This window comes from Oncorhynchus clarkii, chromosome 31 (genome assembly GCF_045791955.1).
Source record: "Oncorhynchus clarkii lewisi isolate Uvic-CL-2024 chromosome 31, UVic_Ocla_1.0, whole genome shotgun sequence".
Lineage (NCBI taxonomy): Eukaryota > Metazoa > Chordata > Actinopteri > Salmoniformes > Salmonidae > Oncorhynchus > Oncorhynchus clarkii.
In genome coordinates, this window is record NC_092177.1 from 17,396,185 (window position 1) to 17,447,402 (window position 51,218).

Consider the following 51,218-nt stretch of genomic DNA (forward strand, 5'->3'; position numbering starts at 1 on the left):
TTCTCTGGGTTGGATATGTAAAGCAAGACATCAGCATAAAGCGAAATCGTGTGATGCAGGCCACCTGCAGAAACACCCTTAATACTTGGATTGCTCATTATCAACTCTGCCAGCGGCTCCGCCCCCAACAAGTAGAGCAGGGGGGACAGCGAGGACCCTTGTCTTGTGCCCCGTTCCAGAGGGAATCTGTCAGAGTTCAGTCCGTTAGTAGTCACCATGGCATTTGGATGAGAGTATAGTGATTTGATCCATTTAATAAAATTTGGGCCCATATTGAACTTTAATTCTGAAAACAGAAAGCCTTCTACAGTAAAGCCAGCAGGACAGGGGTGTGGAACACCTTCTCAGCATCCAGTGAAGCCAGCAGGACAGGGGTCTTCTGTGCGTTTACTTGATCTATAATATCAAAAAGACGGTGAATGTTATCAGAAGAGTATCTGTCACTAACAAATCCAGTTTGGTCCCCTTGTATTATTTTGGGAAGAAGAGTGTTTAGTCTTTTGGCGAGCAATTTGGTAATTATTTTATATTCGAAATCCAACAAGCTTATGGGCCGGAAGGACGAGCAGGATAGAGGGTCCTTGTCTTTTTTGAGCAACACTAATGCGAGCTGTGTGCATTCAGTCTGGGAGAACGCCGTTTTGCAAAAATCCTCCAGCATTGGCATAAAGATAGGGCTGAGCTGGGGCCAAAAAGCTTTGTAGAACTCTCTGGGGAATCCATCTGGGCCTGGGGACTTATTAGGTGGCATGGAGGTAATTGCCTCCAGGATATCCTCAGAAGTGAATGGGGAGTTGAGATCTTCTTGGTCGGTCTCTGATAGTTTAGGTAGCGAGATTCCCTCTAGGAAAGAGTGGAGTTCTGCCTCCATGTGTTCTCTCAGAGGTATATAGTTTGCAGTAAAAATCATGAAAAGTTAAATTGATATTTTTGGGGTCATATGTGACCTTGTCCTCTGCTGTTCGGATAGCCATGATTGTACGCTCTCTGACTGCTCTTTTTTTAATTGGTAAGCCAGCAATCTACTAGGCCTATTGCTATACTCATGGTATTTCTGTTTAGTAAAGAAAATTTAAAAAATTCTCCCGAGTGTAGTCCAAATTTAGTTTGGCTTTGGCTGCTTTAAGTTGACTCCAGGAGGTGCTGTCTGGGGATTGTTTATGTATTCTTTCACAGCATTCCAGCTCCCTCTCAAGATTTAGCCTGTGTGCTTCCATTGCTTTTTTCTTAAAGGAAGCATATGTAATTAGATGACCTCTTAGTGTGGCTTTAGCAGCGTCCCACATTGTGGCCGGAGAAACAGGAGAATCTTTATTGTCTTGTGTGTAGTTGTCTATCCATGTAGTTACCAATGTATGGAACGCTTCGTTTGATAGCATGGAGGTGTTGAATTTCCAGCTCTTTGACCTCTGGATGTTTTTGCAGAGGTCAAAGCGGAGGTGGACAAAGGCGTGATCTGAAAGTGCTATGGGTCCGATTGTAAACGTGGATGAATTTATTCAACTCTTTGGGATAAAAATGTAATCTATACGGGAGTAGGTGTTATGGACATTAGAGTAGTATGTATAGTCCATAGATGAGCTATTAGTCTCTCTCCAGATATCTATCAATCCCATCTCTTTAGTAAGAGAGTTCAACATCTTTGCAGATCTAGGATTTGTGGTGGGGACTTGAGATGATTTGTCTAGGGTTGGGTTAAGGGTACAATTAAAATCTCCGTCCACCACGCCAAAGGAGACACAATGCTCATTGAACAGGGTTATCATTTTTGACATGAAAGCAGGAGTATCTGTGTTAGGGGCATATATATCTAAGATAGTAATTGGTTGCCCATACAGTGACCCAGTTATCAAAATAAATCTCCCCTCCGGATCAGATATGTTTTTGTCAATTACGAATGGAACATTCTTATGGATAAGTATGGCTGTGCCTCTACTGTTTGATTTGAAAGATGAGAAATACACCTGTCCCACCCAAGCTCTGCGGAGTTTGGCATGTTCAGCATCACAGAGGTGTTTTTTTAGAGCACATAGTATCTTTTTCCGTTTTATTGCATGACCTAGACCATGGCAGTTCCATGTCAATAAATTTAAGGTACTAGTCGTCGTCATCAAACTTTAGTGAAAGTGGATAATAGTTACAACTGCATTCACATAAAAGGAAAATAAATGGTGTACATAAAATAACGATCTCTGAACACCCCAGCCGCGTTCCCAAACAACTCAACACATCCCCGTTGGATCTATTACCCCCCTGGCTCAGTCTCAATTCTGTGTTCCGAAAAAAACGGGAACAGTTAGTAACGCACAGCGTCTCCCTCTCCCCACCAAAGAAATGCTTCACCCTCTCCTCTCCGCATTGAGTAAATGACAACGTAGCCCCCGTCCAGACCACATTAAAAGAGGGAGAAAATAAAATCAATAGCCCAGCCTACATATACCTCCCCAAGGGACATAATAATTACGACAAAAGGGGGAAATAAAAGTAGGCTGAAACATTAGTAGGCCTAGGTTAGGCTATAGAGCATATCCCTCTCAGCTAAAGGAAAATAAATATAGATTGGACGGCTATAATGACATTTAGCGGGGCGGGTGGGTCTTTGGATATCGGCTATATGTTGTCTTACCTCCTTTAGTAATAGCATTAATCACAGTTAGTCATTGGTCCGTTTCTCATTGACCAGGATTGTCTTTCAAAAAACGTTTTGCCTCTTCAGGAGTTTTGAAGTGTCGCAGGGCTCCTTGGTGAAGAATCCTGAGCTCGTTTGGGTATCTGAATCCCCTGAAGATGCCTCGGTCAATGGAGTATTTCTTCACCTCGTCAAACTCACGGCGCTTTCAGCGTATTCCAGCTGACAGGTCCTGGTGTAAAGTGCGTTTGGCGTTTCCCACTGTGATGGTGTTGAATTTCGCCGCCTGTAGGACTCGTTCCTTGTCAGTGAATCTCAGGAAACTTATGGTGATTGGGCGCGGTGGTTGTCTGGCTGCTGGTGGGGGCCTCAGTGCTCGGTGAGCTCTCAAGTTCTATGGGCCTGTTGGTGGACAGATGGAGTCACTCGGGAAGTTTGTCTTGCAGGTAGCGGATCAGTGGCATGTTTCCCTTATTCCTTCGCCCCCTGTTTTCCAGGTCCTCTGTTTTCTCTTCCAGATGCTCTATTTTCTTTTTAGCACATGCTATTGTTTCCATGGCATCTGTCAATAAGTTTTCCATGGATAGGATTCGCCCCTCTGCCTCCTCCAAGCGCACCGCGTTTATGGTTATCTTGTTGTTGATGTCAGGCAAAGCGTTTTCCAGGATTGTCACCTTGCCCCCTATCGCACTGAGCGGAGAGTTAATGGCATCTAATTTAATGTTGAGTTCTGTATGTTGGGATCTCAACTCAGAAAGGATGTCTTCGACAGAGTGCGAGGTTGGCAATCGTTGGGCCTCGGGGGGGGGAACGGGTCCTCTTGCTCCTGGCTAATGGCGCTAGCTTTTTCTGAAGCTAGCTTCTTCTTCTTGGAGGCTTTTTCTGTCGCTAATGCTCGAGTCCGGGTAAAAATGTCACCTGTAGTGTCGCCTTTTGTAGCCACCATTACTTTTTTTACTAAAGCTAAAGGAGTTTAAACTTGAAGTGGAGGTAAGATTAGGAATTGGAAACTACTTGTGCGAAGCTCTTAGTTCACGCGGCCATCTCGTTCAAGGGTCATGTGATTCCCCCCCAAAGAAGGATTTTTAGACAATTAAGACATGGATTGTGTATGTGTGCCATTCAGACGGTGAATGGGCAAGACAAAATATTTAAGTGCCTTTGAACGGGGTATGGTAGTAGGTGCCAGGTGCACTGGTTTGTGTCAAGAACAAACACTGCTGGGTTTTTCTACGCTCAACAGTTTCCTGTGTGTATCAAGAATGGTCCACCACCCAAAGGACATCCAGCCAACTTGACAACTGCATTGAAGTCAACATGGTCCAGCATCCCTTTGGAACAGTTTCAACACCTTGTAGAGTCCATGCCCTGACAAATTGAGGCTGTTCTGAGGGCAAATGTGGGGTGCAACTCAAGGAAGGTGTTGTTAATGTTTTGTACACTCCGTATATGCTAATTGGTTCATCTCTTAACAAAATACAATACTACAACCATATTAAGTTATAATTAAGTATTTAAAGGCATGAATATTTATGCATCCTCTATAAAGACAGAATTGTAGATTAGGGGATGTAAATGTTAATAACATGTATTTTAGATTAAGTAACCCAAAACGGTGGAAAATAGGACAGACCGAGAATGAGGCCAGAATCTGCACCCTCAGCCTGCACCCTCCAAGAACACAACATGTCTACACACCTTGAAGACATGGAAGGCCTCAAACTGGATGTTGCGGCTGTTGTCTCTCAGCATGTTCATCATCAGCTTCAAGTTCTCAGCCCGGCTGATGTACTTGGTCATCACAGTGAAGTTGTGTCTGTCCAGAAGAAGCTCTCCCAGGAGCTGCAAAACACTTTGTTTAGTAATAGAAAAAGGGTCATAATTGTTTTTAGGATAAGTTAGGAAGATACAGTGCATTCTAAAAGTATTCAGACCTTCATTTTTTCCACTTTGTTACAACCTTGTTCGAAAATTGATTCAAATAATTTTTTTCCATCAATCTACACACAATACCACATAACAAAGGTGAACAGGTTTTTAGAATTCTTGCAAATTTATTTAAAAAATAAATAAAACAGAAACACCGTATTTATTATTCAAACCCTTTGCTATGAGACTTGAAATGTATCTCCGGTGCATCCTGTTTCCATTGATCATCCTTGAGATGTTTCTAAACCTGATTGGACAGGACTTGGAAAGGCACACACCGGTCTATATAAAAGTCCCACAGTTGACAGTGCATGTCAGAGCAAAAACCCAAGCCATGAGGTTGAAGGAATTGTCCATAGAGCTGAGATACAGGATTGTGTCGAGGCACAGATATGGGGAAGGGTACCAAAACATTTCTGCAGCATTCAAGATCACCAAGAACATAGCGGCCTCCATCATTCTTAAATGGAAGAAGTTCGCAACCACCAAGACTCTTCCTAAAGCTGGCCGCACGGCAAACTGAGCAATCGGAGGAGAAGATATTGGTCAGGGAGGTGACCAAGAACCAATGGTCACTCTGACAGAGCTCCAGAGTTCCTCTGTGGAGATGGGAGAACCTTCCAGAAGGACAACCATCTCTGCAGCACTCATCCAATCATGCCTTTATGGTAGAGGGGGGCAGATGGAAGCCACTCCTCAGTAAAATGCACATGACAGCCTGCTTGGAGTTTGCCAAAAGGCATCTAAAGGACTAAAGGACTCTCAGATCTTGAAAAAACAAATTCTCTGGTCTGATTAAACCAAGATTGAACCCTTTGGCCTAAATGCCAAGTGTCAGGTCTGGAGGAAACCAGGCACCATCGCTACAGTGAAGCATGGTGGTGGCAGCATCATGCTGTGGAGATGTTTGTCAGCAGCAGAGACTGGGAGACTAATCAAGATCGAGGGAAAGATGAACGGAGCAATGTACAGGGAGATCCTTGATGAAAACTTGCTCCAGAGTGCTCAGGACCTCAGACTGGGGCGAAGGTTCACCTTCCAACAGGACAACGACCCTAAGCACACAGCCAACACAACGCAGGAGTGGCTTCTGGAAAAGTCTCAATGTCCTTGAGTGGCCCTGCCAAAGCCCGGACTTAAACCTGATCGAACATCTCTGGAGACCTGAAAATAGCTGTGCAGCGACACTCACCATCCAATCTAACAGAGCGTGAGAGGATCTGCATAGAATGGGAGACTCTCAAAATACAGGTGTGCCAAGCTTGTAGCGTCATACGTAAGGAGAATCGACTATGTAATCGCTGCCAATGGTGCTTCAACAAAGTACTGAGTAAAGGTCTGAATACTTACGTAAATGAAATATTGCCATTTTTATTTATTTTTTCATTTGTAAACATAACTTTTTTTTGTCTTTATGGTGTATTGTGTGTAGATTGATGAGGGGGAAAACTATTTAATCCATTTTAGAATAAGGCTGTAACAACGTGAAAAAAGTGAAGAGGTCTGAATACTTTCAAATGCACTGTATTTCTGTTACAGAAGAAATTCATCAATGAATCACGTGAGGTCAAAACTAACTTAAAATGTTGGGTTTGGTGATAGTGATAACAGAAAGTACCTTTAGGGACTGCCGTTTGGTGACATAATTCTCGGAATGCAGTAGCTTCTCATATTCTGTAAACACCCGGTCATAATTGGTCTCCAGAAAATCTGCACACATAATCTTGTGTCTCGTGAGAAGATCCTAGGAACACATTTGAGAGAAAAGAACAGGATATTACATAACATACTAAGCACAGGGGATGTACACAGTACATCAAGCTGCTTCACACTACAGAAACAGGAGATACGTTCCTGCCCTATGGGCCATTCTGGCTCCGACAAGGCTTGCTTTATATTAAGCGCTAAACACACAGGACATAAAGCCATGAGAACAGCAGCCATTTACCTTGAACGAAGCAAAAGCGTCTGAGGCGATGTCAAAGGTGGAGAATTCTACATAGCGGAAGAAGCAGTAGAAGTCTTCCGAGAAGAGAATTGTGCGGGCCAGGGGCTCATGACGCAGGCTCTCCCTTAACATCACCCCACAGTTCAGAGCCACCTCTGCACTCTCGTACCTGCAAAGTTGGGATTCATGCCACAACTCAACACTACTGTGTGGGTGTGTTTTGTTGGGGATTAAGAATGATTCATATAGTATATGTTGAGGCTGTATGCATGGGGGTCTGTAAATGAACAAACAAGTGAGTTAAGAGCCTACAATGTCACTTAATGGGTACATACCTAACAAAAAATATATAAATCCATGCTTCTTGCTTATCTAGCTGATCTAACAGATGGCAGATGGGCAGCTTTGAGACTCACCCTTTCAGCAGCATGAAGAGGATCTGTGGGTGTGAGGAGATATACTCAACCGTGGGCGTACGGGTGCCAATCTGGCGCCGCACAATGTTGCTGAACAGATGCACCACATCCTTCTTTCCCTGGAGGACGACAATGAGAAACATTACAATCCTGGGCCTCCCGGGCCGCGACCGGGAGGTCCGTGGGGCGACGCACAATTGGCCTAGCGTCGTCCGGGTTAGGGAGGGATTGGTCGGTAGGGATCTCCTTGTCTCATCGCGCACCAGCAACTCCTGTGGCGGGCCGGGCGCAGTGCGCGCTAGCCAAGGTTGCCAGGTGCACGGTGTAGCCTCCGACACATTGGTGCGGCTGGCTTCCGGGTTGGAGGCGCGCTGTGTTAAGAAGCAGTACGGCTGGTTGGGTTGTGTATCGGAGGACGCATGACATTCAGCCTTCGTCTCTCCCGAGCCCGTACGGGAGTTGTAGCAATGAGACAAGATAGTAGCTACTACAACAATTGGATACCACGAAATTGGGGAGAAAAAGGGGTAAAATTCAAAAAAAAAACAACAAAAAAAAGAAACATTACAATCAATGAAGGAGGGTGATATGCACATCCCCCCATAAAAGCTGATAAAGGTATGAGAGGCCCACAACACAGAATCTTGTGGCTCCCCAAGTCCCTCTGCATTTGGGTGTAGGACTAAAGCACCCAAACGCTACAATCAAACAGTGGTGTGTGTGATGGGTGATCACATTGTCTTTATACTCCTCCCTCTTCTGTATTGATTTGAACTATCCACTACTCTAGCATGAAAAATCAATTTCGCCCCCAGTATAAAACGAATGGCTAGAACATTTCCCTACCTCAAAATCAATCCTCTGCAGGTTTGCGATGAGAGCAATGAGGAGGTTGGTGTTGTACAGCTCCTGGGCAAGTTGGGCCACAGCCTCCGTTTGGGGCTCCTTGTCCCCTGAACCACACAGCACCTCTTTCAGAGATGATAGGTTCTTAGACACCTCCTCTGCAACCTGGAGACAAGAAAATATGAGGGAACAGCACTTAGTTAATAAAGCCTGAAAGGGCACTCTATGCCCTATAATATAGTGAATTACTTTTAACCAGAACCCATATGAGTCTCTGGTCAAAAGTAGCACATTATGTAGGGATTAGGGTGCCTTTTCGGACACATCGAATGACTCACAACATTGCTATATGAAGTTGCAGTCTGGATGCTCATATGTGAAAGATCAACTTTAACCAACAAATGCCCACAGACAAATTCTACTGTGCTCTCAAAACAGCAGTCCACCGGTATCACCTGACCTTTTCACATTTTTTGCTTTCTGCCGCATCCAGCTTTTCCAAGTAAGCTACGTTCTCCTTCAGACTCTTCACAATCTCCGCAGGGTTCTTCTGAGACTTCCCAAAGGGGAACGGCATAGTGACAAGGAGATGAGTCTGGTTGTAGCGTAGAAGGCACCGCTTTCCCTTTGGAAAATTGATAAATGATGAATTATTACATCAATACACTGCTTTGATATTAAGAAACTACAGGTCTGACAGATCATCATGACAGCAACAGCTCTGCAACTTGGCCTTTTCCTTCACTGAAAGATTCACATTTTAAGTGATGTTGTTACACTTAACAGCACTCCATGGTAACTAACAGATCAATTCCTATCCTGACAATGACACTATGCATCCCTGTAGGCCACATTGTCAGTTACATAATTCGTGGTCAGATAATAGAAAACAGAATGATCAGATCCTAGCAATCAACTGGGTCAAATCTAATGCAGGTAGATATTGAGTTAGAATGCAGGTGACTATCTGTAACGTTACTGGGCTAGTTCCCACCTATAGCCACAGAGAAACTATTATATGGGTCATAAATGCTTATCCAAAGTAATATCCGGTGTGTCACTCAATAGACCGTGCCAATGGGTTTATTGAGGATTCGTTTGTGCGGATGTTGGATAGCTAGCTACTCTTCTTTTGGCTAGCTACTCTACAATTGTCAGACAGTTGCTAACGTTAGCTGTTAGTTGGCTTTCTTGCAAGCTAACAGTCAGGATAACTAACGTTAAGCAGCTAGCTGTCAGTGGAATATAGATTAATACACAAATTAAAGGAAAGAGCGATTAGCAAACTCGCAGCTGAATTGCTAGCTAGTGAGTTTAGCAAGCAAGCTAACGTTAGCACGCTAGAATTTTTTGACACTCACCAAGCTTAGAAGGCGACTTCGAGTTTTTTTTTAGATCCTGTGGGAAGTGTAGGATATTTAAAGGTAACTTATACTACACCTATACACCACACCTATTTAAGAACTTCATATCTATTTTCTCGTGACCTAAAAAGTATTTCTGCTGGCTAATTATTGTCAGACAACTTCCCTATCTCCTAGTTCTAGGGAAGAGGGGCGGGTATGTTATGACATACTATTTAAACCAATCATACCGAAACGATGGAACGACACGCCCCCAAGTACCCGAACCAAAACAAATGCAACAAAGTTGCATTGATATGGTTAAATGTATCAAAAAGTATAATTTCTTCCGATTACAGGAACAAATGTATTTATTTGAGGATACATTATAGCACAGCCTGGTGTCATAGACTAGACGTAACCAGCCATAAGCAAGCATTTATGTACCAGTTGCAATAAATTTGGAACCTTATTTGAAAAGCTTAAAGTAAGTGGTATCAAATACTAAAGACCTATTCACACCTGTAAATAAAGTGTCTTTGCAGCTATTATAGGCCTACGTAATGACAAAACAGTATTGGCAAAACATATCCATCTATCTAAGAGTACTGACATTTTCTAAGATGCAGAAACCAGGTTGTCCAGTTGTACACGTATGCTGTTTAAATAACTAATATTCTTACAAATACTTATTGGGGGCAAAAGTAGTGCACTAGTCATTTAATAGTGGTGTATTAGCGGACCGATATAGCATCTGTAGTGAGGGCAAAAATATATATTTTTCAGCCCCCGGGACTGTAAGTTATTTATAGTGAGGAATACTAAATAAATTTGACCTCTCTGAAATGAAAATGGATAGCCCTCCATTCAGTACAATATATTTTTACCCTACCCTCCATGAATGCTTGAAAAAAAAACAAGTGACCCTTTCATATACACAAATTAATAATTAAAACAAAGTGGATAGCAGAGAACATGCCTACAATGTACCCTAACTCCTGGGACAGTCCAGGGCCTTTAGATATGCAGTTTTAGAAAATGTTCCTCGTTTTGTAAGCATTACATGGCAAGTCGCCATAAGATTGTGGATTCACATTCCACTGCAGACAAGGGTAGGGGTGAAAAGATCTCCATTATAATAAAAGCACTGTATGAATCCATCATCTTACTTGCGATCCCAAAAAAATAAGCCTTTTATAAACGCATTTCATCCAATTCTACATCATTTTACATCACTGGAGACAAGTATAATATTTAATATGCATGACAACTAACGCACTCTGCAGCACCAGAGAGGTTTTCATTTCTATACAGGCAATTGTTGAAAAAGAGGATAGTCTAAGTTTGGAACAGTGCTAAAGTTGTCTATGAACTGGAAAAATGGAGCGCAACAGAACCAGTTACAATTGAAGTATCTGGTCATCAATGAATTGGAGAAAAAGCCATTCATATTTTAACACAGCAGTCGCATATCATCGGGTAGGCCTGTATGAACTTGTAACTTTTTTTCATTTGGGAAACGTCCATTTTCTAATTGATTCTATTTTATTCCATGATATTGTTGTTACAAAATAGATTTCTGTTTACTGATTAGCACATGGGGATATAAGAGCATCTGCTAGGCTAAATTAACAAACTAGGCATGCATATCTCAATGCAATGGCCAAACTTGTGTTTCTAAAATTGAATTTAAAAGGTGTAGCCTAAAAATACATTTTTCATTTAGTTATTACTTAATTCTAAGTAATTATTTTTTAAATGTCATTTTATACATCCTAAATGAAAAAATGTATAGGCATGTAGTTGAAGTGATGTTGGTGATATGCGTTGAAATGCTGAGCGCTCCTGCAAGCCTGTAGCGTGTCACAAATGCTTCACAATTTCTTTGTTAAATGGCTGTCACACCCTGATCTGTTTCACCTGTCTTTGTGATTGTCTCCATCCCCCTCTAGGTGTCGGCCATCTTCCCCATTATCCCCTGTGTATTTATACCTGTGTTATCTGTTTGTCTGTTGTCAGTTCGTCTTTTTGTCAAGCCAACCAGCATTTTTGTGTCAGCCCCTGGTTTTCCCCAGTCTCTCTTTCCTCGTCTCGTCCCGTCCTGGCCCTGTACCCATCCGTCTGACCACTCTGCCTGCCCCTGAGCCTGCCTGCCTGCCATCCTGTACCTTTGCCCCTGTGCTGTAATGAACATTGTTACTTTGACACGGTCTACATCTGGGTCTTACCTTGATACCTGATAATGGCAGGCTATAGCCTTGAAATAATAACAATATATAGCCTAAATCTGAGGTTCCCAAACATTTCATAGTCCCATACCCCTTCAAAACATTCAACCTCCAGCTGCATACCCCATCTAGTGCCAGGGTCAGCGTACTCTCAAATGTTGTTTTTTGAAATCATTGTAAGCTTGACACACACACACTATACGATACATTTATTAAACATGAGAATGAGTGTGAGTTTTTGTCACAACCCGGCTCGCGTGACGTGACAAAGAGCTCTTATAGGACCAGGGCACAAATAATAATAATATAATAATCAATACTTAACCAACTTTCATATAAAACATTATTTGTTCATCGAAAATTGTGAATAACTCACCACGGGTTAATGAGAAGGGTGTGCTTGAAAGGATGCACATAACTCTGCAATGTTGGGTTGTATTGGAGAGAGTCTCAGTCTTAAATAATTTTCCACACACAGTCTGTGCCTGTACTTAGTTTTCATGCTAGTGAGGGCCAAGAATCCACTCTCACATAGGTAAGTGGTTGCAAAAGGCATCAGTGTCTTAACAGCGAGATTTGCCAAGGCAGTAAACTCTGTGCGTAGCCCAATCCAGAAATCTGGCAGTGGCTTCCGATTAAATTCTATTTTCACAGAACTGCTTGTTGTAATTTCGATGAGGCTCTCTTGTTCAGATATCTGTAAGTGGACTGGAGGCAGAGCATGAAAGGGATAACGAATCCAGTTGTTTGTGTCATCTGTTTTGGGAAAGTACCTGCGTAATTGTACACCCAACTCACTCAGGTGCTTCGCTATATCACATTTGACATTGTCAGTAAGCTTGAGTTAATTTGCAAACAAAAAATCATACAATGATGGAAAGATCTGTGTGTTGTCCTTGTTAATGCAGACAGAGAAGAGCTCCAACTTCTTAATCATAGCCTCAATTTTGTCCCGCACATTGAATATAGTTGCGGAGAGTCCCTGTAATCCTAGATTCAGATCATTCAGACAAGAAAAAACATCACCCAGATAGGCCAGTCGTGTGAGAAACTCGTCGTCATGCAAGCGGTCAGACAAGTGAAAAGTATGGTCAGTAAAGAAAACTTTAAGCTCGTCTCTCAATTTAAAAAAAAGTTTTGAAAAAATATTTTAAAAACATGGGGCCTCCCAGGTGGTGCAGTGGTCTAAGGCACTGCATCACAGTGCTGTGTCACCAGAGATTCTGGGTTCGAGCCCAGGCTCTGTCGCAGCCGGACACGACCGGGAGGCCCATGGGGTGGCGCACAATTGGCCCAGCGTCATCCGGGTTAGGGAGGGTTTGGCCGGCAGGGATATCCTTGTCTCATTACACACTAGCGACTCCTGTGGCGGGCCCGGCGCAGTGCACGCTGACCATGTTGCTAGGTGTACGGTGTTTCCTCCGACACATTTGTGTGGCTGGCTTCCAGGTTGGATGTGCATTGTGTCAAGAAACAGTGCGGCTTGGTTGGGTTGTGTTTCGGAGGATGCATTGCTCTCGACCTTCGCCTCTCGACCTTCGCCTCCGTACGGGAGTTGCAGCGATGAGACAAGACTGCTGCTACTACCGATTGGATACCATGAAATTAGGGAGAAAAAAGGGGGTACATTTTTTTATTTTTATGTGTCAATACTTTGCCCCTTGATAACCAACGCACTTCTGTATGTTGTAAATGACATGGTTGCTGCCCATGTCATTGCATAGTGCAGAAAATACACGAGAGTTCAGTTTAACAAAGTTAACCATTTCCACTGTCGTGTCCGAAATGTCTTTCAAGCTGTCAGGCATTCCCTTCGCAGCAAGAGCCTCTCGGTGGATGCTGCAGTCTACCCAAGTGGCGTCGGGAGAAACTGCTTGCACGTGCGTTACCACTCCACTATGTCTCCCTGTCATGGCTTTTGCTCCATCAGTACAGATACCAACATGAGCAACAGCTACGATTGGCTACACACGGACCATTAGAGGTAATCCCGCGAGAGAGTAACGGTTAATGTGATTGGATGTTAATTATTTGACCAGGCTACCTGTCTTTGACATTGTGTTGTTATTTTGCTGAACACTAGATGGTTGAATTTTATTTTTAGCAGTGAAAAAAACCTCACCCAAATGTATAGCCCTGTTGGAAAATATAAATGGACTGTTTGAAAATGTGAAGAAAAATTAAATAAAATGTTGTATTTTTAAATGTGGATCACATTTTTATTAGGCATACCCCAGATGGCCTTACCGTGCCACAGTTTGGGAATACCTGGCCTAAATAGTTCATTGTAGTTCCTTCATAGGCTACCTGGCTTGCTCCGGACTGATTTAGAGTTAGTATGTTGCTTACGTCTTTCCCCGGCATTTTACAGCTTGTTTCTTCTAGCATAATGCATTGTGGACTAAAGTGTTGTTATAAATCTCTCTATATAATCAGGTCCATTACATTTTTTCTAAATCTGAAGCTAACAAGGGGTAGGCCTATGCTTTTAGCCATATTATTTTACAAAAGCCACAATACTGTCACACACACCCTCAATTCGAGCCCTGTTTTTAACTTAACACACCAAGCAAGCCCCTCACTCACTGACACTGAGATATTTAAGGAGTGCATGGTGACTGAAATAATTTGCTGACAAAATCTATGGATATTAAACTATAATTTAGTCTGTCAAACCTCTTATTTCTTGAATAGGAAGAAATCGTCTCCAACACAAAACCCTCTTGTTGTTAGTAGCCATCTCCGCGTCTGCTGCTTCAAAGTAACAAAGCAGTGGCTACACCTGTTTTGAGCCCCACATTTTTTGGGGGGGGGTTGCCTGTATTGCATGTTATTTTGGAATTAATACGAGTCACATATCAGTTTGCAAATAATGTAAAAAATATATATATATCATTGAGTTAATAAATCCGCATACAAACATGGTCTCTTTTTTGATTTCTTGAGTAAGGGGTTTCAGCCCAGGGGTTTCAGCCCAGCCCAGCTCAGTGCTTTCTGTGGTGGTGGGGCAAACCAGCAGAAAATACGGACCGTTGCGCCGTGATTGGCTCAGTGGTCTGTCACTCATGGGGAAACTACGTCACTGCGAAGTCTAAGGGGAGCCCTTGAGAATTCGAGCCCTTTGGCTATTGACATAGAGATAGATACATTAGAAGTGCCCATCCAAGAAGTCTCAATGTCATTGGCCACAGGTAAAATGATGTCAAATCACGTTATATGTACAGTAGCTTTGATTGTACTGATGATGTCAACATCATATTTTCAAAATCTTAGCTAGCAGTCATCATTATGAATCAAGTCGACAATCTACTAGTAAAATCCTTTTCAATCCTTGTCATATGAAGATAAATAATGATTAGAAATTATAAATAAAAACGTATCGGTGCTCATCGGCCATTGGACAAAAAACATTGCACAACAAGTTGGAAATCTCAAATTCAACACTGAGTGGTTTGGAAGGAAGTGAGCACAAGGTGAGTCCAAAAATGTATTGTATGCTGCTGAAAAAATGACATAATATGCCAGGGAGATATGTATACTGTAGCTAAGAAAGTAATACTACAGTTGAAGTCGGAAGTTTACATATACCATAGCCAAATTCATTTCAACTCAGTTTTTCACAATTCCTGACATTTAATCCTAGTAAAAATTCCCTGTTTTAGGTCAGTTAAGATCACCACTTTATTTTAAGAATGTGAAATATCAGAATAATAGTAGAGAGAATTATTTATTTCAGCTTTTATTTCTTTCATCACATTCCCAGTGGGTCAGAAGTTTACAAACACTCAATTAGTATTTGGTAGCATTGCCTTTAAATTGTTTACCTTGGGTCAAACGTTTCAGGTAGCCTTCCACAAGATTCCCACAATAAGTTGGGTGAATTTTGGCCCATTCCTCCTGACAGAGCTGGTGTAACTGAGTCAGGTTTGTAGGTCTCCTTGCTCGCACACGCTTTTTCAGTTCTGCCCACATATGTTCTATGGGATTGAGGTCAGAGCTTTGTGATGGCCACTCCGATACCTTGACTTTGTTGTCCATTTTGCCACAAATTTGGAAGTATTCTTGGGGTCATTGTCCATTTGGAAGAACCATTTGTGACCAAGCTTTAACTACCTGACTGATGTCTTGAGATGTTGCTTCAATATATCCACATAATTTTCCTCCTCATGATGCTATCTATTTTGTGAAGTGCACCAGTCCTTCCTGCAGCAAAGCACCCCCACAACATGATGCTGCCACCCCCGTGCTTCACGGTTGGAATAGCAATGGTCATTATGGCCAAACAGTTCTATTTTTGTTTCATCAGACCAGAAGACATTTCTCCAAAAAGTGCGATCTTTGTCCCCATGTGCAGTTGCAAACCGTAGTCTGGCGGTTTTGGAGCAGTGGCTTCTTCCTTGCTGAGCGGCCACGCGGGTTATGTCGATAGAGGACTCGTTTTACTGTGGATGTAGATACTTTTGTACCTGTTTCCTCCAGCATCTTCACAAGGTCCTTTGCTGTTGTTCTGGGATTGATTTGCACTTTTCGCACCAAAGTATGTTCATCCCTAGGAGACAGAACGCGTCTCCTTCCTGAGCTGTATGACGGCTGAGTGGTTATACTTGCGTACAATTGTTTGTGGTGGACGTGTTGTTGCCTACCCTTACCACCTGGGGGAGGCCAGTCAGGAAGTACATGATCCAGTTGGAGAGGGAGGTGTTTAGTCCCAGGGTCCTTAGCTTAGTGAGGAGCTTCGTGGGCACTATGGTGTTGAACATTGAGCTGTAGTCAATGAACAGCATTCTCACATAGGTGTTCCTTTTGTCCAGGTGGGAAAGGGCAATGTGGAGTGTGATGAGATTGCGTCCTCTGTGGATCTGTTGGGCTGGTATGTGAATTGGAGTTGGTCTAGGGTATGCTATTGATGTGAGCCATGACCAGCCTTTCAAAGCATTTCATAGCTACCGACGTGAGTGGTAATCATTTAGGCAGGTCACCTCCGCTTCCTTGGCACAGGGACTATGGTGGTCTGCTTGAAATATATTACAGAATCTGTCAGGAAGAGGTTTAAAATGTCAGTAAAGACACTTGCCAGTTGGTCTGTGAATGCTTATATGGCCTATATGGCGCTGTTATTTATCCTATGGTTCTGACTTAGTGTACAGGGAGAATACTGTCAGAACGGCCCATGTTCTGAATTCTGTCGCTGTACATTTCAAAAGTGCTGAACAAATAGTTATATTGACAACATTCGTCCTAGCTACTCATTAATGTCTTAATTGAAATTCCGGATTGCCTCTTACCCGCTCGTCATTCCCTCATGCCATAGTTTGTACATCTCAATTGTCAGTAGAAACCACATTTGTTTAAACAAGTCAGCCTTATCAGATATGTTTTTTTAAAAGGCAGCAAATGAGGCTGAATTAACTGTTTTCTTTGCCAGACAAGGCTCCTCTGATAGCCAGGTACAGCAGTGGTAAAGTGTTGGGACTGCTGTTGGGACTCTACTGTTGGGACAGCTTTATGTAGGCCTTAACAGTTTGTGGGCACCGATTGTCACCATTATAGTGCAATTAATGTATTATTTAGTGTTGTGTTGTGTAGTAGCTTTGCTTGCATGCATTATTTTTTATTTGCCCCAGCAAGATTTACGTGCTAAAAATCGCCACTGAACGTAAGTTATGTAAATTACTCAAATACGGCTTATTGTGAGCCATATAAATAGCTTCATTATGGGCAATGAAACATATTGTTTTTTATTCAAATCAATTATAGCAGTAGCAAGTTTACCTCAGGTCCTCCTTCTCATCTTCGTGCTCTCCCTCTCAAACTGAACAGGTAGGTATTGTCCTCACACACAGATATTGCCTTTTTTTGGCCAGGGCTCAATATTTCTGATAGCCTATCATTGCAGTGTGTAATGCAGTGTAGCAGTGTTTAATATACACCATCTCAGCAGTGCAAAATATAAGGGAAGGAAGTACATTTTCTTAAAAATATAACTTTGCTCTGTGCTTTTCTGAGCACGCTCTTGGTATAACCTAGACCTATAGCCTATAGTATAGGCTATGGATCATTTGATTGAGACCACACTAGGCATACTTGATATTGGACGCCCAGCAGAGAATCATGGATGAGGGGCAGCATTGGGCACACATCGAGATTTAATAAGTAACTAATTCTCAAACACTGAGCAATAGTGTCAAACGGCCGTTTGTTTGCAATTTCAACCTGTAAAGTCAGCGCTCTGCTATTTTCAAACTGTTGCGCAAGGATGGGCAATTTACCTGTCTCAGCTCGCTTGCGTGCGCCCAGATAGGAAGGTTGGAAATATGCTGAACAAAAATATAAAGGCAGTATGCAACAATTTTAACGATTTGACTGAGTTACAGTTCATATAAGGAAATTAATCAATTTAAATAGATGAATTAGGCTCTAAACTATGGATTTCACATGATTGGGCAGGGGCGCTGTCATGGGTGAGCTTGGGAGGGCACAGGCTCACCCACTGGGGAGCCAGACCCAGCCAATCAGAATTAGTTTATCCCCACGAAAGGCCTTTATTACAGACAGAAATACTCCTCAATTTCATCAGCTGTCCAGATGGCTAGTCTCAGACAATCCCGCAGGTGAAGAAGATGGATGTGGATGTCCTGGGCTGGCGTGATTACACGTGGCCTGCGGTTGTGAGGCCGGTTGGACATACTGCTTATGGTAGAGAAATGAGCATTCAATTCTCTGGCAACAGCTCTGCTGGACGTTCTTGCAGTGTTGTGGCATTGTGTTGTGTGACAAAACTGCACATTTTAGAGTGGCCTTTTAAAGGCCTAGCACAAGGTGCACCTGTGTGATGATCATGCTGTTTAATCAGCTTCTTGATATGCCATACCTGTCAGGTGGATGGATTATCTTGGCAAATGAGAAATGCTCACTAACAGGGATGTAAATAAATTTGTGCACATAATTTGAGAGAAATAAGCTTTTTGTGCACATGGAACATTTCTGGGATCTTTCATTTCAGCTCATGAAACATGGGACCAACACTTTACATGTTGCGTTTATATTTTTGTTAAGTATAATATAGCCTCTAGTAATGACAATTATTTATGTAACAGTGCCAGTAGCCTATGTGTTGTTTGCAAGAGGGACTCCCAACAAGAAGCTCCTCATTATGTAATCGTAATTTACAAGGTTTAGGCTGCACTTCTCAAAACACTAACACAATAAATGTAATTCTACATTTCAAAGGGGGGTAAAAACTTGACACACTACACAAAAAACTATTTGACCACAGTCAAACAGTTGCTTTGATTATCATAATGTGGGGTAGGAGATTAGCGAGTAATATACTTGCGTTTATTTTTGTTGTTCAGTATATTTGAGATGTGTCCTTAAAAACATTTTCCAAAGTGCTAATTTCAGGCAGCACTGGTAGGGATATTTAAAACCAACCAAAAGCTGGTTTTAGCGGTAACATGGTTGGTTATGGCATTAATTTTGACAGCGGAAACGCAGCCTATCCAGCCATGACGCACACTAGCATATGCACATGGAACAATAATATTGTGCTTTTGGAGTCTGTATACTTCGTATTTAGAAACATTTAGAAACACAAAAATGCATGTTTTTTTCCCATTTAGTTTTATTTGATTAAAAACCAAGCATAGCCTCCCCTCTTCTCAATGAAGGCTGTTTTCTTTTTGTCCTGCCCAATAAAATCAAGTATAGGCTATTCAAGACCATCGACAAAAGAGTTTGGCTCTTGAGACAGCTTGGAAATAAATCTTAATCATCGAAGCTTTATTAATGATCAAGTTTTAGAGGAGCAAAACAGTGAGCTGGCATTCCCTTTTTATCTACAGTATGTATTGTAGGCAGGCCTACACTATTTTAGCCATGCTTAAAATCCTCTGTGTTGTTTTAATACTAGATGCCCACAGGGAGAAATGATGGTGCCTGTAACTGTGTTTAGACATAGCCTAGTTGTTGTTTTGTTTAGAATTTGATTCAAATGATTCACTCTTTTTGTAGGCCTTATCAATAATGACAATGCTTATTGACAAGGTTTGGCATGTTCATGCTCAGCTATAATGCAATTTACAATAGCCCTTATATCAGTATGAATGCTATGTATATATTTTCACATTGAAGCCATGCAATTACTTAGAACAATGCTGAATGCAAACAAGTTCAAGTTAACATACAGTACCAGTCAAAAGTTTGGACCCATTCCAGGATTTTTCTTTATTTGAACTATTTTCTACATTGTAGAATAATAGAGAACACATCAAAACTATGAAATAACACATATGGAATCATGTAGTAACCAAAAAAGTGTTAAACAAATCAAACTATATTTTATTTTTGAGATTGGGTTTGGCGCCTCCCTCGGGTTCGTGCCGTGGGGGAGATCTCCGTGGGCTATACTCAGCCTTGTCACAGGGTAGTAAATTGGTGGTTTGAAGATATAATTCTAGTGGTGTGGGGGCTGTGTGTTGGCAAAGTGGGTGGGGTTATATCCTTCCTGGTTGGCCCTGTCCGGGGGTATTGTTAGACGGGGCCACAATGTCTCCCGACCTCTCCTGTCTCAGCCTCCAGTATTTATGCTGCAATAGTTTATGTGTCGGTTTATGTGTCGGGAGCAAAACTTTGAAGTTTGTGGAAATGTAATTAATGTAGGATAATATAACACATTAAAGATAATACAAATAAAAAAACATGCACTTTTTTTGTTTTTTTCATCATATTTGAAATGCAAGGCCAGGCGCAATTTAGATTTTGGGCACTAGATGGCAGCATTGTATGTGCAACGTTTTAGACTGATTCAATGAACCATTGCATATCTGTTCCAAATTTTGTATCAAGACTGCCCAAATGTGCCTAATTGGTTTATTAATATATTTTCAAGTTCATAACTGTGCACTCTCCATAAACAATAGCATGGTATTTTTTCACTGTAATAGCTTCTGTAAATTGGACAGTGCAGTTAGATTAACAAGAATTTAAGCTTTCTGCCCATATCATGTCCTGGGACATGTTCTTGTTACTTACAACCTCATGCTAATCACATTAGCCTACGTTAGCTCAACCGTCCTGCAGAGGGGACACCGATCCTGCAGAGGTTTTAAATTAATGATCGACTGTAGTTTTACTTTGCTTATTTGAGCTGTTCTTGCCATAATATGGACTTGGTCTTTTACCAGATAGGGCTATCTTCTGTATACCACTCCTACCTTGTCACAACACAACTGATTCGCTCAAACGCATTAAGAAGGAAAGAAATTCCACAAATGAACTTTTAAGACATGAAGGTCAATGCGGAAAATGTAAAGAACTTTGAAAGTTTCTTCAAGTGCAGTCGCAAAAACCATCAAGCGCTATGATGAAACTGGCTCTCATGAGGACCGCCACAGGAAAAGAAGACCCAGAGTTACCTCTGCTGCAGAGGATCAGTTCATTAGAGTTACCAGCCTCAGAAATTGCAGCCCAAATAAATGCTTCAAAGAGTTCAAGTAACAGACACATCTCAACATCCTCTGTTCACGCAGAGGAGACTGCGTGAACAGGCCTTCATGGTCAAATTGCTGCAAAGAAACCACTACTAATGTACACCAATAGAAGAGGAGACATGCTTGGGCAAAGAAACATGAGCAATGGATATTAGACCAGTGGAAATCTGTCCTTTGGTCTGATGAGTCCAAATTTGAGATTTTTGGTGCCAACAGCCATGTCTTTGTGAGACGCAAAGTAGGTGAACAGATGATCTCCGAATGTGTGGTTCCCACCTTGAAGCATGGAGGAGGAGATGTGACGGTGTTGGGGTGCTTTGCTGGTGACACCGTCTGTGATTTATTTAGAATTCAAGTTACACTTAACCAGCATGGCTACCACAGCATTCTGCAGTGATACGCCATCCCATCTGGTTTGCGCTTAGTGGGACTATCATTTGTTTTTCAACAGGACAATGATCCAAAACCTCCAGGCTGTGTAAGGGCTATTTGACCAAGAAGTAGAGTGATGGAGTGCTGCATCAGATTACCTGGCCTCCACAATCACCCGACTTCAATCCAATTGAGATGTTTTGGGATGAGTTGGACCGCAGAGTGAAGGAAATGTAGCCAACAAGTGCTCAGCATATGTGGGAACTCCTTCAAGACTGTTGGAAAAGCATTACAGGTGAAGCTGGTTGAGAGAATGCCAAGCGTGTGCAAAGCTGTCATCAAGGCAAATGGTGGCTACTTTGAAGAATCTCAAATATAAAATATGTTTAGATTTTTCCCCAACACTTTTTGGGTTACTACTTTATTCCATATGTGTTATTTCATAGTTTTGATGTCTTATCGATTATTCTACAATGTAGAAAATAGTCAAAATAAAGAAAAACCCTTGAATGAGTGGGTGTGTCCAAACTTTTGACTGGTACTGTGTTTAGCAAAGATGGGATGGATCTACATTTTGATATTTTGTTTCTGTAAGGTCTTTAACAAACTATAACGGACCAACATTGAAGTTGATTCCAAAGCAATACATAAAATACCATAAATACACAACTTGAAGTAGGGATTGTCAACTAGATTCAGCCGTGGGATGATTGTTTTGGTGTGGATGGTCGGGGGGCTGGAACATAATTATGATCACATTTCTCTATTAAGCGTGGGAATACTTGGGAACAGATTTCTCAAATTAAAATCACTTGTAGCTGATTTCCTGGTGTTTTTAGTCTATTATGTCAAATAAAAAATACAGTTATTTAAAAAAATTGCAAAGAGAACTTGGGGGGCCAAATAAAAACACAACATGTATATATATATATTCATGGAGCACGTTCTGATTAACCAGTGAGGGGCCAAGCCTCTACACACCCACAACTGGTTTATTCATCAAAACCCGGCCCTTTCGCGCCACCGCCAGCACTGCGCAGATAATTTTTAATTGTGGAAATAGCAAAAATATTTCGAAGACACCGCTGAACCTATAATGGTATGGCCAGCTCTTAGATTACCACAAACCAGGTTCGTTAATTGATTGCAAATTACATGACCCTCCCCTGGACTAAATAATACAATTATAAACCCTCCCCCTGTACAGATGTTCCCCCTGACTGAAATTGAAAATGCATGACCCTCCCCCATTTTTCTCCGTGTAACAATGGTGTACATTTCGACCACTCCCTTATTTGTTCAATGGCATCAGTGCTTGGTACATAATTTTCAGGGGGAAAATGTGCGTGCATAGCGTGGGGGCGTGTTTAAGTTTTTTTTTTTTTGCAGTGCGCAACGTCACTCGAATGCTACGCAGTGCTGAAACCTAACACAAGCGATCACTGATTAAAAAAAGGGGGAAACTACACACACACACTCTTGAACACACTTTCACCCCTTCTATCCAGCACAGCAACGTGACAAAATCCCACAGAGACTGGTAAGATCTAAATATCTTTCGGCACTGTACTAAAGGAATGATCGGTCTTTTTTTTATCAGGTAACTATTGTTAGGTTTTAGGTCGATGGGAATTGCTGACGGACAAGCTCGCTGAAGTCCGTGTTCACTGCTGAATGTGAATACATCACGTATGGCGCTCTGCGTAGAAAGCACTCAAAACCTACCCGCGCCTCTACACCCTGAACAGAAATATACTAGAATAAAGTATGTTTAAAAGGTTAGGTATGATCACAAATGAAAGGACTATCTTTGTTTTACTGGTTCGGGCCTTTCTGTCCTACGACGAGGGCCTACAGTGTTCGTCTTTCGATGAGCAGTGTACCCAAATAGTAGTGTTCTTATACAGTTTGGAAGAGGCACACACACCCCTTTTCTATTTCAAAACTTACACTGAAATAAATAGTATTTTGACAAGATTGTGTTCGCGATGTTCCCCCCCAAAAAACACAGACCAACCCGATCATTAATCTAAACTGTTCGCAGCACTACCTGTCACTGTGTTTCGTGTGTAATTCTTGAAGATTTCATTGATAGTTTAGTAGCTATATATCCTTCGTTGTTTACTTGGCTGGTGAGCATGCACGTTGTGCTGCGTTGTTGCCGCCCGTCGCTGTGAGATCCTCTTCCTGAGCTATCATGGCAGCTGTGTTTAAAACCAAGGCGTTGCGGTGCATGCCATTGTGATTTAAAAACACTCAGTTTCGTTATTAGGAGAACATGAGGTTGTAGAGATTGAATGTTACTGTGAAATACAACTTTTACCTTTAATTTTTATGGTGCATTTCAGATTTTTGTGATCAGGGCCTCTCACTTTTCAGTGTTTGTATGTAATGTCTCCATTTCCTATTAAAATATTATATCTTAACCTAATGAATTCTATGAGTTATTGTAATTTATTTTTAATAGATTATTGTTGATTTGACAATATTGTAGGTTTTGTCCTCTACACTTCTAGATCATAAAATGTATTCTACCGTCTTTCAACAATTAACTTGACTTTTCTGTTCTTCCAACACATGCATGTACACACAGATACACCACACCTACACCAACAATGGAATTGGCAGTAGCCGAGGGGCTTAACATCCCAAAAACAGGAGAAATGTTCCACAGGCCCACCCCTACTTTATTAGTCTCCAAGTCTCAATCAAATTCACCTTTTGTTTCACTGATGATTACACAACATGTTAGCAATGTATCCATGAAACACAGTACGCCACCTCCAGCAACGGTATGGGTTCATATGTAGGTCTAGATTTTAGGAACTTGGAGGGCCTTAACAGTTTTTTTAATAACTTCAGATATCATTTTCTGGCAGGGAGCCTAGTGATTAGAGCATTAAGGCCAGTAACTGAAAGGTTGCTGAATTGAATCTCTGAGCTGACAAGGTAAAAATATGTTGTTCTGCCCATGGACAAGGCAGTTCCCCAGTGTTCCCCAGTAGGTCATCACTGCAAATAAACATTTGTTCTTAACTGTCTTGCCTAGTAAAATAAAGGTTACATTTGAATAAAATAATTTTTTTTTTACAAATTATTTGCTGACAGCAATAAACCTGTACCTTACCTGTCTAGTGTAATCTATAGTATCTAGTGAGGTTTACTAACAAGGTCAACTTGATGCTGCTATCAAGTGATTACCTCTCATTCTTTCTGTCCCTCTCACGAACAGAAGAGCTCACTGACTGTTACAGAGACGATACAGGAGACGACGAGAGAGTTTGTGAGAGAGACCGACCATGTCGGCACAGAGGAAGGGAGCAGCAGCAAAGCTGCGAAAATGTGCCTTCTGCAGGACGAACCGGGACAAGGAGTGTGGACAGCTGCTAGTGTCAGACAACCAGAAGGTGGCAGCCCACCATAAGTGCATGGTGAGAAGAACCCCCGGTCGGCGGTATAGCACTGACTACTGTATGCATTGGCCATCCATAAGGGTTTCTCAATGCCAACCAATTTAACTAATCATATAAAACCATATTTAAGTGTCACTCCACAATATGACAGTATTGATATCCATGTTCCAGGTTAAAAAACAGATCATTGTGAACCACTGAGTTTTGAGACACTGTAGGTGTAGCCGATGTGAAATGGCTAGCTTGTTATCAGTGACGTCACTCGCTCTGAGACCTTTCAGTAGTTGTTTCGCTTGCTCTGCAAGGGACCCGGCTTTGGAGTGACTGGTTACGGTGCTTCGTGGGTGTCAGTTGTCATTGTGTTCAGAGTGTCCCTGGTTTGAGCCCAGGATGGGGCAAGGAGAGGGATGTAAGCAATACTGTTACAAAAGCAATCATATAAGGCCGGGATGATACCAGTATCACGATACTCATTATTATCGTGGCAAGGAAACTAAACTCGAAGCGGATTGAACTTCTTTAGGAAAACCAGCCTAATGTTGGAAACAAACATTGTTGTCATCCAGAGTTACACCAGTTTATTTTCCAAGCTACAGCACACAATATTTGACGTACAGCGGGTTTTTATCAGGACGAAACAGTATGGTCTGATTCGTGTTTTCATTTTTGCCATGGAAAAGATATTGCAATACTGGTATCATCCCGGCCCTACAATCATATATGTTTCTGTATTGTAGCTTATTATTCCGATTAGCAGGGACTGTCATTGTGTCTCAGTTGTGAAACATTATTCTTCTTAGGGCTTTTACGGTCATGGAATTTTGGTTGATGGAAATTGGCCAGGCCGCGGCCCCCCCAAAAAAAGACTCACATTCTCTCCTCTCCTGACTGCTTGTGCTGCCATAGAAATAGAATGAATAGAACAGGCGTCCCCATTCAAGTCAATGATGGCATAATGGGTGGACTGGCAGCCATTGCGAGGAGCAAAACAGGAAGTACCAATCAGTAAGTGCTGTGATTACAAAAAATGAGCCACATCAGTTAACATAATTTGAATGAACATATTACATTACCATGGAATTTATATATAAATACCAGACAGCCATTGTGAGCGTACCCATGAGTTTACCAGTCAAATTGCCAGGGTTAGCGATTCCAAGTTTGTTCTATTAATGATATTTCTATGTGTGCTGCTGCTGCTGCAGGGAGGGTGGTGTTGCCTAGGCAACCGAAGACTCATTGCAACTACAACTTGCTTGTTTCAGCAAGGAGCAAAAAGTTTCATCACATTACGAGTCCATGTCACCACTGAAACGGACTTGACTTCATGAAAACCCAGCCATCCGTCTTCAGTCAGCGTAGTTATTACATAGTTATTGCGTGTGTTGTCCAAGTATTCTGTTGAATGATTTTGTCATTGCCCTGTGCAGCTTTTCTCCTCCGCCCTGGTTACATCTCACTCAGACTGCAACGAGAACATCGGAGGGTTTTCTGTCCAGGACGTGAGAAAGGAGATCAAGAGGGGGAATAAACTTGTGAGTCTCCATGGCAAGATATTCCCGCATGTCCTCACATTTGGAATGTGTTCTAGATGGCACCCTAATCCCTATTAGTGCACTACGGCAAGTCTGGTCAACTAGTGCACGATATAGGGAATGGTGTGCCTTTTAGGACTCATACCACGGTGAGTTGCCAGGTTCAGCTAGTGAGATGGAAGGTCTGGTTCTTCTCCCCTTCAGATGTGTTGGTCCTGCCATCGGCCTGGTGCCACTGTTGGCTGTGATGTGAAGACATGCCGGCGGACGTATCACTACTACTGCGCAGTATGGGACAAGGCCCAGGTCAAAGAGAATCCCTCACAAGGGAGCTACCTGTAAGTGCCCTGTGTACATAACCTTATTAAAACATTTAGCTTGACATTTCTGTTAAAAATGATCCTAATATTTCTGTCTTTGGATGTAGTGTGTATTGTCGCAAACACCGGGATGCCTCCCAGGATGCCAGTGAAGGTATCTAACTTCTCTTCTATGTGATGCTCAGCACACAAGGGATGGCTTTTCTTTTGACACTTTTAAAGTAGAACACGGGGATTAACTCTATACGGTTGTTGAGGGTGAATTGCCGGTGTATTGATGTATCCAATTTGATATTTTTCAGATGAACAGGAACAAGGAGGTGTTGCCAATGACTCAGACTCCTCCCCTCCAAGGAGTAGGGGGCGTGGGAGATTAGAGAAAGAGCGAATCAAAGTTGGATCCCGTGGCCAATCAGAGGACACACGCTCGACCTCCTCTCAAGGTGTAGATGATGAGAGCTCCTCGCATGTAAGACCACACACACACACACACACACACACACACACACACACACACACACACACACACAAAACATTTGCCCTGAACATGTATCCTGAGGTGTGTGTCTGTCTTTCAGAGGGACAGGTCCCCTCTGAGGGGCTCTGGGGATGGTGGCCAGCGCTGTGGCTTCTGCCACTCCGGAGAGGAGGAGAACGAGATGCGGGGTGTGTTACATGCAGATAATGCAAAAAAGGTTGCTGCACATTACAAGTGCATGGTAAGAATGATCTCATCACTTGTCAGTCTGTACTAAGCAGTAACAATCATTGTTCATCAGAAAAAAATGAATTTTCTGCTGAAGATGGTCTATATACTATTGTTTGTCCAAGCATTACTTTCTGGAAGATGTATGGATTGGAAAAGCACAATCCATTTTAAAGGTATTTTCTGTTATACTCTGATTTGCCCTGTTTGTCATCTGACCTGGTCGTCACTCCTACCTGGCAGCTGTTCTCATCGGGAACCGTCCAACTCACTACCTCCTCACGGGCTGAATTTGGGAACTTTGACATCAAAACAGTCATTCAGGAAATCAAGAGGGGGAAGAGAATGGTGAGAACCTTGCAGATAGCACTGTAGTATGGTAATGTGAAGACGCAAGGGTTGCTCAGTGGGACAAGTAGCTTACTAGCACTAGCAACTAATAACATTTTATTTGCAGAGAATTTTAATGCATTTCTACTGAATATGGGGGAAGATCCTTAAGTCGCCAATGCTATATCAGAGACCTGCTGTTGTATTACCAATCAGATTGATGTACCCATAGAGATCCTATTAAATAAGTATTATAGTTCTATGGATCCTTAGTTGAATGCACTGACTAAGTTGCTCTAGATAAGAGCGTCTGCTAAATTACAAAATGGAAATGTATATTGATGGTCTCTTCCAGAAATGTACCCTCTGTACCCAGTTGGGAGCCACTATTGGCTGTGAGATCAAAGCCTGTGTGAAGACCTATCATTATCACTGCGGCCTGCAGGACAAGGCCAAGTACATAGAGAACATGGCTCGTGGCATCTACAAGTGAGAACCCCCTCTGCTTTCTCATTTTCAGGTGTCAAGTCCTCACCTATGGACAGTTTTCTTCTGATTCATAAAATAAACACTTAGTTTGCTGTTGGTGATTAATTACATTGCAACTACTTAAATAAAGTATAATTTATTTGCTCCTGGCAGACCTCAATAATAATCCTCAAGTTAATATTCCTGTCCTGTCTGTAATTTTATGTAACCTTCGTAAAGATATAAGTTGACATTACACCATTGTCTCTTCTCCAGGCTGTACTGTAAGAATCACAGTGGGAATGAGGAGCGGGATGAGGAGGATGAGGAGAGGGAGAGTCGCAACAGAGAGAGGGCGGCCATTGATCACGGGGGAACACTGCCTCTGCCTCCGCCACAAATCAATGGCAACTAGGTATGGCACTGTCACACCTGCCTGGATCAAATGGTGATGAATAAGTACCAATAGGTCAGCAGCTGTCAAGTATTTGGTATACGGCTGATGTCAATGTACTCCCTTCACAGGTGATGGTTAAGGATTGCAGGATAAGAAGAGGGGATATCCAAGATGGAGCAAAGATATTTTTCTATTGAGTTCTTCTCCTAAAGCAGGGGGCCACTGCCAGCCCCCTCATTCACCATTTCAGTTTCTTCAAACATCAGACACACACACCCCTGCCAGATGAACATGTCAGCACCTGGCTTCTTCACAAACTTCTTTGGTATTGTTAAGTTTCATGGATGAGAAATGGCACGGAGGGACTGGAGTACAAAGAGCAAAACACTGCTGCTGGGTGAAAGATGAAGCATGAGAGTTGTGGTCTCCCTGTAATACATGTTGTATTGCTCTTAAAGAAGACATGACTCAACAAAGTTATCAACATTCATTGTATCTTGCTTCCCATGTGCCCCACAGCATTCTAGTCCTATACAAACAATATTATTCTTCCTCTAGCTCTTCTTCAAGGAGGCTGCCTTGTAATATTGTAGATTTTTCCCCCCAGTCTCTTCCTACTCATGGAATTTAATTTACTTTGTTGTAGCTGTAATCTTCTCTCAAGAAATTCCTTTTTTACTTCTCTAAAAAAAAAGTGTATTGTTTGACAACTGTATCATAATCATGAATACTATTGAATATTTGTGTCTTTCTTTTCTAGTCAATCAGGATGAAAGTTAATCTGCTAGCATGCAGCACTTTAGATAGTTTATTCATGTTCTGTATTGCTCCAACATGCCCATGCAGACTTCTTTATAAGGAAATCATATTGACTTAAGTTTTTGTGCTATTCTCATTTTCTCAGCATCCACAATTGTATTCATGAAGGGTTGCAATTACAGGCTACAATATACATTTTGTATTACACTTATTATACTGCTGAAATGTTTTTGTCCAACATAAGAAACCAAGAAAAAAACATTTTGATGTTGTCCAGAAGGTGGCAGTATTCCTTTTTCCTTTAAATGATTTGAATATTGTACCAGACATTTTATTTCGAAAGCTTCCAAATATGATTTTTTTTTTTTTTTTAACTTTTAAACTGCCAGATCAATAGTGGTTGTTGATGGACGCTTTGGGATTGGAGGAGTTTTGTTATGGTCAGTTAATAGGATGAAGGATGTCACAGATACCTGGATGTTGACCAGAGCAAGAAGGCCCTTCAGCACTACCCCAGTCAACAACGTCTTCTGGGTTCAACCGGCTGGATGTCTAAATGGTAGTCTGTGTTTAGTTCAACCTTGATCCCTATCCAGGCTATATATCGTTTGAAGTAAGTTTATTGTTGGCAATAAAAACGGAATACAGTCCGCTGCACAGAAAAGCAGGTTGAAAATGTATTATTTGTTTTGAGCATTTATATTTAAAACGGTACTGTTGATTTAGAATGGGCATGTTGATCAACAACATATTGATCAATTGGGTAGCTAGAATGCTACATTACAGGTGCATGGTTTGAAGAAACTGCTTGGTAATTGACGTTGCCATTTTCCATATTCATAGTGATGGGAATATCATGCAGTGCCCCGCATTGCGTTTAGTCTACATGATTTCATGGCGATGACAGATTCTATCCAAAATGGGCGGTGCATCAGGATTTCCCTTCATTTGATTCGTTATTCAGTCCTACAACCAGCTCCGCACGTCCTGCAGAGGTTTAGCGGAAGATCTACTGTACGTAGGTTGCTAGGTGGTCTGCTGTTAAAGAGGTGAAACTCATTTTAGGTGACAGAGACTAGCAAAAACAATAATTTTGTCGGAGAAAAAGCGGGTCGTGATCTAAACGACGATACGGACATGGCGTCAAGCAGCCCCTGTGTTGTGGTAAGTCTTGCAACGCTGATTCAAATGGGTGTTCGTTCATATTGCGAACTCAGCATGACTGCTATTTCAAGTCAAAGAGGAATGGGTCGTAACTACTTTTTTTTAGCGGAAATACGCCCCTGTAAATGTACATTTTCCGAATTATTACGATGTCCTTTATGTGTTCCTTTGTAATGCTTCAAACTTGTCATCGCACGCTCACCTTTAATCACTCATGTTCATCTCAACAACAAAAATAGCTGTCTAGCTACATAACTAAGCGCGGCCTGGGGCATCGCACGCGTGCTAACACGCATGGCACATGTTATACTTACCATACCACTAATCTTGATTCATACAGTAGGACGAATATACGGATACATATTAAATTGACCAATAATAGCACTAGAGTAGTTTTCTGTAAAATACGAACAAAATGCAAGTTATATCATCTAACTTCGAAACGAATATATATGCATGCCATATGGGGCGGGTTATTGCTGGTCTCTCCAACCAATACATTTTTTTGGTTCAGTCCTGTCACCCAGAATAGTTTATTTTTGGAAAACCACAGCCTACAGGCTTTTGGGGGTTACTGCTGTACTGCAACCAGCATGATGTCCTCATTTCACTGGTTTGCATTTCACCATTATATTTCACCATATATTTACAGAAGTACAAGAAGATGTAAATTGCAGAAGAACACATTTAGCTTTTGTAGCCATTTCCAACAGAATAACACATTTGATTGCCTATGTCAGTATAGCATTTCTTTTTGCTATCAAACTTGTTATCGATTGATGACACAGACAACATGCTGAATGCAGCAGATTTAGCAGACATGGCTTGGAGAGTCAGTTAGTCTGTAGGAGAAACTGGAGAAACTACAGTGTTACATTCACCCCTACTGCTGATAAGTTGGCCCTTGTTTAAAAGAGATAGGTAAGAGAGGGCCACTGCGGGGAGGAATGCCTCACTCCATCTTTAGATAGGAATTATTGTATCATAACAACACACATTGCTTTCTCAAGGTTACAAAGTACATTTCTCTACACTAGTACAAGCTTACATTCAGGTCAACTTATGATTCATAGCTTGGTTGTTATGTCGTCTTTTGGAGGGCTCTTTTTGGTTTAATAATGACTCGATTGCACATTTGTGACTATAGTGCTACATAGTACGATGTGATGTGCTGTTGGTGGAGCTATAAGATAGTTTGAGGGAACTGTTCTCCTGTTCTCCCACCAGCTGAGCCCAGTACAGCAGCACCTGTAGTAGACAGCAGGTGGGAGGAAGACTGCTGTAGGATCTGTAGTCCCCAGACAACTGCCTAGTACCTGCATGGCTCATTATCAGTCTTTATTTCTCTGCACGTGAACTTCATCTGTTCTGAGCCAAATCACATGAGTACATAGGAATATATTTCAGTTGGACTGGCATGGGAAGGAGAACACACAGTTGTCCCAGGTCAGATAATGTGAGGACATGTCTCATAGGATTATCCACAGTGCATGTAGCTTCGGCCTACATGTAACTACATTGTTATAATAAGTAACCCTTTTATATGGTCTTACAGAGTGTGTAGATGTCAGCCAGGGGCCAGGGCAGGCAGGAGACCCGTGATCACACCCCAATCCCTGGGCACCTCTGGGCCTGGTCTGGTGGCCACTCTGCTGTCACATGACTCTGATGAAGCTCTCTGTGCATCCCAAATGGCACCCTATTCCATATAAAAGTACTGCACTATATAGGGAATAGGGTGCCATTTGGGACACACATCCCGCTCTCTGGATTCAAGTTCAGGGCTGTTGACCCCTCAGTAGGAAATTAGATTTGAAAACATATGGGGTATATCGCTTCCAGAATTAGTATGGCATCTCTGAAAAGAGGCAGTGTTTATATAAATTGAGAGACTTCTTCGCAGAGTAATCTTGTATTAGTTCAAAGTCGATGCCAGGGACAAACAGTGGAGTCTTTAATAGAAGCTGGAGGGGTGCGTTAGATGACTGCATGATTGGAGTGGACTGATTCCTCTTTCCTAGAATTGGGGCTGGCAATGTGCGTTTTGCTCTCACCTGCCTCAGTCAGTATTGAGAGGAGTCTGCAGCTGCGGCAGCAAGTGTGGGTGTGATTTGCTCTGCCAGAAGTCAGTTGCACCAGTGATACCAGACAGAGGGGAGGGTGCATTGTGATAGTTGTGAAGTGAACAACCTTTAGTGTCTTCACCTCTATTCCCACTGCCCTACTTTTCTCTGTCTCCCGTTTAGATAACACCCATGTGCTTTCTTTAACCCTTTCCCTGCTGCGTCATAGCAGTTCCACATCACAGGCATGGCATTGATCAGGTAGATTGTCAGCATGTGATCTGTGTTCCAGATCAGCGATGATGAGCAGGGATATGACCTGGACCTCTTCTGCATCCCAAAGCACTATGCTGATGACCTAGACCGGGTCTACATCCCACATGGACTCATCCTTGACAGGTGGGTTGTTACTAGCAGTGTGGTCTTAATAAATCCTCTACAGGATCGGTGGGTCCCCCGCGGGATGGTTGAGCTAATGTGATTAGCATGAGGTTGTAAGTAACAAGAACATTTCCCAGGATGTAGACATATCTGATATTGGAAGAAAGCTTAAATTCTTGTTAATCTAACTGAACTGTCCAATTTAAGGTAGCTATTACAGTGAAAGAATACCATGCTATTGTTTGAGGAGAGTGCACAGTTATAAACTTGAAAATGTATTTATAAACCAATTAGGTACATTTAGGCAGTCTTGACACCACAACATTTTGAACATAAATGCATTGGATCAATCTAAAACTTTGCACATACACTGCTGCCACCTAGTGGCCAAAATCTAAATTGCGCCTTTGGCTGGAATAATACATTATGGCCTTAATCTTGCATTTCAAAGATGATGGTTGTTAGGTTCTTCTTTTTCAGAGTAAATAACCCACGGACACTAGAGAAGCATTAACTAAGTTTAATTCTATCCCAAAGGTTCTGTACAGCTGTAATCAGACCGCAAAACGTTTCTCACATCACAATTATATACATCCCACTTAAGACACTCCCCTTTCTCTCCAACCCTTAAATGTTTTGGCTCTACAGGAAGCTAATAAAGAGGGTAACAGGATTCCTAACATTTATTACTCTCTTAAGAGAATCTGTCCTCACCTCATGACCTCAACCCCTCTTTCATCTAATACACCGATGTCCATCTGTCTTTCCTCAGAGACATAAAACCCAGTCTCTTTCATTTCCTATCATTCATTTACTATCTCAATGATCAAAGTTTAGCCGATTCTAACAGTCCTTCCTCTTGAACAATAGTGTCCTAATGTTCACTTTACATAAACTTGGAAATTACTTAAATGGATAAACAATAATAAAACATGAATAGAAAAAACCTAACATGATTATAAAACATGAATTAAACAAACGGACAAACAATCTGCGGTCTCCTTCAATGGCAGATGGAGCAGCTTTTAGTTTCTCCACTTTCCCCTTCTGTTCCTAAGAGGGTGATAGCACAAAACTTGGAAAGCAAAAAAAAAAAACATAAAACATAACAGTATTAACAATGTGATAAGCTATGCATATTTATATATGCATGAAAACCAAAGTCTGAATTCCCACTCTCTCTTCACCTGACTCTATGCCTCCAGGATAATTTCCTGCTGGGTTCCACAAAAATGAAAGCTCTAAAAAGCTTCCTCATGCTTACGCCCAGTCTTCCCCTTTAGGCCCCAGGTTCTGAGAGGTGTTCCCAAGTCATGTCATTTTCACTTTGTTCCCCATCTTCTCCATTTCACCTGATAGGCACCACCACCTGATATGCAAGTGTCTATCCCTAATCCATGTTCCATCCTCTTGAGGCAACTCAGCACTGTATCTGCTTTCAAATCAATGCCTTCAACATTTTGTTCACAGTACCCCTCTATCCTCTCCTCTAACATATGATGCATTAACCCATAAAGCAGCTAAACCCCAATCCAACTTTGATGTTTATTGTAGTTCCCAGACCCAACCATCTGTATGTCTTACAGTGGAATCTAGTCTCTCTCTCGCTCTGCTTCCTGTGCCATGGTGTCTTCACTCACCCATTATACAGTGGGATCTCACTTTACGTGAAAACTATGCACCCCCCACGGAGAGACATGACGATCTTAACCACTGCAGGTACTGTACGGAGTAGAGGTCGACCGATTATGATTTTTCAACGCCGATACCGATTATTGGAGGACCAAAAAAGCCGATACCGATAAATTTGTTTTTGTTAATAATGACAATTACAACAATACTGAATTAACACTTATTTTAACTTAAAATAAAACATCAATAAAATCAATTTAGCCTCAAATAAATAATGAAACAGGTTCAATTTGGTTTAAATAATGTAAAAACAAAGTGTTGGAGAAGAAAGTAAAAGTGCAATATTTGTCATGTAAGAAAGCTAATGTTTAAGTTCCTTGCTCAGAACATGAGAACATATGAAAGTTGGTGGTTCCTTTTAACATGAGACTTCAATATTCCAAGGTAAGAGGTTTTAGGTTGTAGTTAATATAGTATTTATAGGACTATTTCTCTCAATACCATTTGTATTTCATATACCTTTGACTATTGGATGTTCTTATAGGCACTGTAGTATTGCCAGTGTAACAGTATAGCTTCCGTCCCCCTCCTCGCTCCTACCTGGGCTCGAACCAGGAACACATCGACAACAGCCACACTCGAAGCATCGTTACCCATCGCTCCACAAAAGCCGCTCCACAAAAGCTAAAAGCGAGTGACGTTTGAAACAGTATTAGCGCACACCCAGCTAACTAGCTAGCCATTTCACATTAGTTACACCAGCTATTAGGCTGATAGGCTTGAAGTCATAAACAGCGCTGCGCTTGCGAAGAGCTGCTGGCAAAACACACGAAAGTGCTTTTTGAATGAATGATTACGGGACTGCTGCTGCTCAGTCAGACTGCTCTATAAAATCAGACTTAATTATAACATAATAACACACAGAAATACGAGCCTTTGGTCATTAATATGATCGAATCTGGAAAAGAAGACGTTTATTCTTTCAGTGAAATACGGAACCGTTCGGTATTTTATCTAACGGGTGGCATCCATCAGTCTAAATATTCCTGTTACATTGCACAACCTTCAATGTATGTCATAATTACGTAAAATTCTGGCAAATTAGTTTGCAATGAGCCAGGCAGCTCAAACTGTTGCATATACCCTGACTCTGCGTGCAATGAAGGCAAGAGAAATTACAGAATTTCACCTGGTTAATATTGCCTGCTAACCTGGATTATAACTCATGATTATGATTGATTGTTTTTTATAAGATAAGTTTAATGATAGCTAGCAATTTACCTTGGCTTCTACTACATTCGCGTAACAGGCAGGCTACTCGTGGAGTGCAATGGTTAGAGCGTTGGACTAGTTAACTGTGCGGTTGCAAGATTGAAACCCCTGAGTTGACACGGTGAAAATCTGTCGTTTTGCCCCTGAACAAGGCAGTTAACCCACAGTTCCTAGACCGTCATTGAAAATAAGAATGTGTTCTTAACTGACTTGCCTAGTTAAATAAAAGGTATAAAAAATAAAAAAAAATGATCGGAAATCGGCGCCCAAAAATACAGATTTCCGATTGTTATGAAAACTTGAAATCGGCCATTCCGATTAATCGGTCGACCTCTAGTATGGAGTAGTGTCTCTCAAACCAATGCTGTTCCAACACCCCGCCTGGTGTCTCCTAATGTACATTCAATCTCCAGAATTCAGCCCGTGCCCTTGGTTATATCTCTGCTTCCACCTGAGGATATGCACACTGCAACACATGGTTTATTTCCTGAGAACATACTTGATATTTGAATAACCGCATCATCGGTCCCCCAGTTACCAGTAACCAATCCATGTGACATGGGTCGTCATAAACTGATATCCCAACACTGCTACTAAAGTAACCATTGCTACTTCCAACATGGCCCATGACTATAGTCTCACAATACCCCTCATTTGCGCAGTAGTCCCATTCCATGCTATCAATATAGCATTCTACGCTTCTACTACTGCTCCTGTTACTGTCCCTATAGGGACTGCTGTGAGAATAGCTATTGCTCGGAATTTGTCTCCTGCTCTCCTATTGTCTTCGTGGTTTACTGATAAGTCTAGGACTGAACCTTTCAGGTACCCCCTACCTGTTTCCCAGTTTATCCCTTGGTCTCTAGCCACCAACATCTCCACTGACCTCCTGTATTCTGCTACAGTTGGTACCTGCGGATAATACATCCCTGTGCTCAAGTTAGGTACACATCTCTCATTCCAAGGCCGATCTACCCCCCACCCCTTTGTAAACACCTTTGTTAACGTGTAGACTCTGGGCCCCAACAGTTGATAAGTAGCCACCTTCTGACACTTACCATTTACTGTGGTTCGGTCCCAATCTACTGGGAGGTATGTCAAATGTTTACCAGCTGTCAGAAATGGGGGCGTTGGAAAGAGTATCCAACCGTACAAAAACTCTTGAGTCACATGTCTCTTAATCACACTCTGCAGGAGATGTGATGCTATTATCACAGCAAATGTTCCTTCTGGCGATGTGGCCTCCTGTATACAGGGATCTGTAGCTAGTCCTTCTGGCGACGTGGCCTCCTGTATACAGGGATCTGTAGCTATTTTAAGTTGTATGCCTTCTGTGACAAACTCATTACTGAAAGATGACAAAAGTGTCTGAAATGACAACACTAGCTCTGCTACGTTCACCATGATCTGGGTATGTGTAACGTTCAATTAAATCCCCATATTGTGTACAGTTAGCTCTATCTCCTGTAACAATATTCAGTCTCTAGGAATGATACTCCTCTATCATTACATCTAACCCATAACACACGATACTCCTAATGCATTTTCTACAGTTATAAACCTACTAACACATTCTCACATCAGTTAGTCAATACACATCATTCCCTCCTCTGGAACAATGAACACCCTCATGTTCCACCAAACCTAAAAACATATTAACTTGAAAAGAGAAACGAAGTACATGTTTAATAGTTATTTAGTTAATAGTTAGCACCACTCATTGATGCAATGTAACATAAAAAACTCTTAATACAGGGTAAAAATTTTTAAAAAAACTTTAATGTTCGTCCCAAGCTATCATCCAGTCAGTCTCCCAAACAAACCACCTCCCCTCAAGATGACACTTAGAGATACGTTTCTGGAGACTCACGGCCACATAAATGTTTGCAGCGCATCCACCCCTCATCGTGCTTTAGCAATTCTCTCGCTGTATCCCAATCACAACTAAAACATTTTACAAATGATCCAACCCGAATGTATAATGATGACTGACCTCAGTTCTTACTTTGAGTCTAGGGCTCAAATTCCAGTTTGCCAACTTAGCACAGATCATCCCATTGTTAAACAACCTTTTATTGCCTGTCATAACTCTTCTCATTACAGCCCCCATTTTCCCTGTTTTCCTGTCATGGGTGGCCTGGTAAAGGAAGATCAGTATCTCAATGCATTTTCAGTTTAAATAGTTACCCCCCCGTCCTTCACCCGGCACTCAGATATCGTTTACAGTTCATTTCCCCAACGGCACATGTAACTTTTGCCTGTCACATTTCATGGCCCTTGATGAATGTCCCGATGTTAATATCCAAGTAGATACTTCCGTTTCTCCCACCTGAGCTTGTTCTCTCTCCAAGCTCACTCCACAAGCTCTCTCAGCACCTCAGCCCTGGTCTCACTCCACAAGCTCTCTCAGCACCCCGGCCCTGGTCTCACTCCACAAGCTCTCTCAGCACCCCAGCCCTGGTCTCACTCCACAAGCTCTCTCAGCACCCCAGCCCTGGTCTCACTCCACAAGCTCTCTCAGCACCCCAGTCCTGGTCTCACTCCACAAGCTCTCTCAGCACCCCAGCCCTGGTCTCACTCCACAAGCTCTCTCAGCACCCCAGCCCTGGTCTCACTCCACAAGCTCTCTCAGCACCCCAGCCCTGGTCTCACTCCACAAGCTCTCTCAGCACCCCAGCCCTGGTCTCACTCCACAAGCTCTTTCAGCACCCCAGCCCTGGTCTCACTCCACAAGCTCTCTCAGCACCCCAGCCCTGGTCTCACTCCACAAGCTCTCTCAGCACCCCAGCCCTGGTCTCACTCCACAAGCTCTCTCAGCACCCCAGCCCTGGTCTCACTCCACATGCTCTCTCAGCACCCCATCCCTGGTCTCACTCCACAAGCTCTTTCAGCACCCCAGCCCTGGTCTCACTCCACAAGCTCTCTCAGCACCCCAGCCCTGGTCTCACTCCACAAGCTCTCTCAGCACCCCAGCCCTGGTCTCACTCCACAAGCTCTCTCAGCACCCCATCCCTGGTCTCACTCCACAAGCTCTTTCAGCACCCCAGCCCTGGTCTCACTCCACAAGCTCTCTCAGCACCCCAGCCCTGGTCTCACTCCACAAGCTCTCTCCGCACCCCGGCCCTGGTCTCACTCCACAAGCTCTCTCAGCACCCCAGCCCTGGTCTCACTCCACAAGCTCTCTCAGCACCCCAGCCCTGGTCTCACTCCACAAGCTCTCTCAGCACCCCGGCCCTGGTCTCACTCCACAAGCTCTCTCAGCACCCCAGCCCTGGTCTCACTCCACAAGCTCTCTCAGTGCCCTGGTTTTGGCTCGGACTCAGATAGGAGTGGTAAAAGTCACTGTCTCTCATAGCACGCCTTCGTCGCTCTTTCTTCAGCCGGTTAGTGAGGGTTTTGAGGTCAAATTATTTCTACCATGCATTGAAACACGATCTGACCTCATCTTCCATGATAACCTCAAAAAAACACAGATCATAACAACAGTTAAGTTCATTACATTTCTGTTTCAGGAAACTAGACAAACATTGACTCTCTGACGAATTATGACATTAACCTTTTCTTAATAACATCTCTACGACAAATATCAAAAAGCATAACATAATGTTACTGCTGAAAAAAACATGTTCTAAGTTACCAGATCATGAAGATAGACTGTGATATGTATTGCTATTTGAAGTTACTGTCATCCCTTATTAACATATATGTTCCTTTCTACATGCAGCCTGAACACAGTACCACTGTATAAGTACCCTAAAAACCAGGACCACTTTCTATATGCAGCCTGAACACAGTACCACTGTATAAGTACCCTAAAAACCAGGACCACTTTCTATATGCAGCCTGAACACAGGACCACTGTGTAAGTACCCTAAAAACCAGGACCACTTTCTATATGCAGCTTGAACACAGTACCACTGTATAAGTACCCTAAAAACCAGGACCACTTTCTATATGCAGCTTGAACACAGTACCACTGTATAAGTACCCTAAAAACCAGGACCACTTTCTATATGCAGCTTGAACACAGTACCACTGTATAAGTACCCTAAAAACCAGGACCACTTTCTATATGCAGCCTGAACACAGTACCACTGTATAAGTACCCTAAAAACCAGGACCACTTTCTATATGCAGCCTGAACACAGTACCACTGTATAAGTACCCTAAAAACCAGGACCACTTTCTATATGCAGCCTGAACACAGTACCACTGTGTAAGTACCCTAAAAACCAGGACCACTTTCTATATGCAGCTTGAACACAGTACCACTGTATAAGTACCCTAAAAACCAGGACCACTTTCTATATGCAGCCTGAACACAGTACCACTGTATAAGTACCCTAAAAACCAGGACCACTTTCTATATGCAGCCTGAACACAGTACCACTGTATAAGTACCCTAAAAACCAGGACCACTTTCTATATGCAGCCTGAACACAGTACCACTGTATAAGTACCCTAAAAACCAGGACCACTTTCTATATGCAGCCTGAACACAGTACCACTGTATAAGTACCCTAAAAACCAGGACCACTTTCTATATGCAGCCTGAACACAGTACCACTGTATAAGTACCCTAAAAACCAGGACCACTTTCTATATGCAGCTTGAACACAGTACCACTGTATAAGTACCCTAAAAACCAGGACCACTTTCTATATGCAGCCTGAACACAGTACCACTGTATAAGTACCCTAAAAACCAGGACCACTTTCTATATGCAGCCTGAACACAGTACCACTGTATAAGTACCCTAAAAACCAGGACCACTTTCTATTTTTTTTTTGAATTGTACCCCTTTTTTTCCCCAATTTCGTAGTATCCAATTGTTGTAGTAGCTACTATCTTGTCTCATCGCTACAACTCCCGTACGGGCTCGGGAGAGACGAAGGTTGAAAGTCATGCGTCCTCCGATACACAACCAACCAAGCCGCTGCTTCTTTAACACAGCGCACATCCAACCCGGAAGCCAGCCGCACCAATGCGCCGGAGGAAACACCGTGCACCTGGCCACCTTGGCTAGCGTACACTGCGCCCAGCCCGCCACAGGAGTCGCTGGTGCACGATGAGACAAGGACACCCCTACCGACCAAGCCCTCCCTAACCCGGGCGACGCTAGGCCAATTGTGCGTCGCCCCACAGACCTCCCGGTCGCGGCCGGTTACGACAGAGCCTGGGCGCGAACCCAGGACTCTGATGGCACAGCTGGCGCTGCAGTACAGCGCCCTTAACCACTGCGCCACCCGGGAGGCCTACCAGGACCACTTTCTATATGCAGCTTGAACACAGTACCACTGTATAAGTACCCTAAAAACCAGGACCACTTTCTATATGCAGCTTGAACACAGTACCACTGTATAAGTACCCTAAAAACCAGGACCACTTTCTATATGCAGCCTGAACACAGTACCACTGTATAAGTACCCTAAAAACCAGGACCACTTTCTATATGCAGTTTGAACACAGTACCACTGTATAAGTACCCTAAAAACCAGGACCACTTTCTATATGCAGTTTGAACACAGTACCACTGTATAAGTACCCTAAAAACCAGGACCACTTTCTATATGCAGCTTGAACACAGTACCACTGTATAAGTACCCTAAAAACCAGGACCACTTTCTATATGCAGCTTGAACACAGTACCACTGTATAAGTACCCTAAAAACCAGGACCACTTTCTATATGCAGCTTGAACACAGTACCACTGTAAAAGTACCCTAAAAAACAGGACCTCAGGGAACTGGTCATTTACCCCTTTCAAATACGTGATTAAAAAAACACATGTTAAATCAAAAATAAACTATTTAGAATTACAACTCTTTATAACTCCCTACAAAAATAATAATAATCTCCTAAAGTAATGGTACAATTTGGATAGAGAATGGTGTTTCTCATGAATTTTATAATGAAACCCCCCTGTCTATTTAATTCCTAATGAAGTTGATCATTCTTTATTAGGAGTTTTTTATATTCAGGGATTTCGTCATCATTAAAATGTTTCCTCTCCTTTTCTTTCCCTGTCCTTCGGAAACCATTTAAATACCTCTTCCAAACATTTCATCCTCCTGCAAACTCATTTCAACTGAATTGAAAAGGCTCCTTCCAATAAATCCCACTACACGGCGATAGTATCTCTCCACCGAGTCTAAGGATTCACGGGTCTCCTTTTCCTCGTGATTCTTCATATCCATCATACCATATCAAAAAATGTAAAGTTCATTTTAGGTTTGGTACCCCTATGCTACCTACGCGTGACCCTTCCACCTTTTCGGCCATTCTAGAATCCTATTCCAGAATAAGACATCAAACGTAAATGTATTTAAAAATAAAACCACATAGAATGTCTAATGATTTAGACAAATCCTAAGGCATTCTTCATTTGCAATGAGTGTTTGGTCATATCATTTAAATGTGTTACCTTTAGAATCCATTCCCTTGGCATTTCGCCTAGAATCTTCAACCCAAAATACGTTTTCTTGTGGCAAATTTAGCCAATGTCTCATAGTAAGGAATCCGCAATATATGCATGTGGTTCCATAACACTTTCTCTCACCAAGGCAGCCGCCTTAGCCATTTCGTCTGCTTTACGATTGATTACCTATGGTGATTTTATCTGTACGACTTGTATGAGCTTTACATTTCACCACTGCTAATTTACTGGTTAACTGACATTACTCTAATAATACATCTACCTCCAGACCATTTTTATTGGTGTTCCTGTCACTGCTAACATGCCCTGTGGTGACCACAATGTACCCAAATGATGAATTTCTCCAAATGCTTACCACACACAGCGCACTCCTTTACTCTATTCCCTTCTGTGTTCATGTAACTAGAGCCATCTGGATACTATACTTTTCCTGATTCCAATTATGTCTCTTGCAAATCAGGCCTAGGTTATGGAGTAATCTGATCTGGGTCACATGTAAGCGATTCACCCTCCCCAGGCAACGGCATTAACAACGCAGGATTCAAAGCACCAATCTTATGAAATTGTAGATTTTCCCCATTTAACGTTAACTCCAATCTTGTCCATCTTGCACTAGTAACATGTTGTGCTTTGTCATACATGCTTTATGGCCCTGTTCCGCTAACTTGTCTACCAATGTGGTGCGGTCTCGCATATGACTTTCTTCGTCTTTTGACGCTAATAACAAATCCTCCACGTGTTGTACCAACACAGAACATACAATTGACACCCTTTTAACGATTGTTTCAATGTAAAATTATACCACGTGGGACTCTTTGTAAATCCCATTGGTACTCTACTAAAAGTTAGGTAAAACGTGATCTAATACGTCTTCCATCACATAGAAACTGTAATCTCTATGAACCACTTATTAATCGAACAGAAACTATAAGCCGCTAGGTGAAAGTTCCATTCTTGCTAACCTCAAAACGATTAGTTGTTGCTCTTTTGAAAAAGATGCAAACTCTTGTATAGCTGCATTTCCTGCTAATGCACTATATGTTCCAGTCTCACCTTACACTCATTCTTCCAATGCCCGATAGATGTGGGACTAAAACAGGGAGCTATCTCCTTACGCTTTGATGTTTCTTAGTTTTATCCTGGTCATTGAAACCTATTAACCCCTTGCATGTCTGCGAGGTGAGTGGAGTCATATTCCACTCTTAAAACATGGTCTTGAATTAAATCAACTAATCCGCAATTATCGTTTTGATCACAGGGTTCACCCCCGTCATCAAAGCAGAAGCGCAAATTTAAACAATCCACTCCCGTTCCCAGGCCTTCTGTAGTAAAGTACTGGTGTCACGCTTTATGGGTTTATCGTTATGCATTTTCCGTTGATAGAATGCTGCATCAAAACGCTCGTATATTGAGCTTTTGATTCTGGTTTCATGTCCTCGTGCCAATTCATAATTGCCTCCCTGAATTATTTTATTTGATTTGAATTCTCCGTCAGCAGGAAAATGTGGTCCAATTTTTTTCTTCTAATTTGCTCAATTTTACCCATATTCCACCCGAATTGGTAGAATACAACTATTCTCTCACCCGGTTATAGCTATGCAGGGAACCAGCCGGCTGGTATTTACCCCCTAGGACTCACCCTTCGCAGGTTCCAGCCTGCGCGGTCTTACCTTCCGGGACTCACCCTATATTAATAGTAATCACAGGTATTAATCCACTGGGATTTACTATTGACTTTATAGTACTAGCAGGAACCAATCTACTAGGGAGTTACCCCCTAGGACTTACCCTACAGGCCTGTATGAGTTTACCTGCCGGGCCTTACCATTTACTATAAAGCTACGACCGGTCGTTACACACTGGACTTATATAATTAAACTCAGGCTCTCCAGATCCATATCCCATAATTAGTTCAGCCAACGATTCTCATCTCCCCAAAATGAGTGGAAACAGATCTAGGAACTAGCCTACCTTGTTTGTTGTTCCTGTTCCACTGATGTGGACTCTATGGTTTGACTACAAACCGTGGTGAACCCTGCTCGCAGCACCCTCTGTTAGGCTCTTATTTTTCAGAGTAAATAACCCACGGACACTAGAGAAGCTTTAACTGAGTTTAATTCTATCCCAAAGGTTCTGTACAGCTGTAATCAGACCGCAAAACGTTTCTCACACCACAGTTATATACATCCCACTTAAGACACTCCCCTTTCTCTCCAATCCTTACATTTTTTGGCTCTTCAGGAAGCTAATAAAGAGGGTAACAGGATTCCTAACATTTATTACTCTCTTAAGAGAATCTGTCCTCACGTCCTGACCTCAACCCCTCTTTCATCTAATACACAGATGTCCATCTGTCTTTCCTCAGAGACATAAAATCCAGTCTCTTTCATTTCCTATCATTCATTTACTATCTCAATGATCAAAGTTTAGCCGATTCCAACATGGTACAAAAAAAATATACGCTCGTTTTTTTCTTTGTATTATCTTTTACCAGATCTAATGTGTTATATTCTCCAACATTAATTTCACATTTCCACAAACTTCAAAGTGTTTCCTTTCAAATGGTATCAAGAATATGCATATCCTTGCTTCAGGTCCAGATGTACAGGCCGTTAGATTTGGGTCATTTTAGTCAAAATTGGGGGGAAAAGGGGCAGATCCATAGATGTTGCAATGAAAGAACATGTCAACTAAGCTTCAAATGCAATACATATTCAAGCTGGCCATTTTTTAATGTTCGTTATTTTACTACTATGTTAATTATTTTACTACTATGTTAGTTGTTTTACTCATTCAGCCTATGTTACTTGTTTACACAAGGATTTAGATTTACAGCCACAAACTTTTTTATAATCAAATTAATTAACTGATCACATCCACGTGAGGCTGGCAGTTCAGTCTAGTTGTGAAAGGGTTCTTCAGCTGTCCCCATAGGATAACTCTTTTTGGTTCCAGGCAGAACTCTTCTAGGTTTCATGTAGAACCCTCTGTGTAAAGGGTTCTACCTGGAACCTAAAAGGGTTCTTCCATTGACACAGTCGAAGAACCCTTATAGTTTCTAGATAGAACCTTTTTTTCTAAGAGTGTAGCCCCTTATTCAAACAGACATAGGAAACAGGAACCAGTTCTGACTGACCACCCTCTATCTCACTGTCTACAGGACAGAGAGGCTAGCCAGGGAGATTATGAAGGACATGGGGGGGCACCATATCGTGGCCCTCTGCGTGCTCAAGGGGGGTTACAAGTTCTTTGCAGACCTGTTGGACTACATCAAGGCCCTAAACCGTAACAGCGACCGCTCCATTCCTATGACAGTGGACTTCATCCGCCTCAAGAGCTACTGCGTAAGGCTCACTCTTCGCTCTGTTCTTCAAATTTGTGTCCCAAATGGCACCATATTCCCTTTTAAGTGCTCGCCCTGCAGGGGCCCTGGTCAAAAGTAGTCACAAGTAGTGCACTATAAAGGGAATAGGAGCCATTTGGAATGTAGTTCATGAGTTATTACTATTTTATTATAGATGTTAGAAGTATTTAGCGTTTATGTTATTGTTATTTAATTTATTTATTACAGGCATTGCCAAAAACGGCATAATGGAAAGAACATAATGTTTTATTCAGTCCATTGGTTTCACAATTGCACCTAAGCTTTCATTTGACCTTTGAGCCAAATGTCAACATGCACTACCTTAAACGTGTTTTGACTGACAATCAACTAGGCTTGTATCCACAATAAATGCTAACTTGGTAAATGCTTACTTGGTAAATACTAAGACTGGCTGCTATTAGTACTACATTTCCATCTGTATTTGTACCCCCCCCCCCACACACACACACACACACACACACACACACACACACACACACACACACACACACACACACACACACACACACACACACACTCAGCTGTTTGATATAATATATTAAGAAGCAGCTCTTTGTTTATGGATTCTTACTGCTAGATACTAGAGATGTCAATAACACCTGCTCACCTGTTTATTACATGTCTACACAGAATGACCAATCTACAGGTGAAATCAAAGTCATTGGAGGGGATGACCTGTCTACACTGACAGGGAAGGTAAAGAAACATTTTCAACTGACCTTTTCTATAGATCTGTCTGTCAAACATTGGATCATTCCTCAGTTACCTAGTTTACCCTCCACTGTTTGCAGTCAGACAAATGTGTAACCTTCTTTAAAGGGAAAGTTCACCCACTTTTACATGTGGCCTTATTTTCACTCTTCCTCTGCTTGTAGTCGCTCCCCCAAATAGTTTTTTTTTTGGGGGGGGGGGGTGGTATTTTGTTTCTTTACGGAGAAAGTTGGTTGACACCTTTTGCTGAGTCATTAGTTGCCACAGACTACAATGCATTATGAAAATGGATCTAAAGCATGTTAGAAATGCTCCAAAACAACTCATATTACATCAGAATCCCATGACTCAGAAAAATGTGTTTACCAATTTTCTCTTTAACAAAACAAAAATACAAACTTTGGAGGATCAACTATAAGCATAGAAAGTGAAAAAAAATTTTTTTTACTTTGACAAAAGTTTTGAAGGGGTTCTCATGCAGTCTAAAGTACAAGAAGGCATAACTATAATGGCTGCAGGGTTCAACAGGATCCAAGGTCACATTTCTAAATGGGTTCTGGAGTAGCTTTTATATTTGATATAGGCTAACAGTTACACTCTGTCGTCTCTGCCTCTTATTTTTAAATGTTGTGTTTTTACACAGAATGTCCTGATTGTGGAGGTATGTTATGACTACTTCTTCCTCATTGTTAAGTTTTAAACCTTTTGCTATGTCAGCATTATAGACATTTGGCAGTGACACCCACTGTTTTGTCATATTTTTAGGACATTATTGACACAGGAAAGACCATGAAGACCTTGCTGCAACTTCTCAAACAGTACAACCCAAAAATGGTAAAAGTTGCAAGGTAAAGTAATCCCCAAGTCTCTATCTTACATTGCAGTGTTATAAAAAGTTAAATATTTGTCCATACATCTTTGATGTAAATGTAGAATCAAGCAAAGGCACCATACAGTGCAACTTACTTCTGCTTACAGAGAAGTTATATGGAAACCTTCAACTGTCATGTTTTCCTTTGTATTTTAATTCTCTAACACCATCAGTCACATGACCAACTTCCTGGTTTGTGCTTTCAGTTTGTTGGTGAAGAGGACACCAAGGAGTGTTGGCTACACACCAGACTGTGAGTTCACTTCAACACTGCTAAATGGCTTCAGTGAATCATCTTAATCAATAGCCTGAGGCATTGTGCTGTCACACATACATGAACTATAATGAAGACCGATACAGGGCATCCAGAAAGTATTCAGACCCCTTTTTTCACATTTTGTTACTTTACAGCCTTGTTTTAAAAAGGATTAAATAAAAACATTTCCTCAATCTACACACAATACCCCTTAATGACAAAGTCAAAACAGATTTTAGAAATGACCCTTTCCTATGAGACTAGAAATTGAGCTCAGGTGCACCCTGTTTCCATTGATCATCCTTGAGATGTTTATACTACTTGATTGGAGTCCACCTGTGGTAAATTCTATTGATTGGACATGATTTGGAAAGGTACACAGCTGTCTATATAAGGTCCCACAGTTGACGGTGCATGTCAGCAAAAACCAAGCCATGAGGTCGAAGGAATTGTCTGAAGAGCTCTGAGACAGGATTGTGTCTGGGCACAGATCTGAGGAAGGGTACCAACATTTCTGTTGACCTTCTGCATTGAAGGTTCCCAAGAACACAGTGGCCTCCATCATTCTTAAATGGAAGAAGTTTGGAACCACCAAGACTCTTCCTAGAGCTGGCTGCCCGGCCAAACTGAACAATCGGGGGAGAAGCGCCTTGGTCAGGGAGGTGACCAAGAACCCGATGGTCACTCTGACAGAGCTCCAGAGTTCCTCTGTGGACATCAGAGAACCTTCCAGAAGGACAACCATCTCTGCAGCGCTTCACCAATCAGGCCTTTTTGGTCGAGGGGCCAGCCAAAGGAGTTTGCCAAAAGGCACCTAAAGGACTCTCAGACCATGAGAAACAAAAATTCTCTGGTCTAATGAAACCAAGATTGAACTATTTGGCCTGATTGCCAAACGTCACATCTGGAGGAAACCTGGCACCATCCCTACGGTGAAGCATTAGTGGTGGCTGCATCATGCTGTGGGGATGTTTTTCAGTGGCAGGGACTGGGAGACTAGTCAGGATCGGGGGAAATATGAACAGAGCAAAGTACAGCGAGATCCTTGATGAAAACCTGCAAAGGTGGCTCAGGACCTCAGACTGGGGCTGAAGATTTACCATTCAGCAGGACAACGACCCTAGGCACACAGCAGGATGTGCTTCGGGACGGCAGGGTAGCCTAGTGGTTAGAGCGTTGGACTAGTAACCGGAAGGTTGCAAGTTCAAATCCCTGAGCTGACAAGGTACAAATCTGTCGTTCTGCCCCTGAACAGGCAGTTAACCCACACGTCATTGAAAATAAGAATTTGTTCTTAACTGACTTGCCTAGTTAAATAAAGGTAAAAAAAAAAAAAATGTGTCTCTGAATGTCCTTGAGTGGCCAGCGAGAGCCCGAACTTGAACCCGATCGAACATCTCTGGACTGACCTGAAAATAGCTGTGCAGCGACGCTCTCCATCCAACCTGACAGAGCTTTAGAGGATCTGCAGAGAAGAATGGGAGAAACTCCCCAAATACAGGTGTGCCAAGCTTGTAGCGTCATACCCAAGAAGACTCGAGGCTATAATCACTGCCAAAGGTGCAACAAAGTACTGAGTAAATGTGATATTTCTGTTTATTTTTTTAAAATAAATTAGCTAAAATGACTAAAAACCTGTTTTTGCTTTGTCATTATGGTATTGTGTGTAGATTTGAGGGTAAAAACAATTTATTCAATTTTAGAATAAGGCTGTAACATAAAATGTAGAAAAAGTCAAGGAGTTTGAATACTTTCCGAATGCACTGTAATGCATCTGATTAAATAGAGGTTCTAGGCCCAATTAAGGGAAATGGTCCAAGACATATGTAAAAAAAACACACAAAAAAACAAGCCAAGTTTATTAAAGGAGTAGGTTTTAAGGTCAAACGACATACTAAGGGGGCAGAATGCACCCTTTCAGTTTGTTTCCCAACGCAGAGAAGTAGAACTACTTGGAAGCCTGTGCACTCAGACACCATAATGGGACAGCAACAACATTGCGATTACTATACAACTCTATGCTCTTTACTGAAAAAGACTAAAGGGTGCTTTTTATACCTTTCACATGTTTAACACCAATTAGGGTCCCCTGAGAAACATGGACAAAAACTATAGTTCCACCCTGTCACACTTTCTTAATTTGTTTATTTTTCAGTCATAGGATTTGAGGTTCCAGACAAATTTGTGGTGGGATATGCGCTAGACTACAACGAGTACTTCAGAGATTTAAATGTAAGTACTTTTTGAACAGATTTTCTCAGCTAGATAAACGATGTTGAGTAAAACGGTCTCATTGGTTCCTTTCTGTTTGTTTTCCAGCACATCTGTGTCATCAGTGAAACAGGGAAGGAAAAATACAAGGCATGAAGAGGACAGCCCTTCCTCTAGTTGTCTATCATTCTTTTTTTATGTTGCTTTAAGGAAAATCAAATCAAGGGTGCAGCTCACTGGAAACTCTTGCTCACACACACACACACACACACACACATGTACAAGTTCTGCTCAGGGTCCCTGAGGTGTACACACACTTACATTGCCCCTCAGATTTGCAAAGCCCCTCTCTCAACCTCCACATGCTGTGCTGCACTCTAGAAACCACATACACTTTAAAGTGTCAAGATTGAACATTTCTGAGGTGTGACATTGCCTTGGACATATTGGTATGTGTGAGTCCATGTGCATGCTGTCATCGCTTTCAATAAATAGAACATTTGCTTGCCCTGTTAAAATGATCAATACCCAGAGTTTATTTTTTTGTAGATTAGTAATTTATTGAGAAAAATTCTGCTACGGTAGCAGGAAGTAGAACAAACATTTAGTCATCATATTGTCAAAATTACTTCAGATTTCAATTATTTTCCATTTCACAAAACTTGATTTTAGCTTGACATTGATTTGAAAGTTTGTACGTCACTTGAAGACCAAATTCCTTTACTTATACATAATAGTTTCAGTGGTATGGACAAAGGAAGGAGCAGGTATCCTAATACATTACATATTATTTTTTTTAAACATGTTTGCATAGTTTTCCCCAAAAAATGGAAGTGTTCCATCAGTAGTACAGTACTGTAATATAAACTGCGAGCTTTGAACATGGTTCAATATTATGATCATTTATGCATATCTGCTTTTATAAATATGTATTTTAAGCTTCCATCTACTGTATGACAATGATTCATGCAATCACAATGCTTTTCTCTTTACCCTCCCAACCATTAAACTCTGCTCCATCCCCTCAGATGACTCCTGATTTCCCCCCAAAAGGTTTGCTTGTGGTACCAAATAATTAAGTTAAATATCAATTATTTTATTTAACTAGGCAAGTCAGTTAAGAACAAATTCTTATTTACAATGACCTACACTGGCCAAACCCGGACGACACTGGGCAGTTGTGCGCTGCCCTATAGGACTCCCAATCATAGCCGGTTGTGATACAGCCGTCACCGCTGTCATAGAGGCGTTCTCCCCAACGTTGTCACTGGAAATCAACTGTCTTCTTCTGTGGAGTTGTCAGCAAAATCAAAACCTACAAGAGCAATATGTGCAGTGGTGGAAAAAGTCCTCAACTGTCATACAGGAGTCAAGATGCCTTCACAGAAATTTGAAAGTTACCCAGTTAAATACTACTTGAGTTAAAGTCTTAAAGTATTTGGTTTTAAATATACTTAAGTATCAAAAGTAAAAGTATGAAACATTTCAAATTCCTTATATTAAGCAAATCTGAGAACAATTGTCTTGTTTTTAAAATTTACGGATAGCCAGGGGCACACTCACTTACAAATACATTATTTTCTTAATGTAGTGAAGTAAAAGTTGTCAAAATATTTTTGACAAGTCGTTTCTTTGGGTATCTGTACTTAAGTAGTACTTTAAATAGTTTTTTACTTAAGTACATTATACAACTGAATGTCATCTAA

The 51,218-nt window shown here is 41.8% G+C and overlaps 3 protein-coding genes across 4 annotated transcripts in view; 2 read left to right on the forward strand and 1 right to left on the reverse strand.

Annotated features, from left to right (window-relative positions):
- The window catches only part of LOC139391056 (calcium binding protein 39, like 1), a 13,385-nt gene extending 4,062 nt beyond the window's left edge, over positions 1 to 9,323 (reverse strand). The window contains exons 1-8 of one of the 2 annotated variants that reach the window (XM_071138540.1): positions 9,130 to 9,322; positions 8,229 to 8,393; positions 7,769 to 7,933; positions 6,923 to 7,041; positions 6,507 to 6,675; positions 6,177 to 6,302; positions 4,328 to 4,471; positions 1 to 396 (exon numbers count right to left, since the gene is read on the reverse strand). The exon at positions 1 to 396 is cut by the window's left edge and continues 895 nt beyond it. In XM_071138540.1, the coding sequence (XP_070994641.1) occupies positions 388 to 396; positions 4,328 to 4,471; positions 6,177 to 6,302; positions 6,507 to 6,675; positions 6,923 to 7,041; positions 7,769 to 7,933; positions 8,229 to 8,345 (849 nt within the window). In that variant the 5' untranslated portion in view covers positions 8,346 to 8,393; positions 9,130 to 9,322 and the 3' untranslated portion in view covers positions 1 to 387. Of the gene's footprint in view, positions 397 to 4,327; positions 4,472 to 6,176; positions 6,303 to 6,506; positions 6,676 to 6,922; positions 7,042 to 7,768; positions 7,934 to 8,228; positions 8,394 to 9,129 lie in introns of both variants that reach the window. The other variant, XM_071138539.1, reaches the window with a different exon arrangement.
- A 13,266-nt stretch (positions 9,324 to 22,589) lies between these two features.
- On the forward strand, positions 22,590 to 29,794 carry LOC139390985 (PHD finger protein 6). Its single transcript, XM_071138428.1, has 11 exons — positions 22,590 to 22,742; positions 24,435 to 24,633; positions 26,046 to 26,150; positions 26,355 to 26,488; positions 26,578 to 26,624; positions 26,773 to 26,939; positions 27,049 to 27,189; positions 27,420 to 27,524; positions 27,862 to 27,995; positions 28,251 to 28,389; positions 28,500 to 29,794. The coding sequence occupies exons 2-10, from the start codon at positions 24,502 to 24,504 to the stop codon at positions 28,387 to 28,389; spliced, it is 1,104 nt and encodes a 367-aa protein (XP_070994529.1). The 5' UTR covers positions 22,590 to 22,742; positions 24,435 to 24,501; the 3' UTR covers positions 28,500 to 29,794.
- A 15-nt stretch (positions 29,795 to 29,809) lies between these two features.
- Positions 29,810 to 50,539, forward strand: LOC139390986 (hypoxanthine phosphoribosyltransferase 1). Its single transcript, XM_071138429.1, has 9 exons — positions 29,810 to 30,294; positions 32,650 to 32,756; positions 45,239 to 45,422; positions 46,094 to 46,159; positions 46,818 to 46,835; positions 46,940 to 47,022; positions 47,252 to 47,298; positions 49,457 to 49,533; positions 49,621 to 50,539. Exons 1-9 carry the CDS (start codon positions 30,268 to 30,270, stop codon positions 49,666 to 49,668), a joined length of 657 nt encoding a protein of 218 aa, XP_070994530.1. The 5' UTR covers positions 29,810 to 30,267; the 3' UTR covers positions 49,669 to 50,539.
- Positions 50,540 to 51,218: the final 679 nt, after the last annotated feature.

Excerpts from the sequence above, each read along its gene's own strand:
- LOC139390985 (XM_071138428.1), top strand. The coding sequence starts at position 24,502 with ATGTCGGCACAGAGGAAGGGAGCAGCAGCAAAGCTGCGAAAATGTGCC. Across the intron at positions 24,634-26,045 it reads CAGCCCACCATAAGTGCATG|CTTTTCTCCTCCGCCCTGGT; the intron begins GTGAGAAGAACC and ends TGCCCTGTGCAG. Across the intron at positions 26,940-27,048 it reads ATGATGAGAGCTCCTCGCAT|AGGGACAGGTCCCCTCTGAG; the intron begins GTAAGACCACAC and ends TCTGTCTTTCAG.
- LOC139390986 (XM_071138429.1), top strand. The coding sequence starts at position 30,268 with ATGGCGTCAAGCAGCCCCTGTGTTGTG. Across the intron at positions 47,023-47,251 it reads AAAATGGTAAAAGTTGCAAG|TTTGTTGGTGAAGAGGACAC; the intron begins GTAAAGTAATCC and ends TTGTGCTTTCAG. Across the intron at positions 49,534-49,620 it reads AGTACTTCAGAGATTTAAAT|CACATCTGTGTCATCAGTGA; the intron begins GTAAGTACTTTT and ends TTTGTTTTCCAG.